General features: G+C 47.2%; 1 protein-coding gene across 1 annotated transcript; it reads right to left on the minus strand.

Moving 5' to 3' along the window:
• Positions 1-10,083: 10,083 nt before the first annotated feature.
• On the minus strand, positions 10,084-58,718 carry LHFPL1 (LHFPL tetraspan subfamily member 1). The gene is made up of 3 exons (XM_006136200.5): positions 57,832-58,718; positions 41,978-42,076; positions 10,084-11,116 (listed from the first exon to the last, which is right to left on the minus strand). The coding sequence occupies exons 1-3, from the start codon at positions 58,226-58,228 to the stop codon at positions 10,935-10,937; spliced, it is 678 nt and encodes a 225-aa protein (XP_006136262.3). The 5' UTR covers positions 58,229-58,718; the 3' UTR covers positions 10,084-10,934.
• Positions 58,719-72,089: the final 13,371 nt, after the last annotated feature.

The following is a 72,089-nucleotide window of genomic DNA, read 5'->3' on the forward strand; positions in this document are numbered from 1 at the left end:
TCTTTAGTCCAATCAACTTCCTTAACTAATTTCCTTAATTTATTAAAGTTAGCCCTTTTGTAATCAAAAACCCTAGCCTCAGATTTATTTTTGTTTATCCTATGCACTCCTGTTAAACTGGTGCCTCTATACCCAATGGGATGATGATATTTTTAGAGATGTGATTTTATAATCTTCAGCCACACCCTAATGAAATATTTGTAAAACAAATTTTAAACTAAGCTCCTGTTGACTAACACAGTACATTCAGAAATGACAGTCTATATCGGGTTGGCAAATGCCTGTTAAATGGCTTCATTACCACTTGAATGGCTCTTTCACAAGTTGAATGTTCTGCTGCTAGGTCTGTCAGGCTTTTGCACTTTTAAGTTAACTAGATCCTCTCCAAAGGAAGCAGAGCCACAGAACAAAAGGTGGGTGGGTGGACAAGATGACCCAGTAGTGCCCCAAATTTTCTGGTGCCCTGCACAACTGCATATTCAAATCTAGCCTGTAGACTAGTGCCCCGGCCTTCGGAGATGGAGGACAACTTTTAACCTCTGGGCAAAGCCCACACTCTCTCATCAGCAGCTCCAGTTACACCACAGATCGTTCTCAGAGCCAGGGCCTCTTGGGAGGAGGGGAGCAAGGGGACAGCTACAGTACCAACAATTACAGAAAAACAAAACTGGGTATTTGTTGCTTCATGTCTCTTTATCCAGTACAAAATTTCTCAACATGGAACCCACATACCCTTGGGCTATGTCTACATTGCAGGCTTTTTGCACATTCTTGTGCAAAAACTTGCGGAGTGTCTACACTGCACATGCATTCTTGCGCGAGTAAATTTACAGTAAAGCATCAGAAGAGAGGGCTTCTTGTGCAAGAGTTATTCCTCTTCCCACGAGGAATAAGCCTTTTTGCACAAGAGCTCTTGCGCAAGAAGGCAGTGTGGACGGGCAACAGCGGTTTTTTGGTCAAGTCTGGCTAAAATGGCCATCAGAGCTTTCTTGCGCAAGAGAGTGTCCACACTGCCATGGCCGCTCTTGCGCAAAAGCACATCTCTTGTGCAAAAGCACATGGCAGTGTAGACTTGTTCTTGCACAAAACCTTTTGTGCAAGAAATCTTGCGCAAAAGTTCTTGAGCAAAAAGCCTGCAGTGTAGACGTAGCCTTGGGGTATGCAGTGGTCTTCAAGGTGTATGCCAACTCATCTAGATTGGGGTGGCCAACCCGCAGCTTGTGAGCCACATGTGGCTCTTAAAGTGGCAGCCTTTTTTCTTTGTTCAATAACTTTCCAGAACAGTGGAAATAACTTTCCAACAGAAGCCTGCTTGGGCCACACGCCGCTGTTAAAGGGGCAGCGTGTGGGGTTTTGGGGGTTTTTTTGCTCAACAACTTTTTTCCCTCGGTTCTTTGCCCTGTAACCACCACTATTTTGGCTTTTTCTGTAACAGGTTGGCCACCCCTGATCTAGATATTTGCCTAGTTTTCCAGTAGGCTACATGAAAAGCACTAGAGAACAACACGTGTTGTCCTATTAGTTTTATGAAGTTGAAACACTAATCACTTTGATCAGTATTAGTGCACAAGTCAATTGACTTGAGTACACACTAGCATGGACCTGGTCTGCCAGTGTCACGCCTGTAATTGAACTTCTTACCCCAACTCTTGAGTTCTGACTTCGCTCCCAGAGGCAGTACCTGGACTCCTGCAAAACATGACACGTTCCAATGTCTGTAGTGTAAACAAAGCTGGGGGGATCCTCAGGTTACCCAGAACAGGTTTGTGTCTGCTCTAATAATACTTACAGGCCTCATGATCTCGCCTGATTCTCAGGATAAGGTCATATACATCCAGGGCCGCCCCAAGGAATGCAGGGTCCAGGACAAATCAGCCCTCACCTGTTTGCATTCTGCCACTCTCACTCTGCATTGGTGGTTAGGCTGACAGGACTGATCCAGCCTGGTGCAGACCCGTCTGCTGCTGCTGGCATTTGCTGGCATCTACTGGGGGCTCTTGTTGGCCATAGAACCATGGCGACTCAGGGCTCCAGCTGAGGCAGGGAACTCGCTGCACCAAAATGCGTGCAGTCCCATGGGGAGCTACCTCTGTTAACTGCCAACAAGATGGCAGGCCCTGTAGAAGTAATAAGTTTGTCTTCCAGGACCAACCATGCTGGCCAATCGCACCAGATCACAGGGCCCTGCAATACATGGGACCCAGAGCAGTTGCCCTGATTGGCCCAAACCACAGGACAGCTCTGTATAAGACAGGACATTTTGCAATCAGTATTTCCAGAGCTGTAAAACATTTCAGGCAGTAATGTAATTCAGAGACAAAATTCCCATGAACAGTATTACAAACACAGTGCCCTGAGATTATGGTTAGCTGACAATATGGATACAAATCTACCCATTGATCAAAGTACCTCCCATGTTTAGACGTTCCCAATAGTCATTTAAAGAGGGATTTCATTCATCTTTGCTTTCAGGTGCTATTATACGCGTAGGGCACGACAACAACAGGAATACCCAAAAGGTTAGTGCAGGTGGGTACAACACACATTCAAGGGCCTACTTGAGAAATGCTGAGTGTACATGCATCCAGCTCTTAGTGCTTTCAATGGAGCTTCTATCTGCTGAAAAGCAAGGCAGAGTTTGACCTCAAATGTACAATGATCACTACACTAAGTTTAAAAAAAAATACCATGATACTTGGGCAATATTATCATACTAAGGATAAATGTGTTGTGTAAGATCCATAAGCAGAAAAGATAGCCATATTTCAGGAAGCAATAGAGATGTTGAGTGGCCTTGTTAATGCATAAGCTATAGACTAACTGAACTGATGAGAGCAAACGTTCTTCTCATGCTTGCAGAAGGGATAGGCATTATGTCACACTTCTTTCTACACTGGGCTCGCATAACATGTCTGATCACGCAGCAGGTTAGGAACTCAGCTGCAGATGCTTTTCATGGTGATTATTACCAACCAGCATTTCTCTTAAGATTGGCGTCTTTCACTTGTCTGGATTGCTAAGCCATCAGATTTTTCTCAGTGTGACTGGAATTAGACTTTATGGTGAGATTTTCAAAAACACCTAGCACTGGCCATGCTCTGCAGCCATTGGGCCAGTTTTTCTTTTACTCCAGGGCCCCTCTTGGTATGTTCCCACTGCTGCTGGGAGTGAGCCTTGCAGCCCAGGTAGACAGACTAGTGCTAGTGGGGCTTAAACTAGCATGTTAAAAATAACAGCATGGATGTTATGTTTTGGGCTGCATCTCGGGTTTCAAGCCCACCTGGCCCCTAGGATCAAGGGCCTTTGTGTTCTGGCTCAAGACCTGCTCTTGTGAATCTGTCTACTCACGCTAGGAGTCTTGCTCCCAGCTGCAATGTAGATATACGTCTATGCACCTTTCCACTGAGAGGTCTGTCTAAGAGCACGTCTACACCACAAGAAAGGTGTGTTCCTAACTCAGGTTATCTTACCCACATTAACTGATCAAAGTAGCAGTGAAGATGCAGTAATGCAGCTTTTAACTCAGGTTAGTAGCTCAAGTTTGAACCTATCTGGCAGCCTGGGTTTGAAATCGAGCTGTCTTCGGAGTGAGATTCAAGTTAGAGGTAGTTACCTCATTTTCATTGCTAATGTGGGTTAGCTAAAAAACCCACGTGTTTTTTCAGGTATAGACATACCTTAAATGGACCTCAGTGTAAAACTCCTGTTGCTTTCAGTGGGAGCAGATTTAAGTCAATGCTGAGCAATTTTCAAAATACCACCCTATACTCCGGTCTTATTGTGAGCCAATTTTGTGACTGCTTCTCATCACATATCAGGACTTGCCACTGCAAACCTAGTAGTGTCAAGGTTCACAAAGGGTTAACTTAAATATTGAAAATCATCAGGAAGTACTAAAGGAGAACTTGGCAAACACCTCAAATATCCTAGTTCAAAGTAGCATGGAATAGTTTCACTTCTGCTCACGTAGCAGCCTGCCTGCATCAACAATCTTCTTTATGACCTTATGTCTGTAGAGAAAACACACTACATCACAATGCTCATTGTTCTACTAATTCACTTATGTAAGTCTCAAGATGACATCCCTTTGTTGCCGTTGTTCTTTGGGTTTTGGTTGTTTTTCCCTTTTTCTGATTCGTGAGTTGGCTTTAAAACTGGGGGGGTTGTGATTAAAAATAGTGCTTCCTAATGCAACACGCAGACAAAGCCGATTTGAGGTTTTGGGGGGTTTTTTTGGTCTTTTCTCCCTCCGTGATTCTTTAAAGGGAGTGAGGTGAGGCAGCTTATCCCTAATGGAAACACTGAAGTGGAGATAAATCTGGTGTTATAGCATCATCAGACCACAGCAAGAGAGCCTATGTTCTTCTGACGAAGCAGCACAGAGGGGTATTCATTCCAATAATGAGTGGTGTATTCTCCACAGGACACAAGAGGACAAGGGTCATATGCTGGGGTGGGAAATTGGCAAGAGTATTTACACATTTCAGGAAGGTCAGGGAGAAGGAAATGTCTGAGTGGAAAACTAGACATTTCCTTGGCCATCCATGTAGCCCAGCCAGAGTGGGACAAATTCCACTGCTGCCACTGTCACTAAAGTTATAGCCCCTGTCATGAGTCAAGCAGGCGAAGCCAGGTACGGAGATTAAAAACGAGCCAGAGTGTGAATAGTGAATTCTCAGAGAAAGTACCCTGTAAATTTCTCCTGTCACGTCGCTTCAGCCTCATGATGCAGACTTATAGGAAATGAAAGTAGGAAAAATATCATGGCAATGTTCAAACTGCAGATCCACTGCCCTTCTCACCACCAGTGCTTACATTCAATGCTATGGAGACTGACCTTAGACATGCCTAAGATGGACGGACACAGAAGCACCTGAGGCAGAAGAATCTAGATAGCACAACAGCAAAAACTCCAGGTTGTTGGTTTTTTAAACCACTATTGCTATCTATAACTCCTCGAGAACCCTCAGCATATTTTTGTTAGTCTAAGGTATGTCTACATTACGGGACAAAGTCGAATTAAGATACGCAACTTCAGCTACACAATTAACGTCGTTGAAGTAGCTTAACTCGGCTTTTGGCACTGTCTACACAGCAGGAAGAACATGCTTCCTTGACTTCCCTTGCTCCTTGTGAAAGCAGGGTTACTGGCATTGGCCAGAGTGCCCTCTCACTTCGAATTTGCTACTTTAGCTAGACCACTAATTCGAACCCTGGAAGATTGACAGCAGCAGCTTTGATCTTCCTCTGTAATGTAAACATACCCTAAGGCAGCGGCGGATATAGGGCAGGGTGAGCGGGGAGGCTGCCCCGGGCCCCGCACTGCAATAGGCCCCGCGCAAGCTGCTGCGCGGGGCCCAAACGGCCGCTTCAGCCACTTGCTTCTGCATGGTGGCCTGGCTGGGGGGCGGGGCAGTGATGGACATGGCCAACGGGCAGGAGGCCAAGGGCATGACAGAGGCTCCAGGTCCTGCCCCCTGGCCATGTACATCACTGCCCCTCTCCCCTTTGCCTCCCGCTGTGGTGCTCGGTTGAATTCTGTGTCGCTCAGCAGGGACACCGTGTGGGGCCCAAACAGCTGTTTGGGCTGCACAAGTGAGAGGCAGGAGGGGGAGGACTAAGGAGAAGAGAGAGAGAGAGAGCAGGAGGAGGAGGAGGAGAGAAAGAGAGAGTGAGGCAGGAGGGGGAGGAGACTTAAATACAAATGAAAATTTTTAATTATTAATGCAGAATTTTGTTTAAGAATGACTTACAATATCATTAAAATAAAAATTATCCAACTAAATTAAGTTTCTATCAAATTTACCCAATTCACATTTAATATGAAAATAGCCTTCAATTTGCGCATTTGACACTTTTTTTCTATTTTTTCTCCAAAGGGGGGCCCCGCGAAATTGTGCTGCCCTGGGCCCCGCAAAACTCTCATCCGCTCCTTCCCTAAGGTGCCACTGGACTACTCAGTGTCCTGTAAGCAGATTCTCTGCTGTGCCTCGTTTCTGCTTGGTACAGCAGAGCTGCAGGGAGTGGGGGGCGGAGGTGGCAACCTGATTCTCAAAGCAGAGCTGCACTGTTCTGGGCCTGAGCATACGAGCCTCGAGGCTGCTCTAAATGATGCCAGCTATCAGTGTGGTTCCTCATGTACTGTCTGTTACCTGACATAGCCAAAGCACGGCACTCTCTAATCAAACACCTGTCCCAATGTGTCCCCAGGCCTGAGAGTGGGATGCAGATCTGGCATAGGAAGCCCCTGAGAGTTCTTTCATGCTTCGGAAAGACTTTAGCTTGTGCTGGCCAGCTCTTTCCAGCACTAAGGGGCCAGAACACAGCTGAGAATCTGGCCCAATGAGTTTAATTAATAACATCCCTGTGCTGTTAAACTAATCGGCTCACTGTGAGCAGTAACAACTCTGAGACAAGTACAGATTTAAACCCCTAGGCACAAGAAACTAAGCATAGGAACAAACCATTTGCAGCTATATCTAAAATGAATCCATTTGTTGTAATGCTCAAGAGCATCTTTTACATCTCATGTCTTAGCCTGATGATCTGCAGTGCAAGAATGGAAAGAGATCTCTGCATCTCAAGACAGCGTGCTTACCGGGGAAAGGGAGTGTGTGGGGAGAAGGAAGGGGGGGAAAATCACAGAAGCCCTCAGTTCAGTGTACAGCAAGAGTAAAAGAAATAATGAGAGGCAAGAGGAAAGAACACAAACCAAGAGGTAATGCTCATTTTATAGGACTATCTGGCAGTGCTCAGATTCCCATCTGAAACTGTGTACAGCAGAGCTTACTAATGCTAGGGAAGGTGAGGCAGGGGCCAAGGATCAAAATCAATGAAGAACTGACTGGGCAATTGGAGCTCACTCTCCTGGCGAAACAGATGCCTCTGGATGACTATGAACAGTAGTGATGGTAAAGCCACTCCTGAGATACTAAAATACACTTTGCCCTGCTTCTACAGAACCTATACCTGCCAGGCATGGGGCAAAGGACCTTCAGCTGAGACTCACCATAGGCAGCTACCAGAGGCCATGTTCTTTGTAACAGTCTCTTTTAAAACTTACAGCAGGAAGGGGGGGGGGAAGATTTTGCCACAAACAAATCTATACAGAAAAAACAAACAATCAAATATCCACCTCTGAATGACATACCTGGTCTGTTTAAGGGGCGAGTCCACTCTCCCAATATTCAAGGGTTGCCCAGGTCTGTGAGGAGGACAGAGTGCAAAGTGTGGATTTCAAAGTCCAGCCTCCTCTAAAATACACGTCTGAAAAATAAAGCAGGGTGTTCGAAAGAATGACAGTCTCTTCAAAGTAATGATAGGAAAGGTTTGTCACGGGTAGTCCACGTTAGCACCTATGCAGAGTTATTCCATACATGACATTATATATATCTGCTGTGTAGATGTACCCTTAGGTGCTACAAGATTACTCATTGCTTTTTTAAAGTTACAGACTAACGTGGCTACCCCTCTGGGACTTCTAATTTGATCCTGTTACTCCTAGTTCTAAACTACTGATTACCACCTTATATACTTTGTCTTCTTTACAGGCATTCATATCCTTCAAAAATGTGCAGATGGCTATTGTACTCCCCAATGTCTGCACCCACACAGAGAGGTCAGCTAATGTTTAGCCAAGCAATATATATTCCTTATAGCGACTTTAATTATTCCTTGGGCCTTATACATCAGGAGTAGGAAATCTTTTTTGGGTCAAGGGCAGAGCCAGCCCAAGCTACGGGCTGACCGGGCTACTGCCCAGGGTGCCCCATTGTAGGGGGCGCCCCGCGGGTCTGCCGGACCAGACGGGGGCGGGGCCGCACATGCGCCGGGTGCCCAGGGGCAGGGCCGCGCATGTGCCACACTCCCAGGGGCACTCCCGGCGCCCCGGGCGCACAAATGGCTCGGGCCGGCCCTGGTCAAGGGCCAGTGACCTACAGAAAAATCAATCAGGGGCCACACAGAAGAGAAAGCAAAAACAAACAAACAAACAAACCTTCACTGACTTGGCCCCTGACTGAGAAGGGAAAGACACCACCTGCATTCCGTCCGCATCCAGCCCCCAGGCCTGAGGTTCCCCACTCCTGTTATAAATCGATTGCTGTTGCTCCTCTTTCAGTGCCAACAGGTTTTTGCATGTGTGGCTTTCTAACAATATCAGTGGCCAGCTCTAATAGGTTTATAAAGGTTAGATTTTTTTACTCCATAAGATACTGAAGTTTTTCAATTTCCACTGCAACATATGGATGGTTTTTTTAAAGCTCTATGCAAATGTGTTTTCTTCTGCGCAAAATGAAACTATAAAAGTAGATTGTAGGCTCAGTTAAATGCAAAGGTGCTGCTAAAGCAAATTAGCAAAGAATGTACACGTACTCTCAGGTTTTGCATTAGGGATGTTAGCTATTGGTTATTTTACTAGTCGAGTAGTTGATGGAATTTCCATCGACACTTGACTAGTCAATAGGACTTCCGCATTCCTCCTTTGAAATGTGCCAGAGCCCCCAATGGGGCTCTGGTACATTTCAAAGAAGGAATGCAGAACTCGGGGCTGAATGCTGGTGTGCCAGCTTTGAAATGTACAAGAGTCCCCACCAGGGGCTCTTGTGCATTTCAAAGCGGAAGTGTAGTATGGAACCTGGAGTCAGCAGGGGACTGAGTCCCGCTGACCTGGGCTCCATGCTGCGCTGACGATTTGAAATGCCACACGGAGCCCGAGGTCAGCTGGGGACTCCCCAGCTGATCCTGGGTTTCACAGAAATGCCATGCAGAGCCCAGGATCAGCTGAGGAGTCCCCAGCTGACCCCAGGGTCCATGCAGCACTGCCACCTTGAAGCGCTTCCTCGGCGTTTCAAAGGGGCAGAACCATACAGCTGAGTCCAGGATCAGCTGCGCAGTGCTGTCACTTTGAAGTACCCTCTCTTCCCCTCCCTCTATCTGATAGAGGCAGCAAGGGGGGGGGAAATCAACTAGTCCTTAATGTCGCTATTTTGCATAGCTCATCTCACACTTCTCAGTTGCTTCCATCCCTACACGTTCATGAGTTCTGCATCATTTGTCCTATATTTATTAACAGGACATGGCTGTCTGCAGACTTGCTGTAATCCACCAGAGGGAGAGTCTGCCAAGCAAGGCATGATGAGTTCTTCCTCCTGTTACATGATACTGGCAGAAATTAAAAGAGTATTCATTAGTAATCTCACATTTCTCTCCAAAAGGATACCAATTATGTCATCTCATGTATCGCAAGATTAGATAGCTCTGGAGGAGTCATACTACATCAGAATACTACACGATTAGATGACAATAAACTTCTTTAATGCTGGGTGTAATATACAGCAATCAACATGGGTTTCACACAAATGGGTGATAGTGGTCACAAACCTTTATTTACAAAGACATTACAACAGGAATATATATGCAAACACAGAAGGTTTTTTTTCCAGCCTGTTCTCCTGCCTGGTGTAAGACATACTCACATTTTTAAGCCCAGACCATGCCCTTCATTGACCTCTGCAGTATATGGTGCTGAAGAAGTGCTCAGTGGTCCTAAGATGACCATACTCTGGAGACCATTTTCAAATTTCTGAGGCCTTGCAAGAGCCATGGTGAGGAACTCAGTCAGATCAGAACTCAACATTGCTACAGGACAATCATTCAGTGCCAGCTTTATCTTAACTCCATCTTGGGTGCATTTGTTAGGTTATGTCTACACTACCCCCCTAGTTCGAACTAGAGGGGGTAATGTAGTCATACGGAGTTGCAAATGAAGCCCGGGATTTGAATTTCCCGGGCTTCATTTGCATAAAGCTGGCCAGCACCATTTTTAAATGCCGGCTAGGTTGGACCCCGTGCCGCGCGGCTACATGCGGCACAGACTAGCTAGTTCGGATTAGGCTCGTTCCACGAGGCATACAGTTAGTTCGGATAGGAAGCCTAATCCGAACTAGCTAGTCCGTGCCGCGTGTAGCCGCGCGGCACGGGGTCTGACCTAGCCGGCATTTAAAAATGGCCCGGCCAGCTTTATGCAAATGAAGCCCGGGAAATTCAAATCCCGGGCTTCATTTGCAACTCCGTATGACTACATTACCCCCCCTAGTTCGAACTAGGGGGGTAGTGTACACATACCCTTAGATGGACAAACTCTTCCTCTTCACTAGGTTTGGGAAGGGAGACAGTCCTATATTTAAGGTTGGATGCAACAAATGAGGAAAAAGGCTTCATCAGCTCCTTCTTCATGCTACAGTCCTAGCCTGGGACATTTTGGATAAACCCTACACACAGGACCCGGATTTCACTGTACTGCTCCAGCAATGTAAAGCAGCCATAACTTGGTTTAGCCAGCCAGCAAAGCAGCCTGAAGCACACTACTCAGTATAAGCTATGCTTTAGCAGTGTGATCAAGTCAATAGCGCATTGGCTAGTGACTTAGAATAAATGGGCTCTGACATACTGCATGTCCTTTGGCAAGTTACTTCAACTCTCTGTCCCTCAGTTTTCCCATCTGTAAAATGGGTTATGATATTGCCCTCATTTGTAAAATGCTTTCAGATCTCCTGGGGAAAAGTGCTAGATAAGACTTAGGTGATATCTCTTACATTCAGAAAATGCATGAAATTAATTCTTATTTTCCTTGGATCAAATTCACTCCCCTGATTTCAAGGGAATTGCAGATGAAATTGGCCTCTTGTTCTTTGGACCTGGTCCTCAAGGAGACTGCATTTGTTTCCAAGCTAAACTGTGCTCTTAGCTACACCAGTGTAAATCCTAGAGCAACCCCACCTGAATGTAGTTAACCCAGATATGGAACTGTAGTTGGGAGAAGTCTTTGGCCCCTGCTGTTGACGGAAAAGGAGGGGTCCATATGTATCAGTCAGAGATGTTTGAACAATGTGCTCCATGTTCCTCCTTTGTTTCAGGAGAGTGTCCGGGAAAATTCATTGTTTCAGGCAGCACTCGAGCTCAACGCCATAAGGGTTTGCACTCTGCATGATGCTCCTCACCAGCATTACAGGTTTGGGATCTTTTCCAGCAAAGCATGAGAGCCAGGTACAGATCAGCATGGCTGCAGCTGCCCCACCTCCCATGCAGTAATATGCCCAGCCAAGCCTGCAGGTTCCTGCAGGGAGAGAAAGAAGAGAAATCAGGAACCCAGTACATGCTGTGTCAGTCATACTACAGCCCTGTGTTATCTCGGCACCTCCCCAGCCTAGTGGGAGAAAGACAATGGTTACAGCCTGGTGCACAGGGTATATGCATAAACTTTTACTGAAATCATCTTTACATTCAAGGCCCTTCAATCCTACCCATCATCTCTCAGACACTGTGGTGATGCTCAGGGCCATCCTTACCCATAGGCAAAATAGCAGCTGCATAGGACACCTGAAAATTTGGGGCACCACTGGGTCTTAATGTCCACCCACCCACCTCTTAATATCCCTGTGCCATGGCTCTTTTCCCCCTAAGGGATCTAGTTAACTTAAAAGTGAAAGAGCCTGCCAGAGCTATTAGCATGGGGATCTCATACACCTGGCCATGGACCATCCCCAGCTGAAGTGACTGAACAATGTGAAATGAGTGCATTCGCCCCGGGTGCCCCATTTCCCCTGTGCATCCTGCTCTGTGGGGAGTGTAACCACTGCCACCATGCAGCACCACACCTTCTGGTGATCCCCAAAGCGGTGTCTTCATGGATGGGCTGCTATGGGTGGAGAGGATGGGTCATCGGCAGGAAAAGGCAGGGATTGGGGGCTGGTAATGACAGTCCCCTCCCACCCACTGGGAGTCCCAGACTGGATTGTGCAACTCGCGCAGATTTGAAACCCTGTCTTAGCATAACATTGAACCTGTAAAAGAGTCATTCAAGTGGCAATGAAGCTATTTAACAGGCAGTTGCCAACCCTAGGTATGTACTGTCAATTCCTGAATTTCCCATATTAGTCTAGAAGACATTCATTAAAATTTGCTTTAAAATATTTCACGAGTGTGTGGCTGAAGATTATAAAATCACATCTCAAAAAAATCATCCCTCCCAACTGCCATTGGGCACAGGAACACCAGTTCAATAGTACTGCATCAGGCCCCATAAAGCCTAAAGACATTCCTGGCAATGCTGGTTCCTTCCATCCTTCACTTCCCACTCCTTAAATTTTCGAACAAGTCCCTTTGTGCTTTCTTCCTTGCTGCTTCTCTACACCCTGTAAACCAGCATTTTTGACAGTGTTATGCAGAACCACTCAAACAAAATGAACTGGCCTCCCCGGTTTGTTTACTTACTGGTGCCGTGGCCACGGGGCCTCACAGCTCCCATTGGCTCTGTTTCACTCTTTGCGCCAAGCGGAGCAGCAGGAAGCGGTGGCCCGGCCCACACCGCTTCCCACAGCTCCCCTTGGCTGCAAAGGACAAAACGGAGCCAATAGGCTCCGTGGCCACGGCTCTGGTAAATAAACAAACTGGGGCAGCTGGTTAATTTGTTTCTCAAAGTGATTCCATGGAACACTTTCAGAAACACTGCTGTAAACACCTGCAAATCCACTGCAGTGTACCCCTCCAAATCCATCCTTGAAATCCTCCTCAGAAAAACAAAACAAAACTCAGCAATGGTTTGCTCAGACTGCTACCTACCATGCTGGCCATGCTAGTCCAGTCTTATACTTACTCCTCATATTATTAGTATTATTTATTTTTGTTGCAGAAGCAGCTAGAGCTCGCTAGGCTGGGCTCTGTGTGCATATACAACAACAAAAGAGACACTACTTCCAAAGGCTACGTCTAGACTGGCATGATTTTCTGGAAATGCTTTTAACGGAAAAGTTTTCCGTTAAAAGCATTTTCGGAAAAGAGCATTTAGATTGGCACGGATGCTTTTCTGCAAAAGCACATTTTGTGGAAAAGCATCCGTGCCCAATCTAGACATGCTTTTCCGTAAAAAAGCCCGGATCGCCATTTTCGCAATCGGGGCTTTTTTGCGGAAAACAAATCTCAGCTGTCTACACTGGCCCTTTTGCGCAAAAATTTTGCGTAAAAGGGACTTTTGCCTGAACGGGAGCAGCATAGTATTTCCGCAAAAAGCACTGATTTCTTACAGTAGGAAGCCAGTGCTTTTGCGGAAACTCAAGCGGCCAGTGTAGACAGCTGGCAAGTTTTTCCAGAAAAGCGGCTGATTTTCCGTAAAAACTGGCCAGTCTAGACACAGCCAAAGAGTTTACAATCTAAGGTGAGACCAGTAGACTTACAAGAGAGTAAAGCTGGGGTCATACAGTGTTTAATCTTGTCCCTTTTTTTTATGCAACTTTTTGTTTTGTTAAAACTTTACTATTCTATACTTATCAAATCATTGACAGAGCCAGCACTACTTCTCCAATGGAAACCATGGCATCTGGTTGCCTTTCAGCTGGTGATACACTGAGGGCAAAAATCACACCATGGCATCTGGTCACTTTGAGCGGGTGAGACATGCTTCAGGCTAAAGTTACACAGCAGCCCGGAAGAAAATCCAGGTCATTAACATAGGCAGTGGAGGTCTAAGGGGAAGCTTCTCTTTGCAAATGCTGATGGCAGATTCCTATATCCTGCTTTGGTTTCTGCATGAGTGGATAGAGAGGAGTAGCCAAGTCAAGATCTGCTACGTAGGTCTGAGTTGAAAATTTTGCCCTGAAAGCAGAACAAATTCTAAGAGGAGAAAATAAATCATCCAGCAGCGATGCTCTACTTTGAAGTAGGAATAAGAGATCCTCCGGAAAAGGGCTTTATTCCGGAGGATCGCGCCAGTCTAGATGGTTTTTTCCGGCTTTTCCCCATGCCGGAAAAAAAGCTACGGCCATGTTTATTTAAATCCCGCGGGGGATATTTAAATCCCCCGCGGATTTCCCTATTCTGAAGTTGGAAATTAACATGCCTCTTCCGGAGAAGGGGCCAATGTAGACGTAGCCATTTTGAAATAATAACTCCTAAAATAACTATTTCAAAATAGCCCTGTCCACCCTACAGGAAGCCTCGAAATTAGTTCAAGGCAGGCTCCCTTAATGTGGATGTGCTGTCTTGACTTAGAGCCCCAGGAAGCACTGGGGAGTAATTACTTTAAATGACTCTGCGGAGAAGTTATTTTGCAATAGCAGCAGTGGAGCGTCCACACTGCTGCTCTTTCAAAATAACTATTTTGAAATAAGTGTTATTCCTCATGGAAAGCATAATAACCAGCCTGTTATCATATATAGTAGCCCATTGTCTGTGCGTGGTAACGCTGACGCACACGGCCATGCCCCTGACTGTGTACGTCAGCGCCCCCCCCCCTTCCCCTCCCTCCGTGGCGGTTCGGCGCAGCGCTGTGCTGGGCCCTGGCGGGGGAGCAAGCGGTGGCAAGTGGCCCTTTGGGGTCCATGCTCCCAATGCATGGGAAGCGTGGACCCCAAACGGCCGCTTGCCGCCCTGGGCCCAGCTGAGTGGCAAAGGGCCGCTTGCCTCCACTTGCTCCCCCGCCGGGGCCAGGTGGGAGCTCCGCTCAGCTGAGCAGTGCAGCACGCCATGGGGGGAGGGGAAGAGGGGTGAAGCGCCACTCAGGGAGGGGAAGGGGGCAGGGCTGGCCAGAAGGGGGGTGGGAAGCAGAGCTGGCAGGGGATCAGGAGCTGTGGGGATTGAGGGGAGGATGGGGGGGCCCAGAGGAAGGGGGGAGGGAAGCAGCGCTGGCGGGGGGTGTCCGGGGGGCCATGGGGCTGGCCGGTAGGAAGAGGGACTGGGAAGCAGCGCTGGCGGAGGGGAGGAGAGGGATGTCCGAGGGGCCATGGGGCTGGCTGGCAGGAAGAGGGGACGGGAAGCAGAGCTGGCGGGGATCGGGGGCTGTGGGGCTGGATGGGAGGAGGGGGGCAGGAAGCAGACCTGGCGAGGATGGGGGGTGCAGCCACTGGCGCAGCCGGACAGCAAACGGCCACTTGCCGCTGCTTGCTCCCTGGCCGCAGCCTAGCTGAGTGACGCTGGCGCTGCGCCGCTCAGCTGAGCCCCGGTGGGACAGGAAGGGGGGCGGAGCAGTGATGTACACGGCCAGGGGGTGGGGCCATATATGTCACCACCTCCCCTTCCTCCTCCTGCCATGGTGCTGAGTGGTGCACCCCTCAGCCAGGCCAGCACGGGAGGGGGATGGGGTGGAGCGGTGATGTAGAAAGCCCCACCCCCTGGCTGTGTACGTCACCGCCCCGCCCCTCCTCCCCCACGGCGGCCCAGCTGAGCGCGCAACACTCAGCCGAGCCGCCATGGAGGGCGGGGAAGGGGGCAGGGCAGTGACGTACATGGCCAGGGGGCGGGGCCGTGTACGTCACCGCCCCCTTCCCCTCCTGCTTTGGCACTCAGCTGAGTGCTGCGTCCCTCAGCTGGGCCTCCAGGGGAGCCAGCAGCGCAAGGGGCTGTTTGGGCTCCCCTGGGGTGGGAGAGGAAGGGAGGGTGGTGACATACACATCCCTGCCCCCTGGCCGTGTACGTCACCGCCCCGCCCCGCCCCGCCCCCCTCCCTTGCGGCAGCCCAGCTGAGCAGGCAGCACTCAGCCAAGCGCCATGGCGGGAGAGACGGAGGGGAGAGAGAGGCAGGAGGAGAAGAGAAAGGGATAGTGAGAGGCAGGAGGGGGAGAAGAGAAAGAAAGAGACAGAGAGAGAGGCAGGAGGCGGAGGAGAGCTGAGAGAGAGACAGGGGGAGGCAGTAGGAGGAGAGAGAGGCAGAGCGAGAGAGCTCAGGAGAGAAGACCTGAAAATCCCGTCTTATGACGGGCTAATTGGCTAGTTTAAAAATAATGGGCTTGGTAGTGTGGACATTCCACTTGTTATTATAAAATAAGGGGAGTTATTTCAAAAAGAACTCCCCAGTGTAGACCAGGGCCTAGGGTCAGTGCTTTTGTACAACATGAGAGCTGCCCTGACTGCAAACTGCCAGCTGAAATTTCATGTCAGAAAATTAGAGCACCAGCAACTGTGAGCCAAAGCTAAGTTGCATGAAACGTTGGCCAGGGGAATAATTTTCCTATTGAGGGAGTTATGGCCTAGCCATTAAAAAGTCTTCACCATGCGCATGTATGTGGCCAGATTAGCCTTGATGCAGAGGGATGGGGTATAGGTGAGCCCTGGCAGCTTTTTCCCTTTTGATAGCTCCCTGTATACCAATTCACGCTACTGCAAAGGGACCTAGTTGTGGTGAAGATAATTTTTTTCATTCAGCCATCTCCAAAATTTAGCTTATTAAGAAATATGGTCAGACACATTCACTTATAACGTGCACCAAATTATTGCCATGGCCTGTAATACTATAAATGTCCAGGTTCATGCCTTAATTTCATATTAGGTAGTAATAGTCATCTGGCCCTTCACTGACCAATCAATATCCATGAGTGCTGAGGTTAGACTGACAATCAGAAAGCTGGGAGCAAAGGAATGTTCTTTGGAACTGCTCCAAGAATGGAGAGAACAGATATCAGGATGGCATAGATCATTTTGTGCTTAACCCAGCAACACCTTCTTGTAATTTCAATAACTACTGGGGCAGTCCACTGAAAGCAATAGCAACTAACACCCAGCCCTGTTAACTCTCAGTAGCATTCCACTAGGTCTTTTTAATGCTGAGAGGAACTCATGTCTATACTGCAGGCTGCAGCGCTGGCTCCAATGATCATATAAGTGTGTGGGACTGTAGTTCACGCTGAGGGAACATTTAGAGCAGGTGACAATTGTACTTTAGGAAAAAAGATTTTGCACATTGTAGAGTCAAAGCATTGCACAAATAGGCCTTGGTTGGACACGCCAGCTGAAGCTAAATCCCATGAAATTATACAATGTTGTCCAATGGCAACCCTCACTTCAAAGGACCCCTTTTTCAGTCCTGTGCACTGCAAGTACACTAGAGTTTTCCTGTGTCATGAGGTCTTGTAGTCCTGAGGCCCAGTCACATGGAGGACTTGGGCGAGCCAAGGAGAAAGGAGGCTCAGTAGTCACACACACAATGCCCTCATTTAAAACACAGATCTGATCTGGATTATTCCTGCCTGTCCAAAAGGCTGTTGCATTGCTTTGGGGGGGATTATTTTTCCCATCAGGCAGTGAGAAAGCTTTGAAGCAAGTAAAGTAGACTCTGCAGAGACCCCGGAATAGGGAGGAGTGAGCATTGGACAGATGAGCTGAAAATGAGATCCTCCACTGCACAATTTGCGTCCTGCACCACTTTTCAAATCCTTCAAAGTGCGGGGAAGTTCAGAGCTGAAGTTTGTGCCATTTTCTCATTTAAGGTCATCTGCCAGCTGTCCTTCTGCTCAGCAGGCATCCAGTCAGTAAAGATGGCAAATATAAGAGTAACATCTCTCCTAAACTGTTACCCTCTGCTTGTAAGCTTCTTGTTATTATTTGACTAATTCAGGCCCTCTGCCTTTAGATATCCTAGTCAAAAAAAAATCTACTGCAAAATATTATAATGAAAACAAAGTGATAAAAAAAGAGGTCTTCAAACACAGCCCTCGCAAATGTACATCCCTATGTTTCAAGGGACAGATGTGCAGATCTTTGTGGGATTCTATGGATAATTTGCATAGACAAAGGAAAGTGCTGGCTTCTCTGCTGGAAAACAGCAAGCATTCAATAGATGTCATCCTTTTAAGTTGGATTGTATTATTGGCAAAAGCAGATCTATAAATATCTCCTTACACATATTTTAATGTCCTTGGAGCTGGCCTCTGAACAAGGCAAGTAATGTGCCATTTGATGTTCTCTGAACTCTTGTACCAACAGTCAGCTTTGTTGATTTGATCGTTTAGCATAGGCAAACTGTGCTGCCATTTGACTATTCTTTGTTTAACTCAGGACTACATAAGGTTTGTTCAAAGCCTACAGGAAGGACTGCTACCCAGAATGATTGAAGCATCTGTGCTTGTATAAATGCACTACAGCAAGCACAAGATTAGTTGTTACAGTTTCCCTTTCTCTCTTTTAGCATAAAGAAATGAACGGGGGGGGGGGGGAAGAGAGGAGGAGGTGCACCAAAACAATGAGAATCCAGCCTAAGTTAAACTAAGCTTAGTTGTGGGAGTGGTCTGGGCTTATAAAAGGATGAGCGAAAGTCTACTTCTTGGCTGTGTCTAGACTGGCCAGTTTTTCCAGAAAATCAGCCGCTTTTCCGGAAAAACTAGCCAACTGTCTACACTGGCCGCTTGAATTTCTGCAAAAGCACTGATTTTCCACAGTAAGAAATCAGTGCTTCTTGTGGAAATACTATTCTGCTCCCGTTCAGGCAAAAGTCCCTTTTGCGCAAAACTTTTGCACAAGGGCCAGTGTAGACAGCTCAGATTTGTTTTCCGCAAAAAAGCCCCAATCGTGAAAATGGTGATCGGGGCTTTTTTGTGGAAAAGCGCGTCTAGATTGGCACAGACGCTTTTCCGCAAAAAGTGCTTTTGCGGAAAAGCGTCCATGCCAATCTAAACGCTCTGTTCCGAAAATGCTTTTAACGGAAAACTTTTCCGTTAAAAGCATTTCCGGAAAATTATGCCAATCTAGACGCAGCCCTTTTGTTCTAACTGCTGTCAGATGATGCAGACACGCTGAGCCAAGCAAGCACAGCCAGGGTGTGCAGCACAGATGAGAGATGCTGATGTAACTAGCCATGCAGGTTTCCCAGGCGGGCGTACACAACAGGTGGTAAAATAAAGCACAGTGACACTCCCTTGATTAGCTCTGGACAAACGTGACAATGTCTGCAAATTTTGTTTTGCATTTTGAAATGAATTCCCCTTTGGCTGTGTCCTGGCTTGCCAGGAATATTCCAGGGTTAGGGAGTGGGAGCTGTTGGGGGGGGGGATTTTGGAGTGATCTTTATGGAGATGGTGAAATTTAAACGTTTCAAATTCATAATCACAAGTATTCACACTGGCAACCTGTTTCAAAAAAGTTACATTCCTCCATTATGGATCAAAATCACACCATGGGGCCTACTAGAGATGTACAATCAGAACAGCTTGCATGTGCCCTTGAGCACAGGGGAAAAACACAACTCATATGTGTGAGGAAGTGGGGAGTTTTGGGGAGGAGGGGGTCAAAGGGGCATTGCCCCAGGATGTTACTGGTTAAATGTGACAAGGGAGTTTGTTGTTTCAGAGAACAGCACAGAACTGGAGCCCCAGCAACTGATGCCTGGTACCCGGGAGACCCCACTCAGAGGACACAACTGGTTCCAGTCAGACAAAAGACAATGGGCTGCAGAGGGGAGACCTCGGTGACAGACCCAGCTGGTTCCAGCAAGGAGAGAACATTGGACAGAGGAGAGGCAGAGAAGAGTGGGATCCAGGTGACCCTGAGTACCTGGAGAGAAGACCATGGACAGGGCTGGGGCTGTTGCTGGGAGATGTTGGAGGCTCTGCTGGAAGACCTTCTTCTGCTCTGGACAGAGAGCAGAGCAGGCGGGGCTCACCCAGCTGCAGGGAAGTCTGACATGCTGGGCGGGCGGGGGAGGCCTATAGGCCTGAGAGATACTTTGCTGCGTTCAAAGCTCAATACACCTTCCTGTTTTGTACTGGCTGAGAGTCTCTCTGGTCTGGAGAACAGGGTTGCACTGTTCCCTCTGGGAGTGGAGGCCCCAGGAGTCCAGAGGGAGTGGACCACCCCAGGTGCTCACAGCAGAGGCAGGCATGCTGAAGGGCTGAGAGGCACCGTTCCAGAGGGGTGGACCCCCAGGTGAGAGAGGGCGCCCCAAGAGATGGTTGCTGCACTGGAGTGGACTCCGTGAGAAAGGGCTGTCTCGCTGCCACTCTACTGGAGTGGGCTCCCCAAGAAAGGGCTGCCGCCCTGGAGAGGGGGATCCCACCCGGGGACAGAGGGGCCAAGTGACCTAGGAGCCATGACAATATCCCGTAATTTATGTGACAGGAGTTATTTGTCCACCTCCAGTCAAGCTCCTATCACTAGCAGAGGCAACAAAAACCGCATGTCCCAATCTCAGACAGTCCTGATGTCACATGGACATTGACATGGAGGTGGCATTCACAGTTGTAGATCCTTTCCCCTCCCCCACCCAAAGAAGATACACTTTAAGGAGCTACAGAGCATGCATAGACTGCCCAAGTCTTTACCTCACGGATGTGTGCCTGTTCCACCGATGTGTGTCAGTATGTGCCTGGTGATAGAACGACTTACTAACCTCGCTCACAGCTACACCGTCCTGTGCTGTCACTCAAGACAGACAAGCACAACCTTCATCAACCCAGAGATTAGCCCCAGTGTTGTGAATAGTGTGGGATGTGACTGTATAAAACCTACAGGAAGTAGCTTTAAACTGGGCACCTGTGTTTACCTCCTGAGATGACAGGAGGGATAAAAGATTTTCCCCCTCTTTCTAACAGACCACCACTGTGTGTGACTCCCCCCATATAAACTGTTCTCAGACTGTACACCCACTCACAGCTCATGCCAGGAACACAGGGATCCATGTACCCAGTTGTAATGGGGTTCACTCACCAGTAGGGTTGCCAGATGGTTGAAACAAAAATGCCAAACCCCCTCCCCCACCCCCCAAAAAAACCAGGAAAAAATTCTGTTGAAGGAGGAAAAAAAAGGACTCCAAGGACTTAAGCCAAAAACAAATTAAAATAAAACAGCATTAAAACAGCATGTCCCCTTTAAGTGCAGGGATAGGAACAGGGGAGCAGTTGAACACTAAGACTTATGCTTACCTGGGTCCCGTAGGTCTTTTGGCCAGCAGCCATTTTGTGCCAGCAGCCTTGGGGAACCAGGTAAGCATGGGGACTGGAGTTGTTAGGGGCCAGAGGAGGCTTCGGGGAGGGGGGAGAGAGGAGGCCAGGCACTGAGTGTTTGTAGGGTTGCCAGGTGCCAGGCATTTTCGCCTCCTGGCTGGGGAAAAAATCAGAAAATACCAGACATTGTAGGTGTCCGGTATTCTCTGAATTTTTTACCGGACAGGAGCTGAAAATACTGGACTGTCTGGGTGAATACCGGACACCTGGCAACCCTATTCACCAGCACAGCACCTTCTGCTGGTCTCTCCAGGAATTAGCTCTTCTTCAGCTCTGGAGCGCCCCCTGTTGACCAGTATCTCACTCTGTTACCTGTTGTCTACACTACTTCAGGCCCCGTGTCTCTTCCAGCCCATAGTGCCCTTTCATTACAGTACTGCCCTGTGGCAGTGTCCCCATACTCTGGTGTCCTTCACTCCCTGGGAACCCCAATTCTCTATCTTCACCTTGCCTTGGTGACCCACTGCCAGTCCTCATCTAGTCACTGCCTCAGGAGCAAACTCTGAAATGGCTACTCATCATGGGCAAGGGGGTGTGGCCCTGCTGCCTTCTCCTGCCCTGGCTGCCTCCCTGAAGCCCCAGTATCCCTCAGGCCCCTGTATCAAGCCTGCAGCCTGAGAGTTGGGTCAGGCTAGAGCTCCCCAGCACTGCTCTGTCTCAGGTAACCTCTGCAGCTTCCCAGACAGCCAGGTCCTTCTTGTTCTACAGCTGCAGCAAGAGGGTGAGTACCTCTAAGCCCTTACAGCCTTTTATAGGCCCATTCTGGCCCTGGTTGGCTGACTGCTTCACGCTCTAATTGGCCACGATTGCACAAGCCTTCTCTATCTTGTCTGTAACCCTTTCTCTGCTGGAGTGGGCTATAGCACGCACCACTACACCAGCATACTTCACCTTCTGTTTACTCTAGGCCCTGTTTCCCTGATGCACATTGCAATGATCAATTAGTCCCTGAAATATTTTAAGCTACAGGAGAGGAGGAGAGGAGTTGTAAGAGGAAAGGTTCCCACAATAAGTAAGCTTTTAAGCTAAGTGAGGAAGGGGTAAAAAGCTCACCTTGTTCCTCTTTGGTATGTATCATTGCTAATAGGCTCTCCCTGAGTCACGCCATTCGAGTGTTGAGATTTGCTGTGACAGGTTCACTCATAAAAGTTATTAAATCATCACTCAGAGATGGACCTGACATTTCAACCAGAGTCTTTGCTTTTATTCCAAGTTGCAAATCTCATTGGTTTGGAACGCAGCTAGACTTCCTTAGCTTCAGAAGTTCATTAGATTACATTGTTAACATTAAGCGAACCAAGCCACTTACTGGCATTTTAATCTCTCTCTCGTCTCTGGTTTTTATAAAAGCCCTATCAGCCTGGTATCTAAGCACCATTCAGAATCAAGGAGTGAAAGCGCAAATCACAGAAGTGTTTTCTTCTATCCTTTCCACTCTGAACTGTCCAGTGCTTAATATATTGCTGTTCCCAACAGGATTTAAATGGGATTAAAAGAAAGCCATGATCACCATCAAACTTAGCCTTTAGACCAGGGCTACTCAACTTTGGAAGGCTCAGGGGCCACAATGATACTCACAGCCAGGGGCGGCCTGTGGATGTAGACAACCTCAGCAGTTGCCTAGGGCACCACGTTTAACGAGGCACCCAATGATGACGTCACGGCATTGAGGGCTACAGAGGCGGGGGCGCCGATAGCGCATTCCACCTAGGGCGCCAGTTGCCGGCAGCTCTCCTCGAGCCGCTCCTGCTCACAGCAGATGCCAAGGGCCACAACTTAAGTGTGGTTGCATATACATGCAAATATATATTCAAATAGCTTCTTTCACACTGATGGCATGAATACAAAGATTAAGGCAAGACTACACAGCACACAGGCCCCCATCTACGGAAATGCATATCACCAGAAGATCATTATATTTACTACTTTTTTTATTTGACTCCCACCCAGGGGCCACATGTTGAGTCTCATGTAAATCCAAACCGCACCGGGGGCCACAAACAAACGTGTGTTGAGTAGCCCTGCTTTAGACCAAGCCTCAACCACCTCACACGTTCAAATGAGATGCCACTTCCAGTAGGTTGCGCAGATCTTTATAATATGACCCCATCCTTCCTCTTTCTTGCATGCTTGTTCAGCAGAAATAATTAACAATGTCAATTTAAATCATTGTCATTTGGCATTGTTGCCAACCCTCCATTGAGATGGGCTGGGGCAAAGCTGTTGGTTCAGAGTGTCTCCAGATCCAGACACTTTTCACAGCTTTGCAGTCAGACCCCACTGCAAATTTTCTTTGTAGCCATAAGGGCTAGAAAGAATTATTTTTAATTAATTATTAGAGTCTGGAGAGCAAGGCAGGAGGCGTCAAAGCATCAGTTCACAGAGCCATGACAAATCAGCCCTGTTCGTGGCCTACATAGTCTATGTGTGGTTTTTCTGATAGCGGTAGTTGTTAAATATCACTCTCACGAACAGCTTTACTAATAAGGCCTGTGTTTAAGCAGAGGCGATGCATGGAGGGGACACAATGGGTCAAGGGGGGCAAGAAGCGAGCCAGCCGTTGGGAGAGGGACTAGTGGGGGGTTGGCACGCACACAGGGTCCATACCCACTCTGCACTCACCAGCAGGAAGCAGAGCAATGCAGTCGGGAGAGCAGAGCAAGCTGGGGCCACATTGCTCTGCTTCCCTTGCCACTGCCAGTGAGTGCAGGGGAGTAGACCCTTACTGCCAGAACTGCCCCCACAGACCCACTATTCCCCCCAGACTGCCTCAGTTAGGGGAAGAGGTGGGGCAGGGTTGGAGCAAGGGTGGGGAAGAGGCAGGGAGAGGGTAGCGCAGGGGTGGGGAGGAGCAGAGTAAGGAAAGGGAAAGGCATGGCCTGGGGCAGGGGGGAGTGGTCCTGGCCCTCCCCTGGGCAAGGGAGTTCACATTGCCAGTGTCCCCTCCCCCCTCCCGAGGTCTCCCGTCACCAGTCACCCCTCTCTTTAACTTGGATCTGCTCAACCCTAAGGTGACAGCATTGTGCCACGGGTTGAATGGGAGGAGTCTTAGGACCACATGGGAATAGTGGGTAGGAAACTGCAGTGCCACATGGGTATAGGAGATGGGGGAGCAGGGACATACAGGAACAGGAGCAAATGTGCCCGAATGAATGGGAGATGCTAGGGGGTCGGTCAGGGTAGCATGGGGGAGGCTCCCCAACTCCTTAACAATCCCTCCCTCACCCCAAAAAACTGCTTCCTACTCCTCCCACCCACATCAAACAAGCCTCCAGGTTTACTCCCAGAGCCCTTTCCTCTCCTTCAGCACCTCCAGCACCCCTGACTCCCCCGAGCCTTTGCCCTGAGGGATACAGGAAATCAGGGTTATCCCAAGGCAGGCTGCCGGCAGCTGGTGCCCCAGGCGGAATGCGCGATCGGCGCCCCAGGCGAAATGCGTAATCAGTGCTCCCTCCTCCACAGCCCTCAATGGCGTGACACCATCATTGGGTGCCCCGTTTAACGCGGTGCCCTAGGCGACGGCCGGGTCGGCCTATACGCACAGGCCACCCCTGCAGGAAATACATTTCTGTATTGTAGTGTAAATGAATTTCTCAAAGTTCTGTATTAATTTGCCTAATCAGGCATTTATTTTTCAAAAACATTTCCTGTATCTTTTTTTTTTTTTGTCTGTATTATTAGGGCAGGGGCCGGAAGGGCCAGGAGGGCTGGGGCAGGGGCTGGGGGGCCGGAGCTCTGGGCTCACGCATCTAGACCCGGCCGGCGGCAGAGACGCGCTGAGCCCGCCCGCGAGCAGGAGGCTGACTCGAGTATAAGCCGAGGGGGGCATTTTTCAGCACAAAAACTGTGCTGAAAAACTCGGCTTATACTCGAGTATATACAGTACTCACTGACAGACATTTTGAAATAAATTACCAAAAGAAATGAAATTGGTGTACTTACATTGTGTTATGCTGACAAATAAAGAATGCAGAATTTTAAAATATTTTTTGCAGAATTTTTAAGTTTTTGGTGCAGAATTTCCCCAAAGTAATTGGGCAGATTCACCCACTATAGCGCACATCAATTTGGTAGTTTCAGGGGGTAGCCAAGTTAGTCTGTACAGAATAAACTTAAAAAATAACAAATAGTCTGGTAGCACTTTAAAGACTAACAAAACATGTAGATGGCATCACCAGCTTTCGTGGGCACAGACCACTTCTTCAGATGACCAGATGATCAATTTGGTAGTATCCCTTCAAGTTTAAATAGTTTGGGTGCCATCTAGTGGGCCTCCCTGTTTTCTATAGCAGAAGCCACCAGAGCCAAATGGAGCAATGATTTACTGGTGACGCAAGGCAATTTCTGAGTGCTATGTTGGGCCAAATTAAGCTATGTCCTTTGATGATGTTATACCCGAAGAGAAGCCCTGTTTGTTAGAACTGCACATTCTCTCCCTCTGCTGAGAAAAGCTTCCTTCCTACCAGACCTACGTCAGTGTGAGCCTGTTCCCAAGCCAGACCTGATTCTAAAGCATTTCCATCATACTGTGCAGCTGCGGTCTGGCATGCAGGTGATTCAGCTTGTCTCAAGGCAGCTCCCTTCGGCGCTGGGAGTTCTGATTTCATGACACGACACACAAATGCATTTTGCATTAGCAGTAGCAGCGGGGCTCAAAGGAGGCTGAAGGTCCCATCTGTTCAGAAAAGTGACTGCTGAATAAGTGCCTCAGCATGTGCTACAGTTAAAACATATTTTTCTACGCAGCCGAGTTCAATGATGGTAGGGCTAAGGAAGCTCTCTCCCGACACCACTCAAGAACTAGCAATTCTAAAATGAAAAGCCTATGGCCTTGGGAGGAGCGACTGCCAGAAAACACAGCAGACTGGCAATCAATGGATGAGGGCAAGGGAACAGGCGTATTTTGCTGGGAGCCTGGATAATACAGTGATCGGCACATTCCAAGCACTTGGCCAAACAGCAAAGCTTCCTTCCCTCCTCTCCCCAGAGACTAGAGGGCACTTCAGAGGGAGAGTGGGTTAAAAAGACAAAAGAAGAATTTGTAGAGAGGTTTGAAGTTTTCAAAGGGAACCAACTTGTTGGGAGCTTAGTTCAAGGTTCACCTCCCCCTCCCCTTTTATTTTTTTCATTTTCATTTTGCTGCTGGAAAAAAAGGAGAGAGTCAGAGAACGGATTTTTAAAACAAACATTGTTGGTTTTGAACAAAAGGCCATTTTTTCAAGTAAAATAGGGTTTTTTTCTTCTTTGAAAAAATGGTGAGCAGCTCCCTTCAGGAGCATTTATAGGAGTTTGAACTCACTGAGGAGAGTCTAAAAGCTCTCAAAGGGACTTTGCATTTGATGCCGGTCTTTGGTGCATGCAGATTGAAATCCTGTCTTCAGCAATCGTAATATATAATGCTTCAGTGAAAGATACACCCAACCAATGGCTTATGAGCGTATAGGGAAGATGGGCAGATGGTATGTCTTTGGGATTCAATCTACACTCAGTCATCTGACAGGCTAACGCATGAAACGTGATCCCTTTATTATCATCATATCTTGTAATTCTACAAATGCTATTAAAGGATATTAATTCTCCATCTCATTACTGAAATCTACAGCATTCCCTTAATAGAAATTATCCTACCTGTCTCACTTTCACTCCAGTGGGGATTGTTTTGTTGAATGGGCAAAATCATTCCACTAATTAAATGCTCTGTAATTATATAATGTGCTTTGAGGCTCATGGAAAGTGCAATATAACCAGTAAGAACAACACGCTGCTATAAAACACAGGCAGAACAGCGAGAATTACATTAGCCTAACCAGGAAGACTGCTTGAAAAATGCCCGTGTCTTTGACAGAAAATGGGTGGTACTTTTAATGTGAAGTGTTGGCTTTCCATAGAAAATTTCAACTTGTCATTGAAAAAATGAATATCCAAAATCTGAAAATGTTGATTGGAAATGTTGCTGCCTTATGGGTTACCCATCTGGACTTCACCACCCGGGATACACCAGGATGGCTCAGAAAGAGCATGGTACACGAAGCATTGTGTTGGATATAGCCTGGCCGAGGAGGACAGCCTATAGCAGAGGTGGGCAAAGGGCCTGCCAAACCAGTGGATCTGGCCCACAGTAACCCTGCCACTCCCCCACCCTCAGGCAGCAGCTAGAGAGACACGCTGGCAGTTTTAAAACAGCCATGTTTATCTCTAGCTGCCACACACCTTTGCTGGTGGGGGGGGGGGGGACTTTGCGCACTCCCTGACCCTGGGCCAATTGAGGCCTGGGGGCAGAGAACATGCAGTCTCTCATGTCCTGTCCCCTCCCTGCCAGGGGCATGCAGCGGCTAGAGAGACATGCCAGCTGTTTTAAAACTGTCTCTCTGGCTGCCGCGTGTTCCTCCACCCCCAGGCCTTCATTGGCTTGGGGGTGGGGGAATGGCAGGGCAGCCATGGGCCGGATCCACCGGCTTGGCAGCTGGATCCAGCCCACAGAGGGCCCTTTGCCCAACCTGGGCTAGAGAGACACGCCGACTGTTTTAAAAGCGCCGGCCAGTCTCTCTAGCCGCCGCATGCTCTTGCAGGGGCAAGGAGACTTCATGTGCTCCCTCACTCCCAGGATTGGCCTGGGAGCAGGGAAAGCGCACAAGGTCTCCTTCTGTTAGGCGCCTAGAGGGAACCACCAACTGTTTTAAAACAGCGGGGTTTCTCACTAGGATGTGGGGCCGGGAGGAGGGGAGACTTCTCATACTCCCCCACTCCAGGCCAATCAGGGTGGGGGGAAGCAAAGAAGTCTCCTGGCCCCATCCCTTCCCCCCGAGGTCCTGCCCCGCCACACCCATGTTCCACCCTGAGGCCTCTCCTGCGTGCCGCTACTTGGCCCCAACCCGGGCAGGCTGCTTCTCTTCTGGTAAGCTGGCTGGGGCTGGGATGAGGGCAACTAGGACTTGGCGTGGCTACAGTCCTCTAGCATTGGGGGAGCACCCACTGCTCGTCTGTGCCACTCAGTGCTCGAGGGTTCTTGGGAGGGGCACTTACCACCCATACAGTGCTCCAGGACTGGGGGCAGGACTGCATGCTGCCCAGTGCTCTGGAGTAGGGGACATGCACCACTTCCCCACCCAGTACTCCGGGGCTGGGAGAGCACTTTGGGACTGGAGGTGTTTAGGCAGCCTGGAGCTGGGGATGGGGGAAAGGACTGGCAGCCATGGAGGGGAGTGTCTCTGGATTTCTATATAGAAGGTTGTGGGAGGGATAGGGCCTCAGGCAGAAGGGGTGGGCCAGAGGCTAGCTTCCCTGAGCCTGTGGTTCACCCACTGCCCACACTGTCTTCACCCAATGACAGTTAGGAGCCAAAGAGGCTGAGATTTGCAGGCAGGAGCAGCACTGGAGTCTGCATGGCTTTCCTGTTAAGCCAGGGGTGCTGTTTTCATCCCCCCCTCCTCTGTCCAGGGTGTGTGTATGTGCTGTTTTCATCACCACCGCCACCATCCTCCACAGGGAGAGGGACTCACTATTTTCACCCCCATCCTGCTAGCCAGGACAGGGACTAGCTGGCTCTGCCTGAGAAGAAGCTGCCTGCAAGGAAGCCACTCAGCTGCCTCTGGAACCTGGCTCGGAATTCGAACTGCTGGAGTTGGAGCTGGAGCTGGAGCTAGAGCTGTGCTTTATTCAGAGTTATGAACATTTCAGAGTTTTGGACAACCACCATTCCCAAGGTGTCCGTAACTCTGCAGCGCTACTGTAGGTGTCTGTACTCAGCAAGGCCCATGGGTGGAAGAATTGATCCAACAAGCAGAAGAAAAGCCTGATGGTTCTGGCTTCCCCTAAACTCCATTTCTTAGAGACAGCAAAATAAGTGTCTCAAGTCTTTGCTCCTATGGAAAAGGCTTTAGAGAGCCCTTTGGATAGCCACAGCCTTGTTGGATAGATAAGAACTGAAGAGCAGTAACACTCAGAACCAGATTAGGTCCAGGTGGAACCCAGAATTCCCCTGGAAAAACATGGATACCTTCTGACTAGCTCACCATTCAAAATATGACACTGATCAAGACAGCTCCTTTCCCATCCCCCACTGCTTGCAGAGTAAAGTAAGGTCTCGCTAGTGCTTTCCTAGTCGGGCAGGCCAAGTTGTCAAGTTGTCCAGTTCCTTACACAAGCAAAGTGATTCATGCTCACTACACTGGGACTGATGGCAGCTCAAGTCACAGTGGAAGGTCTCATACAGCCAGATGGTGGATCATTGGAGCCCAGTGCCTCATGCTGCCAAATCTAAAGGCCACGGACCCTGTTTCTCCAAGGATCTGCCGCCGGAGTCAGATGAAAGGAACTGACTTTTAGGAGTAAGTCCTCTAGCTGTTTTCAACGCATCTTTGTTTGAAATTACACATGCTGCACTCAGAAGGGTAGCTGTGTTAGTCAGAATTTACAAAAACGAAGAGGAGTCCTGTGACACCTTAGGGTATGTCTACACTACCCCGCTAGTTCGAACTAGCGGGGGTAATGTAGTCATCCGCAATTGCAAATGAAGCCCGGGATTTGAATTTCCCGGGCTTCATTTGCATGAAGCCAGCCGGCGCCATTTTTAAATGCTGGCTAGTTCGAACCCCGTGCCGCGCGGATACACGCAGCATGGGGTTCAAACTAGCCGGCATTTAAAAATGGCGCCGGCCGGCTTCATGCAAATGAAGCCCGGGAAATTCAAATCCCGGGCTTCATTTGCAATTGCGGATGACTACATTACCCCCGCTAGTTCGAACTAGCGGGGTAGTGTAGACATACCCTTAGAGTAATTTTTACCCTAATAAATCTGCTAGTCTCTAAGGTGCCACAGAACTCCACGTTGTACATGCTGCACTGTACCACACTTCAGTTTTACTTACCCTTCTAGCCAGTGCTTTTTTGTGACGGTACTGCCTGGTACGCAATACCGGCACCTCCAGACGCAGTACCGGCACCTCCAGTCAGAGCTCAACAACTTTTCCCCTGGAGTACCAGCACCTTTTTTTTTTTTTTAACAGAAAAGCACTACGTCTAGCCAAGCAAACAGCTCTCAAAGTTCTAATAAAATACACATGAACCACCCCTAGATCAATGGGGAAACAGCTTGTGTGCACATGGGACATTCAATATTCCATCGGGGAACAACTGATCTCAACCAAGAGGCAAACACACCTGTTCCCTTTGAAAGAACTCTGAAGATACCAAGAGAAACCCGTCTCCCTCCCCAATCTATTTAGTCTCCTCATGCGCTAATGCCAGCAGAAGGTAGATGGTGTAAATTGTAAAATGGCAGCCACTGGACCTACCAAACTACAACCACAGTGAAACAGACCCAAGATCTAGGAGCACATGCATGAAGAAAGCATTTTTTTCAGGATTTTACTAAGTTTTCAAGCTTGATATTGGCTGAGAAAAGCAGCCTGATAGCCCTTTAAAGAGCAAGGGTGCTAGAGAAAAGCAATGGGAACCTGGAACTCTGATCAGAAATGTGTCTGCACCAAGAAAATTCATACTTACTTTTCTCTCTGGGTGGCAGCAATGGCAGACAGTAGTAGAATAGAATATGTAGTTTTACCACCCTTCCTCTAACCATTAGCAGAGCTGGTTTTCACACAGCTATCTTCTTTCATCTATATTCCCTCCAGAGCCTTTTGGCCTTCCTTTAACAATAAAAATCCAAAGTAGAACACAGCAAGGAAAGAGTGAAAAAAGCAGGAGTATAAGAACGTTGGAAGATTAAGAGAAAGGAAGGTTTGGAGGAGCTGATTAAATTATCTGGCTTTACTGACATCTAGAGTTTCTTTAGGGTACAGTCAGTAGGGGTACGTCTACACTAGCCCCCTAGATCGATCTAAGGAGGCTAATGAGGGTGACTGGAATTGCAAATCAAGCCCGGGATTTAAATATCCCGCGCTTGATTTGCATGTTCCCGGCCGGTCGCCATTTTTAGAAATTGACTAGCCCAAAGTAACTGCCCGTGTCTACACGCAGCAATGAAACGGGATTCCGAAATAAAGCCCCAAAATCAAATTAGGTGGTAAACCTCATTCCACAAGGAATACCACCTATTTCGATTTAGGGCTTTATTCCGGAATCCCATTTCACTGCCATGTGTAGACGCGGGCAGTTGCTTCGGGCTAGTCAATTTCTAAAAATGGCGACCGGCCGGGAACATGCAAATCAAGCGTGGGATATTTAAATCCCGGGCTTGATTTGCAATTCCAGTTGCCCTCGTTAGCCTCCCTAGATCGATATAGGGCGCTAGTGTAGACGTACCCTAGTAGAGTAACATGCTTCCTGGTCCTTCGGAGGTGTAGGAAGTGTTAGTAAAGCACTGAGAAGCCACAGATCATCAGGGATGATCTAGATGGTGCTTGGTCCTGCCATGAGGGAAGGGGACTGGACTTGACCTCTCGAGGTCCCTTCTAGTTCTAGTGTTCTGTGTCCCATACACCACAGTCATTCCAATGTGAAGTGTACAGCTTGGCCCTCACCTGGGGCTACAGCACTAGCCAGGATTTCTTTATGAATGTACTTTTTGTTAACTTTTGTAAAGGAGCCTGGAGACATACTTGAATATTGGCCTGCTCCAAGAGGCACAGCAAACATATGAGCAATGCAAGCTTTCCACATTGCCTACGTGGATAGGAGGCCAATGGATTTAGATACGTTAGGGCCAGATTTTTCAGTGAAATGTCACAACAGGGGTTATGGGTGTTAGGCTTTTGAAAATTTGTTCTTTATTTAGGTACCTAATGGAAGTGGAATACTCTTGAAAATCTGACCCAGTTGTAGGTCCCAAGCCCTTGGAAATCTGGCCCGGATCTCTTGCAAAACTGTGGTTCTCAGAGTGCTTTGCATTTTGCAGACAGGTGTGAAGAGCTAATCCTTTAATGACCCGATCCTGCAAACACTGACGTGCCAGGGTAACTTTATGCTGTGAGTAGCGCTGTGTGGAAAACTACTCACATGTGTAAGTGTTTGCAGGGTGAGGATGGAAAGATGGAAAAGTGGGTCTTTTTTAAAGCTTTTCCATGTTGGAGGATTGTTTTTCTAGTCTATCTTTATTCACCCGTGGTGGTGGTTAGTTTTCAGCTTGCACCTATTCGTTGTTGGTTTTTCACCTTTATTTTTTCAGATTTCAGGTTGGGTTTTCAAGCATATTCAGGCCACAGTCTCATTATTCAGAGATGCAATGAGGGTGACACATGGTGGTGATTCGCAGAAGCCTGACCAGCCCCCTAATAATGCATCGAGACTACAGTTGCTTTTGATGACTGAACCCTACCTCTGTACCCCCAAAAAATCATTCTCGGTCAAACAATCAAAAAACATTTGACTTTTTCTGCAACATGATAATGTTTTTAAAAGTCATTTTGGACCAAACAAAATGTTTCATTTGAAACAAACCCTTTTGGTGTTCCCTCTAAGCTGGGGGGCAGCACCGCTTGACAGGTAATTAATCAGCCCCACCCAGGCAGAGGCTCAGGGCTCTTTGCAGGGAGCTGACTGGCTGGTCAGGGCTGATTAATCACCTGTGAAGCTGTGCCACCCCCACCCCACCCTAGCTCAGAGGGAACACTGAGCCCTTTCTTTCTGTTTCAGGAATTTTGCCCAACACTAATTGTAACCCACCAAATTCCTTTCACTTGAGGCACAGTTCGGGTATGTCTACACTATCACCCTAGTTCGAACTAGGGTGGTTCATGTAGTCATACGAACTTGCAAATGAAGCCCGGGATTTGAATTTCCCGGGCTTCATTTGCATGTTGCCGGGCACCGCCATTTTTAAATGTCCTCTAGTTCAGACTCCATGCCCGTGGCTACACGTGGCACAAACTAGGTAGTTCGGACCAGGCTTCCTATTCCGAACTATCTGTACACCTCGTTCCACGAGACATACAGGTAGTTCGGAATAGGAAGCCTAGTCCGAACTACCTAGTTCATGCCGCGTGTAGCCGCTGGCACGGAGTACATTTAAAAATGGCGGCGCCCGGCAACATGCAAATGAAGCCCAGGAAATTCAAATCCCGGGCTTCATTTGCAAGTTCGTATGACTACATGAACCACCCTAGTTTGAACTAGGGTGGTAGTGTAGACATACCCTTACTGATTAGTGCTGATCTCAGTTTGAATCAGTGGTCTAGCAATAAAAGACACTTTATCCCATTAACAAACCCCCTGAAAATTGGAATCACCAACAAATAGAATTAGGCCCATAAGAATGATCATTCTGGTCCGCTAGCCCAGTATCCTGCCTTCTGACAGTGGCCAGTGCCAGATGCTTCTGAAAGAACAAGGCAAAACAGAGGAATTATTATGTGATCCATCCCCGGTTGTTAGGGAGGGCCCAACAGACTTGCCAGTCCCCTGGGCAAGGTGCAGGGAGACAGCTCCGTGCTTTCAGAAGGGGCGGGGCTTTGGGCGGAAGAGGCGGGTCTCAGTACTGCTGCCCCACCCTCTCCCAGCCAGCCCTCAGAGCCTCCCAGAGCACACAGTTTGGTGATCTAGTGGCAATTGAAAGGGCTCAAGGCTCTGGTGCCACAGCTTCTGCAGTAGCATCTGGGATCTCCAGGCCCTTTTGAATCACTGGGCCCCAGGACAACTGCCCTCTTTACATTCCCCTTTCAGGAGGTCTGCCTGTTGTGCAATCTCAGTTCCTGGCAGTCAGAGGTAATGGGGCATCCAGACTATGGAGCTACATCCCTGACCATCTTGCCTAATAGTCATTGATGTACCTTTCCTCCATGAACTAATCTAACACAACAACAGTACAAAGAGTCTCAGGAGCATCATTTAATGCTTGATCAGGCAGAGACTTGGCTTGATATGCTGCAGCTGTAGCATAATCAAGATACAGTTAGTTAGCCAAGACACCTGCGCTATTACAGGCTCAAGTGGAGCAAAGTTATGTGTCTGCTACATGAACAGCTCCAGTGGTTTTCAAGATCCCATTCCATCGTAAGAGAATAAACGTGTTCTAGAGCAGTGTTTCTGAAAGTGTTCCATGGACTCGCTCTCAGAAACAAATTAACTGGCTGCCCCGGTTTGTTTAGTTACCGGCGCCGCGGCCATGGGGCCTCGTGGCTCCCATTGGCTCCGTTTCATCCTTTGTAGCCAAGGGGAGCTGTGGGAAGCGGCATAGGCTGGGCTACCACTTCCCACAGCTCCTCTTGACTGCAAAGGACGAAACAGAGCCAATGGGAGCCACGAGGCTCCGTGGCCGTGGCGCCGGTAAATAAACAAACCGGGGTGGCCAGTTGATGTGTTTCTGGGTATGTCTACACTACCCACCTAGTTCGAACTAGGGGGGTAGTGTAGACATACCCTCTGAGAGTGATTCTGCAGAACACTTTCAGAAACACTGTTCTAGTGAATGTTTCTTTGGCTTATCTAGCACTTCCTCCTGCAGTAGTGCAAGACCCTCCTTGGTTCTAAACTTCTGTGCCTCATGTGGAGTTCCCCTTGACACAGTTTGTTGCTAAGATCTGTTCACTCCTTTTATTTTGAAATAATACAAAGCCTCTGAAAGGAGATTCTGAATGAATATCACTGGTGTGTCTGAGGTTACAGACAAGGAAACAATTCCTGGGGCTACCTTACTCCCATGGCTAGAGCTAGCAGTTTCATCCCAACTCTGATGCAGGCACAGAGTGGAAGCTGATGGCACCTTCACTACTCAGGTGCTGTAGGGACCAGGGTAGCCCAGTGCAGACCAGGGTAGCCCTCCAGCCTGCCAGAACCTGTAACCCTCACACTGACCAGCATGGACCATTGCAGGGGTACAGAATCAACAATGTGCAGCTCTACCCAGGTCACAATTCTCACTTCTATTTGCATTTGTCCCATAGTCCTTCTCTACTCCATCCCCTCCCCTCTGTCACCCCAGCATAGAATGTCCCTGAGTGATTCTGCATGATTGAATATGAACATTTATATCATTGGGATTACCACAGTTATACAATTGCAAGAAATGTTGTACAAAGTATATCATATATGGTGTCAATGGAAAATGATGATTTGCTAAGTATCATAATCCTGTTTATATGCCTGTATCATCTCTTCTTGCAATTATGAATACCGGCTCTGTATTTTTTTCACAAATGTTTTTATGCCTGAGTGACATCTTGCAGAGAAATTTGCATCAGGCTAGACATCTCTGTGTTGATGGCCCCATTAAAGTCACCGAGCTCTAACAATTGGCCTTTGAAGAACCCTGCTGTCCAGACAACTTTTCCTGAAGCTGTCTTAGACAGCCAGGGGTCAATGGCCACCCCGTAAGTCAGCAAAGCATGTAAGGACCTGTGATAAGGCCATGTGGTGTGAGATTCTCTCAGTAACTTTCCATGCTCATGTAGACTACACCTTAGGACAGTACCTATCCATGTACATGGCCAGTGGGCTTTGTTTGGGACAGTAAATTTTCATGAACACAACAGAATATAAAAAGGCACCTGAGACATCTCCATTGTGCCTTCATTTCTCTGGCTTGGATTTCTAACCAGAAAGCTTTGAACAAGGACCGATGAATCCTCAATAAGTTTGGGTGATTCCAGAGAGCCTTTTGCAAACAAGCAGTTTATTCCATCATTACTACAAACCTGATATAAGGACTTTGTAATCACTGGTGTACATATGATCTATTAGCCATTTATAATTCCCTTTGTTTCTTAATATACTAAGGATTAGTGGGCAGTGTGATACTTGGGTAAGACTGAAGATTCAAACTGACATGCAGCTAGATGCCAGATCCCTTTAGGGGTTAGAAAGAACTTCACATATGATGAAATGGGTTTTCAATATCCCTTCAATATGTTAGACTTGGTTGTCTGCATAGGAGCCAAGGGGTGGGTTGCCTAAAGGGGTCTGTGTTTGGCTTCTGGTTAACCAATGTAGTACTGCAGAAGCTCTTTTGTTACTGGTCTGGCTTTTAAGGGTTGCCTTCCCTATTCCTGGCAGTTTGCCTTGAGTGTGAACAACGAGAAGTCCTGTGGCAGGACTTACAGACTATCAGATTTATTGGAGCACAAGCTTTCACAGGCAAAGACCCATTTCGTCAGATGCATTTAAAACCAGCATTAGAAATAAATACACTCCTATGACCAGCTGCACAGTCTGGATAACTGCCTGAACACAAGACAGGATGTAACTGGGTTACCATTTGCAGACTTGAAAAGCCTTGTAACAGTCTGCATGAGATGGGAAGAGAGGTAGATTGTGAAAAGTCAAGGAAGGCACAGAGTGTGCCAGACCCCAGATGCAATTCAGAGTACAACAGCTACATGAATCTATGGTCAGAAGCCCAACAAGAGGAGGAATGGTTTGACAAATTCAGCATGTTTGGGCCTCTGAGAATTCTCTTGCCCTGGATATATGTGTCCAACTAGGCAGAGATTTAAAAGGAAAAACAATCAACCAAATCCCTCCTTTTCCTGCTTGCCATGGGTCTACTTGTGCAACGCCACAAGAGAACAGTGCGCAGACAACCTTCATTTTACAAATTTCCTGAGTTAATGGGAGTTGGATGCCTTTCCATTGGAATCAGGTGCTTACCTCCCTGTTTGAAAGTCCCAGAGTTCAATCATTTAAACAACTTTCTACTGCAGTGAGCAACTGGGAAAAATCCTTGGTTTTTATTTTCACACTGAGCAGATTTCCCCTGGAACTGTGAATCAGTTTGAAACCACAAAATCCATATTTTTTTTCTTTTGTACAATCACTTTTCCTGGTGTCACTTCACTTCAAGGTGAGCATTTCTCCAGGGAGGAGCTCAGATAGACACCAAGGTGAGGTACAAGGGCCTAACCAGAACAGAGCATGTATCTGACATTAACGAGAAACCAGCAGCACCTTTGCAAGCAGCAGACAGCATGTTAAATGCTGTTTTATGGCTTAATTTGATTAAGAAAAAATAAAGCTGTGGGCTAGAATATAGAGGAGAGATGCTTTGATCGTCTTTAATTGGACTCAGCCCATTCATCATAAGCCTCATGCCCCCATGATCCAAGTATGCTGCAGCCCTGATCGGTTGCTGACTTAGAGGAGTCAGGAGTAAAGAGAGCTCTGCTATGAAGAAACTCTCCTCCTCCTTCCCCAATCCTCCCCATGTTTGATGTAGACAGCGCATTGTACTCAAGGGAGCCGAGACAGTTTACAGAATCACCCCGCTGTCAGGAACAGTTTTCCTTCATGCTGTTCCTCCTGAGAGGGGGTTTTGCATGTTATCCCTTCAGGCTGCAGTTTCTGTCCCCTTCAAAGCCACAGCAGGGCATGATAAAAAGGCTTTTGTATAGCACAGCGAGATCAAATCACTCCACAAGGCCAAGTACCAAATTATTTACGCATGTGCATAAGTCCCATTAAAATCAATGGTATTTAATGTGCTTAAACTTAAATGTGTCAGATACGTGGTATAATCACAGGTAGAAACAATGCTCTTCTGCATTAGAAAGATATAAGATGTCTCTAGGGTACTGGATGACTCAGAAGGATAACAATGCAGTATAGTCTTTCATCCCAGGGCTGCCAACTCAAATCAATAATTGTTAGAGTTGAGCCAACACCAAAACCATAAATCCAAGCCCATCAAACTTTTGGGGAGGATGGGTTGAGTTTTGAGTCCTTAGATCTAAAGCACCTCTCTATGATTTTGACTCCTGATCAGATGCCAAAGCTGGGACCCTTTTTGGAGTCTAGTTTCAGTTGCAGTTCAGAAGTGAGGAAGCATCTCAAGATCAGCAACCCAAAAACCTCATGAGATCAGCAGGTCTCACAAAATTCTACTGCTGGGGAGATGAAAACTCATGAGAACTATTCAAAAGGCTTAAACACCTTATACCCAAACCCAGTTCAGCACCAAACCCAAACATCAGTCCTAACCCCAAACCTAAAACAGATTCAAATACAGACACTTCTAAAAATGAGCAAATGCTAATACCATTGGGGAGCTGCTTATTGCTTGTGGTTTGAGTCCAGTATCTAGTAAACAAATGTCCATATTACAGAAAGGGCCTCCTTTGCGGTTTATGCACACCCCATCACTTAGTACCCAGGTACCCATGAGTGTGGACGGCACCTAGTGGAAGGGTCGTCGGCAAGCACTGTTAGGCTATGTCTAGAGTGCAAAGTTTTCCTGGGATACTGGAATGGTTTCCAAAAAGCAGGAGCATTCTTTCGGCATCCCTGTATTCCTCTCAGTGAGAGGAATAAGGGATGTTCCAAAAGAGGAGGTTTTTCCAAACTTTGGCCCCGTGTAGGGAAATTTTGTTTTCCTGGCTTGGTGTCCGACATACACCTGACGGAGGTGGGGGGAGTGGACAGGCACTTTTTTTTTTTTTTGCTCAACAAAAATTTCCCCGGCTTTGGGAGTCATGACTGAGAAAAGATTGAGCACCACTGGTCTAGACATAGCCTTAGTCTGTGAAAAACAAAACCTTGGTCTAGGGCAGTACAGTCTAATGGCTACAGTTAATAGGGTAGCCCTTAGGTCAGGATGACACAGTCCAATGGGCAGAGTCAGTAAGGTAACCCTTATCTCAGGGCAGTATAGCCTAAAGGCCAGAGTCGATAGGATTAGCCCAGTGGTCTCCAACCTTTTTACACTCAAAATCTCTTTTTAAATCTCAGAACAAGCGAAGATCTACTGCCCCACCCCTCCTCCTAAGATCCCACCCCTTCCTTGAAGCCCCGCCCTCTCTGTTCTCCTCCTCTCCATCACTTGTTATCCCCAGCCCTTAATCACTTTACACTGCCACTTTTTTTTCTGATTCTTCTGTGGGAAGAGATTTTTCCAACATTTGGCCTGTCTAGACTGGACCAAATGTCAGGAAAAACCCCTTCTTTTGGTAGCCCCTTTATTCCTCGTGGAATGAGGAATATAAGAGTTACCGAAAGAGCATGTTTGCTCTTCCACTAAAAAAAAAACAAAGGAAGAACAAACACATCCCTGGATGCAGAAGAGTTTTTCCAGGATCTCTCTGGAATCCTGGAAAAACTCCTGCAGTCTAGCCGTACCCTCACTGGGTTGAGACAGGATGTGTGGGCTCTATGGTGGGAATGAGGGATTTGGGTGTGGGAAGGGGTAAGAGGCGCAAACTCTGGGAGGAAATTTGGATGCAGGAGGAGGTAGACAAGGGGACGCTGGCTTGGGGAGGGGGCTCCAGGCTGGGGAGTGTTGAGGTCAGATTGAGGGTTGGGCTTCTGCTGAACACCACGGCCAGCTGACCAGGCAGCTTCCCCTCTGCTCCAGCCCACGTGGAACGTGGTGCCCCTGGGCTGGACACCATGGCCAGCTGACCGGGCAGCCACTCCTCTTTGCTCCAGCCCAGCTATCCTGTGCTCAGTCCGGGGAGGCTGCGCCACTCTCCTGCTGGCTGGAAAGCCTTTCGTCTTTGCTCCAGCCCAGCTGGAGGGAGGCGCAGACTCTCCAGGCTGAGCACGGTGCAGCTGGGCTGGAGCAAAGAGGAGCGGCTGCCCGGTCAGCTGGCCATGGTGTCTAGCCCAGGGGCACCACGTTCCACGTGGGCTGGAGCAGAGGGAAAGTGGTCTGATCAGCTGGAGCACAGCGCAGCCAGCTGGTCAGGTATTTCAGCCCTCCCGACCCAACAGATCCCACCACAGCTATTCACTTGTGTTGCTGCTCCATGAGTAGCTGCTCTGCAAACAGTGCCAATTCAAAATTAGTTGTGTGCAGGCGCACAGTCCAGTAGGAGCTAACGATCAACTTATAGAGCCCCTGTGATCAACCGGTAGATTGCGATCTACCGGTTGGTGACCGTGGGATTAGCCCTTATCTCAGGGCAGCAGGAGCGGCCCTAGCCGAGCTGCCAGCAACTGGTGCCCTTGGCGAAACACGCAATCGATGCCCCCGCCTCCAAAGCCCTGAATGGCCGTTTATCTTGGTGCCCTAGGCAACCACCTAGGTCACCTGTATTGACGGGCCACCACTGCAGGGCAGTATAGCCTAAAGACCAGAGTTGATCGGGTTAGCCCTTATCTCAGGGAAGTACAGCCTAATGACCAGAGTCAATCAAGGTGTAGCCCTTATTTCACGGTAGTACAGCTTAATGGCCAGAATCAATAGGTTTGGGGCAACAGCACCAGTAGGGGGACCTAGGCCCACACTACTCCACCAGGTCCCAATCCAAGGCTCTGTGGGTATGTCTACACTACCACCCTAGTTCGAACTAGGGTGGTAATGTAGTCAACCAGAGTTGCAAATGAAGCCCGGGATTTGAATTTCCTGGGCTTCATTTGCATGTTGCCGGGCGCCGCCATTTTAAAATGTCCGCTAGTTCGGATTACGTGCCCGCAGCTACACGCGGCACGAACTAGGTAGTTCGGATTAGGAATGAGGCGTACAGATAGTTCGGAATAGGAAACCTATTCCGAACTACCTAGTTCGTGCCGCGTGTAGCCGCGGGCACGGAGTCCGAACTAGCGGACATTTAAAAATGGCGGCGCCCAGCAACATGCAAATGAAGCCCGGGAAATTCAAATCCCGGGCTTCATTTGCAACTTCGATTGACTACATTACCACCCTAGTTCGAACTAGGGTGGTAGTGTAGACATACCCTGTGAGTGGCAGAGCATTCTACAACTCGCTCAGTGGGGATGCTGAGCAAAACACGCTGAGCTCACCCGGGTGGGAGAGACCACTCCGACACCCTCCCTGGGTCACTTCCTACCAGCATTGGTGGGGCAACACTCCATGTGATCTGGGTCCTCTGGTCCCCCTGCAGCTGCCTCTCCCTGGGTCTCCTCCAGGCCAGGTAGCTCACAGCAGTCTCCTGGATCTCTGGCTCCTGCAGTCTGGGTCTGTGGCTGGCACGGCTCAGGAGCTCCTGCTGGAGGTCCTTCTTCTCTGATGGCCAGCCTAGAATGAGCTGAGCTACTCCCTTTTATACTGCCCCATCATTTGGCACATGCTCTGTCTGGATGAGGGGCAGGACAGGTTTTAACCCCACTTGGTTCAATGTGGGCTATGCACACCCCATTACAGCCTCCACAGTTGATGCTAATTGCTCTCCTTGTCAACAATCCCCATGAACAGGCTCCATAGCGAATGGCCCATGGAAACTGACCTCTGTCCCCAGGAGAGGTGTCCCTCCAGGGCAGTCTAAGCTTCTCTGCTCTAGGAACAATGGCAAAGAAATTTGCATAATTGCTGCCTATGCTGTACCTGTCCTGCAGATAAACAGAGGGCTTCATTCACTGCCAGATCACAAGCAAGTTACTATAAAAATACTAAAAGAAGAAATAAGGGCAGAATAAGTATTATGGGGCTCACTACTTAATGTTTGTATATTGTGCACTTTGAAGATACAGAGATACATATCTACCGGTACGTCACAGAAGTACCTGTTACACTGTGGCCGGGGGGGGGGAGAGAGGAGGTGCAGAGGTGGCAGGAATCACGTCTGATTATCTGTCTATACAGCACGTAGGCCAGTGGTGGGCCACCTGCAGCCCGTAGGTCACATGTATCCTATAAGAGTTCTATGTGTGGCCCACGAGACATTTTGTTTATTGTTGCCCAAGCTCAGGGTTGCCAGATCTTGCTGCTTTCCATTTGTGTATTTTTTGTCCTACTGCTATTACTAAAGTGACACACATATAATGCGAGTGCACGAGACGTGAGGTGCATGCCGATTCCACACAACATTGACTGTGAGCGCCATGTGCTCCCTCTGCATCCAGTCAAAGAACTGCTGTTGTCCAGTCAGCGCACTGTAGTACAGATACACAATGAGCAAAACTACCCAATTCTGGGAGACTGTCTTGGTTACGACAATCTTGTGGCCCACTGGGATGAAGGAGGGCCACTCATGCGGCCCATTCACAGTCTAGGCTGCCCATCGCTGACTTAGCCCAATAGGACACCAGCCCTGATAACAAGTGCCCCAGATAAACTTTTCGTCCACATTTTACTTGACAGTCACAATCAGATACACCAGTCATCAAAAAAGCTCATTAGCGATAGAGCCAGGTGGCAGCTCTCAAATCAACTTTTAAGCAAAAGAATATGTAAATCTCACAAACTGCAGAATGCAGAAGTATGACATGACCCATGATGCTGACAGTAGTCACAATAGCTGACCCTACCAAGCCAGCATAGGTGCTGAGGTGAGCAACACTGGTATCATTGATTCAGGACTCACGTAAGGTGCTTAACTAGAGAGAATGTGTGTAAAAACCACTAGGTGTTCTCCTTTCCAGGCCTGCCTTACCTAGCTGAAATTGATTGGAGGCATTCCCACATGTCTGCTGTATTTCTGGACTGTTCCATCCTAAGGGATACAAAGCACAGCCTGAGCTTATCAACAGCCCTGTAAAGAGAGAGAGAGAGAGAGAGAGAGAGAGAGAGAGAGAGAAATGTAATGACACATCCCACAGAAGTTTTGAAAAACCAAACAAACCTCCACCGCTCAAAGGTCATTGCACCAGGATCCCTAGAAACACAGACTCTTAGGCTGCACATTTTGTTTCATTCATCATAAAATAGATATTTCTGAAAACCTCACAGAAGATTAACAAGGGAGCGGGAATTGACACAATTTAATAAAAAGCCTCAGTAGAAACAAACGCGGTTTGACCGCAAAACTCGTGTACTGAGATAGCAAGATCTTGACTAAACGAGAGGACCCTAAGCCTGTGTCTACACTGCAATTAAAGATTGTTAACTGGCCCCTGCTGGCTGACTCAGACTTGCAGGGCTTGGCCTGCAGGCTGTAAAATTGTGGTATAGACATTTGGGCTCCGACTGGAGCCTGGCAGAGTCCGAGAGCTCAGACTCCGATCAGAGCCCAAACATCTCCACTGCAATTTACAGCCTCGAGCCTCATCAGTTGGCGCAAGCTGGATGTGGAGATCTAATTGCAGTGTGGCCATACCCATAGAACTCAGCCAAACTGGCCCACATTGCAATGTGATTGAAAGGCAATGCAGCTAGTCTGTCTTCTCTGCACTGCACTGTTGAGCGTTGAAGGGTCTATCATGCTGGATGGGGCAGCCTCTATATATTGTCTCATTTCACACATGCAGTGTTAAAGAGGGAACCACTGAGTTCTCGCTCTGCTGATCACTTTGGGCCACTCAGTTATTCCAGGTTTGCTTGAAAGCAGAATGTGTCTCGGGACCATTCTTTGTTTTCTGCTTTCAAGTTCTGTCATCTAACCCAAAAGTCACATCATGTGCTATAACAGGCATGACAGGCCCTAAAGGAATGTGCACAGAGTTGAAATGAACTCAGTTAAAAACTCAACCAAATATGCACCAAAATGTGTTAGCAGTATGTGCTCAGCATTGGCCAAGGGCCAGAAGACAGGGAGTACATGTGTGTAGGGTTTACAGCGGTCTGAAGAACGTGGGGATGGGAAGCGTCTTTCATAATGTGGGAGCGGCAACTTTGGTAAAAGGGTGTTTAAACTGCATCCCTCAGTAAGACAAGAATGTATGTGTGATGTGTAATGAGTCATCAGGAGCATGGCAGAAAATTGTGCCTGCACTCAAAAAAGCTTGCAGCTATTCACTCTGTGATGCCACAGATGTGTTTGAACAGAAAACCTGTCCAGCTGAGCACTTCTCCGATTTGGAGTTCCAATTCCTGGGCTTTAGGTTATGGTGTTTGTGTTTGGTGATGTAGCAATGCAGAAAAGTTCAGTTCTGGTACAGCAATTGGCCCCGCCTTGTGTAATCTGTGCTCTGTCTTCCCTTGTCCAACTCGGCAGTCAATGGCTTGCCCAAGGTATGTGTTTCCAGCAGATAATGCTAGAATGTAAAATCAAGTGGAGAATGATAAATACACTGTGCTCCAAACGTTTCTGAGACTTCAAGTGGGTGTTGGATCTCATGCTGGGTCCATCATCAGTCTCAGAAGTTTAATGATGCAAAGTTGCTTTGAATTCTCTCTCTCTTCTGGGACAAATGCTTTGAAGAGCTGCCTACCGCCTGTTAGTAAAGGATGCTATGAGTAACACATGCAAACACACACATTCCCACCCCCATCCATCTTAGACTCACAGCTACAGTTTTCCAACGGAGTTTACAAACACTGAACTCCATCCAGTCAAGGTGCTGAACTCCCTCAACTCCCTTCAATCAATGGGGGTTAAGAGGCCCAGTACAAGGGAGGTGAATAATTTGGATGTACGTAGTTTATGCAATAAATGTCTCTTTGTTCAGATTATCCAAAAAAGGAATCTGAATTTCAAAACATTTCATGATCATTCAACCAATGGTTTTTGAATTTTTGAAGCAAACAGCTTCTGAGAGCACTTAGTAATTGACTTTTGAAATACACACAGTTTTGATTGGACACATAGGTCATCTGATAGGCTTCTGGATCCTGATTGAATGAATGATATTCTTAGGACCGGTTCCTCAGTTGGCTTAACTCAATGTAACTCTACAACACCAGTTGTGTTCTGCCGATGTCACCAGTGTAAAGTTAATGTTAAAGTTAAATTCACTTCCTGTCTTCCAATAATTGCTTTAAAAATATCACTGATGACATTCATGCCAGGAAACTCATTCACCAGAATAGTCACAGATCCCAAATGCAAAAGGGGCAGCTGCCCAGTTGAATCATATTTATTTAAAATTTAAATTAGTGCAACATTTTTTTCTTATCTGATACTATCAAAGCATAAAAAGTTGAACCTTAAAATACTCACCCCAGGTGAAGTGTGTCTGGATATCAGTCATACCGGCAGACTAACGGTGTGAACACAGCTTGGCAATAATGTTGTCTGGGCTGAGAAGCTAATGCATACTATAGTGGCAGTCAGCCATATCCCCCGAGAGCTTCTCCAAACAATATAATGTTATGTGCAGCCACACCCCTATGCACAATCCTGTTAGAGAAGTAAAAGGCACCAGGCCAAAAATGCATTTTGTGAACTGGTAACTGACAGCTAATTCCATTATATTTGATCAAAGGGCTAATGAAAGCCCTTAAGGGCATATTCTTAAAAATGAAGTTATAAGTAAATGATCCTGCAGTACATTTGCACTTTTTAGCATTTCCTCTATTACGTTTTATTAGAAGGAGGGATTGATGTGGTTTCCCTGGTAATGTTGCTTTCTGATATTACTGTTTGAGAACTTGAGAGTGATACTTGATAGACAAAACACAGGGCAGGGATGATGTCAAATCCATGTGGTGAGCGCTGGCTGCATGTGCAGTAATTAGCCACGCGATCTGCCCAATGCTGACTGTGAATCGGAATAGTAAGGCAAACATTATTGCCTTTCCTGTAAACGCTTCTGTGAAATAGTGGATCAGCCTTTCGGTGCTGACTACAAAACCCTCGGAAGGGGAATTTGAGTTAGCCCAAGGGGTGCTGGAACCAAAGCTTAGGTGTCAAGAGGTGGCAGGCCAACAGGCTTCTCTTGCACTGGGAATGGAAGGAAGGCTGGGCCTCCAAGTGGAGTGGAGATGGGGCCTTACATTAGCAAAAGTGACAGGCTTGTATGAGCATGATGCTAAGATTATGCATGCAATATGCATGTTCAACCTAAGCTAGTTCTGATATTTGTATTAACTGACCCATGCCATGCCTTGCACCATCCAGGTATGATGTTTGCACTGTTGACGGGGTGGGAGGAGTGAAGGCCATGGGATGGATCCCCAGAACCCTGCTGAACCTGCACCCTGGGCATGCTTCAGAACACAGCACTGAGCACTTAACTTTGAGATCACTGGCATTGTCCAGCGCCTCACCATAGAAATGCTTTGGGGGGGGGGGGGGGGGCACAAGAGTTATAGTTCCTGCTACTGTACAAATATTACACATATAAATTGCCAGCATTAATGTGGGAAACAAATGCAAATGGGAAATGTTATCACACTTCTGACCTATTTTATGTGGTCACATTTATAACGCTGGAAGCCTAAAAAATACCAGCGTGCAAAGGGTTAAACGGCAATGCTCACTCTGTGCCCTTTTCAGAATGTTACAGGTTAGTGCAGGGCTGGCCAACCCGCGGCTCGTGAGTCACATGCAGCTCTTCCCCCCTTAAATTGCAGTTCGTAAAGCCTCCCCTGTGGCTCACGAAGCCGCCCCTGCACCCATAAAAATGGCCCCCTGGTCTCCGGTTTCCTGTGCTCACCGTCCGGTGTGGCGAAGTAAAATGAGGGGAGTGGGAAAGTCGGATACCGGGAAGAAATGCAGAGAGGAACGAGCAAGAAAGGAGGACCCCTGATTTGAATGGAGAAGATAGGGCGATCAACTGGTTACCTGAGGTATTTATATGCTAATGCGAGAAGCCTGGGCAACAAACAGGAAGAATTGGAGGCCCTGGCCCAGTCCAAGAACTATGATTTAATTGGGATAACAGAGACTTGGTGGGATGGCTCGCATGACTGGAGCGCTGTCATGGAAGGGTATAGACTGTTCAGGAAGAACAGGCAGGGGAGAAAAGGAGGAAGAGTTGCACTATATGTAAGAGAGCACTATGATTGCTCTGAACTCCAGTATAAAGAGGGAGAAAAACCTGTTGAGAGTCTATGGGTTAAGTTTAAAGGAGCAAACAACAGCAGTGATGTTGTGGTTGGTGTCTGCTACAGGCCACCGAATCAGGTAGATGAGGCTTTCTTCGGACAACTGAGAGAAGTTTCCAGATCGCAGGCCCTGGTTCTCATGGGGGACTTTAATCACCCTGGGTATGTCTACACTACCCCGCTAGTTCGAACTAGCTGGGTAATGTATGCATACCGCACTTGCTAATGAAGCCCGGGATTTGAATTTCCCGGGCTTCATTAGCATAAGCGGGGCGCCGCCATTTTTAAATCCCCGCTGCTTCGAACCCCATGCAGCAAGGCTACACGGGGCTCGAACTAGGTAGTTCGGACTAGGGTGCCTATTCCGAACTACCAGTACACCTCGTTTTAAAAATGGCGGCTCCCCGCTTATGCTAATGAAGCCCGGGAAATTCAAATCCCGGCTTCATTAGCAAGTGCGGTATGCATACATTACCCCGCTAGAACTAGCGGGGTAGTGTAGACATACCCCCTGATATCTGTTGGGAAACCAATACGGCAGTAAACAGGCAATCCAGGAAGTTTTTGGAGAATGTTGGGGATAACTTCTTGACACAAGTGCTGAAGGATCCGACCAGGGGCCGTGCACAGTTTGACCTGCTCACAAACAAGGAGGAACTAATAGGGGAAGTAGAGGTGGGTGACAACCTGGGAAGCAGTGATCATGAGATGGTAGATTTCAGGATCCTGACCAAAGGAAGAAAAGAGAGTAGCAAAATACACACCTTGGACTTCAAAAAAGCAGATTTTGACTCCCTCAGAGACGTGATGGGCAGAATCCCCTGGGATGCTAACATGAAGGGGAAAGGAGTCCAGGACAGCTGGCAGTATTTTAAAGAAGCCTTATTGAAGGCACAGAAATAAACCATCCCGACACATAGCAAGAGAGGCAAACATGGTAGGAGACCGGATTGCCTTACAGGGGAAATCCTAAGCACAAAAAGGAAGCTTACAAAAAGTGGAAACTTGGACAAATGACCAGGGAGGGGTTTAAATTTATAGCTAGAGAATGCCGGGGGGTTATCAGGAAGGCGAAAGCGCAAATGGAATTGCGACTGGCTAAAGATGTGAAGGATAACAAGAAAGGTTTCTATAGGCATGTTAACAAGAAGAAGGTGATCAGCGAGGGCGTGCGGCCCCTACTGGATGAAGGAGGTAACCTAGTGCCAGATGATGTGGGGAAAGCTGAAGTACTCATTGCTTTCTTTGCCTCTGTATTCACGGACAAGGTCGGTTCCCGGACTAATGCGCTAAGTGACGCAAGATGGGATGAAGATAGACAGCCCTTGCTGGGTAAAGAACAGGTTAGGAACTATTTAGAAAAGCTAAACGTACACAAATCCATGGATCCAGACTTAATGTATCCGAGGGTACTGAGGGAGTTGGTAAATGTCATTGAGGAGCCTTTGGCCATTATCTTTGAAAAGTCGTGGAGATCGGGAGAAATCCCGGATGATTGGAAAAAGGCAAATGTAGTGCCGATCTTCAAAAAAGGGAAAAAGGATGATCCAGGGAACTATAGGCTGGTCAGTCTGACTTTGGTTCCTGGAAAAATCATGGAAGGGATCCTTAAGGAATCTATTTTGAGGCACTTGGAAGAGAGGAAAGTGATTAGGAATAGTCAGCATGGATTCACAAAGGGAAAGTCGTGCCTGACCAATCTGATTAGCTTCTATGATGAGGTAACTGGCTTTGTGGACATGGGAAAGTCAGTGGATGTGATATACCTTGACTTTAGCGAGGCTTTTGATACGGTCTCCCACAATATTCTTGCCAGCAAGTTAAGGAAATAGTGATTGAATAAATGGTCAGTAAGATGGATAGAAAGATGGCTAGAAGGCCGGGCCCAGCGGGTAGTGATCAACAGCTCGATGTCAGGATGGTGGTCGGTTTCTAGCGGAGTGCCCCAAGGTTTGGTTCTAGGACTGGTTTTGTTGAATATATCTTTATTAATGACCGGGATGAGGGGATGGATTGTACCCTTAGCAAGTTTGCGGATGACACTAAGCTAGGGGGAGAGGTAGATATGCTTGAGGGCAGAGATAGGGTCCAGAGTGACTTAGACAAATTGGAGGATTGGGCCACAAGAAATCTGATGAGGTTCAACAAGGACAAGTGCAGAGTCCTGCACTTGGGACGGAAGAATCCCAAGCATAGTTACAAGCTGGGGACCAACCAGTTAAGTAGTAGTTCTGCAGAAAAGGACCTGGGGGTTACAGTGAATGAGAAACTGGATATCAGTCAACAGTGTGCCCTTGTAGCCAAGAAGGCTAATGGCATATTAGGTTGCATTAAGAGGAGCATTGCCAGCAGATCCAGAGATGTCATTATTCCCCTTTATTCGGCTTTGGTGAGGCCACATCTGGAGTATTGTGTCCGTTCTGGGCCCTCCACTATAAAAAGGATGTGAACGCACTGGAGAGGGTCCAGCGGAGGGCAATCAAAATGATTAGGGGGCTGGAGCATATGACTTATGAGGAGAGGCTGAAGGAGTTGGGTCTGTTTAGTCTGCAGAAGCGAAGAGTAAGGGGGGATTTGATAGCAGCCTTCAATTTCCTGAAGGGAGGTTCCAAAGAGGATGGAGAGAGGCTGTTCTCAGTAGTGACAGATGGCAGAACAAGGAGCAATGGTCTCAAGTTGGGGTGAGAGAGGTCCAGGTTGGATATTAGGAAAAACTATTTCACTAGGAGGATGGTGAAGCACTGGAATGGGTTACCTAGGAAAGTAGTGGAGTCTCCATCCCTAGAGGTGTTTAAGTCTCGGCTTGACAAAGCCCTGGCTGGGTTGATTTAGTTGGGATTAACCCTGCCTAGAGCAGGGGGCTGGACTTGATGACCTTCTGAGGTCTCTTCCAGCTCTATGATTTTATGATTCTATGAATGGTGCTGACAAGATGGCACCAGCCGATGGGAGCCTGATGTGGCCAAAAAGCCACCCTGAGTTTTGTTTAAAGGGGCAGTGTCCTAATTTTTTTTCTTGACAACTTTTTTTCTCTTGGCCCTTTGCGCTATATCCCCAACTATTGTGGCTCTTTGCCTTTAACAGGTTGGCCACCCCTGGGTTAATGAATAGAGGGAAGAAGAGAGAGAAGGGTGTTTTGATCAGCAGCAGAAGGGGCAGCGAACTAAAGTTACAGCCGGACCTCATGGCAGCAGATTAACCTCAGCAAACAGCTGTTTACTCTGCTAGTACATATGTGCAGGGACCTGGCTCTCTGCGTCTGAGGTCAGTAAATAAAGTGGTGAGTGAAGCTGGGCTGGAAGCACATGGAAAATGGATCTGAGGTGTGGGTCTTAATGGACGCATTTTCTCTGTGCTTTTTACCATGGTGAAATTGCTCTGACCGGAAACTAATTGCACTTCTCCCTGAGCCATACTTCAGTTAATGCACCTACGGCTGAGAACTGCCTGTGCCTGTCATAAAATCCATCCAGTTCTGCAGGAACTTGTGAATCAACACTGTGAGAAGTAGAGAAAATCAGTGCACATCAGGCAGCACCTGGGAGCACGTTACTGGTTTTTATGCTGTGTTTGTGCAATTCCCAGCACAATGGGGCTCAGTCCCTAAGTGGGGCCATTAAGGGTGTGTCTAGACTACAGGGTTTTTTTAAAAAAAAAGTGGCCTTTTTTTAAAAAAACTTCGTCTGTATCTAGACTGCCGCGTTCTTTCAAAAGTAAATCAAAAAAACTAGGCAGTTTTTTCGATCGCGGAAACCTCATTTTACGAGGAATAACGCCTTTTTTTGAAAGAGCTCTTTCGAAAAATGCACTATGTAATGCAAACTGTACTTTTTCAAAAGAGAGCAACCAGACTGCCTGGGTGCTCTCTTTCAAAATAGTGGCTTACTTTTTCAAAAGTAGTCTAGACACTCTTTTTAGAAAGAGGCTTGTAGTCTAGACGTGCCCTAAGTGCTGTCATAATTTAAATAATATCATTTAAATTACAAATCTTATCTCTCCTCCAGCCTTCTGAGAGAACCTGGAAAAACTACTAGGTGGAAAAATGTGTTCTTTTAAAACAACCTTACTCGCTGCTTTATCTGCAATGTGCATTAGCACTGTAATGCTGCTGGAACGGGCAGTACATAGAGCGGCCCTATTGGTTTATCTGTACTGCTGCACGGAATTATTTAAACCTGAGCCTACACTTGTGTATTGCCCCTGCTCTGTGACACGGATCTAAGCTGGGCAGTCACTGGCCTTGATGGATAGCTAAGCAATACTAATTCTTCCCAAGGAAGGAACGGGACAAGCTGATTCATTCAATTGCAGTGTCCCATAACTTGCTACCTGCACAGCAGGATTGCCAGGAGACAAAGTCATGTGGGTTCACCATTGTTCAGAAACATGACTGCTCTTGGGTTTGTTTTTATTTACTTTTGATTGATTTTTAATTATTTATTATTAAAAGAATTCACTCATCCTTTTATCTAGTTGGTGCTTAATAGTCCAAGACTGGTACTCAGTAAGGATCTACTACATAGCATTTGACTGAAGGAAAAATATATATTCAAGCAATAACCATATGAAAGATGACATACAGGGCTTAAATTCAGCTGGAGCTCTCCGGAGAAGAGCTCTGGTAAATATTTTCAAACCTTGACTCCAGCCTGATACTTGTTATGGTTCTCAGTTGGGGGTCTACAGCTCTCTGAGTTGGAGTATAAGCCAGTTTCAGGGGGTCCATAAGCCACGCAGCCAAAGTTAGAGCCCCAAGTCCTGTGCACCCAAGGAAAATATGAGGTGGGGGATGGAAGGGAATCCAGGAAATACTCTGAGAATTTGAGCCATGATCACACATGATGAAAACATTGTGAGGTGGTGACCTTTCAAAATAAACTTTGACCTGAAGTTTTCATATAGTTGTCCAATTTGAAACTGAAGATTGACACCTAAAATACTGAGCATCAAATATTTCTTGAGGATTACTTCTGTGGGATAAGTAGAAATGGAAATTCAGGTAAACAACTGTTCAGCATTCTTAATAAGACAAGATCCAAACAAGATCACCACCTACAAAATTATTCTGAAGACGTTCTTATCCAGACTTGAACTTCTGGTTCTGGCCAATCTTAGATCTAAATGTGAAACAGTCTTCAAGCTCTCACAGGGCTGGGTAGTAATGTGAACTACCTTGAGAGCTAGCTAGATGGCTGTAGAACATACTAAAATGTTGCTAGATTGATTAGTATGAATGCAATAAATCCTTGTTGTGGTTAGAAGTTTCTGTTGCTTTTCCTGAAGACAACACATAACAAGCTTGCCAGCAAAAATTAAGTAGAACCATGCAAAATAATCTGAGAATTAGTTCTTCAGCGGGAATATTCACTCAGGGAGTGATTTCTGCAACATAAAGAAAGCTGCAAGCACATATAATACCTTACATCATGCTTGTTTCTGTGTTGTATGGAACATGAGACCATATGGAATCAACATCAACACAGGTGAGAATCCTTTTAATTGCTCTGACTGGGAAAATGGGCTTAAATTGCAGCAAGAGAGGTTTAGGTTGGACATTAGGAAAAACTTCCTAATTGTCAGGGATGTTAAACACTGGAATAAATTTCCCCAGGGGTTATGGAAGCTTCATCATTGGCGATTTTTAAGAGCAGATTAGACAAAAATCTGTCAGGGATGATCTAGATGGTGCTTGGTCCTGCTGTGAGGGCAGGGGACTGGACTTGATAACCTCTCGAAATCTCTTCCAGTTCTAGTGTTCTATGGTGGAAAGTAGTGCATTTAAATTGAATAAGTAGGCAAACATAACTGTGGTGGGGAATTGCAGCAAAGTCCCCCATTCTATCCATGGAGGTCATTCTCCAGGAGTGGATCTACCCTGGTCTGCATGGAAGGTGGAACCGTTCAGCCACAGTATGGAAGGGGCCAGGGTTTGGGGTGCGGGGAAGTGCTGTGGAGGTGGTTGAACTACTCCATAGGGGTTCGGGCTCTGAGATTTAACTGAGGAGTGGTTTGGTGTGGAGCAGATCAAGCAGCTGGTCAAGAGATGCACATGATCCCCAATCAGTCAAACAGGGGATCCATGGAAAGGTCAAAGCTGAGTCAGACCTGCTGGGATTCCTAGCCCTGATTGCAGGGAGTCTTGGTATTTCAAACCCAGTTCTTAGCCCTCTTTGCCACCTGCTTCCACTGTTCTGCTACACCTGTGAAGCCTGCAGCTCTCCCGTCATCAAAGAAGAACGTGCCTGATTTGCTGGTCTGGCCATAGTATACTTGATGCAGGATCTGAGAGGGGCTCTCCTGATCCTGGGGCCATGACAACCCTCCAAAACAAAAGACTTACACTCCCCAGAGCCAGTCTAGCAGCCAGGAACCACCAGAGTACATGCTCTGTACCACCTGTAAATTCGCCTTTTATGGAGATAAATCTTCTGAGTTCAAAGCAACCCCAGCAAAGCCAAGAATCGGGACTATTTATTTTACTTCAGTGAAAATTATCACATCCATCCCAAGAGGAGGTAGCATCCATTTTTTTCAGGACTTTGTGGTGCTTCTTAATGAATCTACCTGCTTATCTGGCCTCCTTTGCTGTAGCATTCAAGCACTTCACTAACATTAGTGTGTTTTCCCCCACAATACCTTAAGGAATTATTATTGTCCCTGTTTTATAGAGGGGGAACCAAAGTGCAGGGAGATTAATCGTCTTCCCCAATGCCACACAAAGACTCTGTAGCAGTCAAGAACTGAATCAACACCCTTCTGTTACAGTCTGATACCTGAGGACAAGTTGCCTAATTCCGCAAAGATCTGTTGGAAGCAATTTGTAGCCTGTGGCTGAGGATGACTTGCCTGGATGGGAGAAGATCCTAGAGAGAAATGCATCTATTACAGAACTCTGAAGGGTGGAGGGACTTGCACAGCAGTCAATTAAAATGTTTGGATTCTGGCCTCATCCTTGTAATATCTCCCTTCCACTTCTTGCCAATAAGGCCGGATGTGCTTCCTTAAACAATGCCTCTTTGTTGTGTTCAGTTGGAAGCGCTCTCAAACAAACAAAACCAGCTGCCTAGACAAGCCCATTGCATGCCAAGCTAAAGCATAAACGGAGGAAATTACAAACGTTCCGATATTTATCACGTTTTTAAAAACAACCCACAGTGAACACTGCTTCCCAGAAATCATTTTTCATCCTTCGCAGTGCTAATTTCAGGGGCTTGTGCTGCTGAAAACTCATGGCAGTAAGTTATTTACATTGGGCACAGCACGCCCATATGACAAGACCTTAATACAAAGGGATGGCAGTGAACTGATTTTGAGAGGGGCTGAGCAGCTATAGACCCCACTGACTTCAGCTAAAGTTGTAGGTCCTCAGCATTTTTTAAAACCAGTCTCCAGTTCCCTACAATCTGACAACCAGATTCTGCTATCAGTGGTGTTCTTTGGAATTGATAGTGACATAACGAAGATCAGAATCTGGGGGGATGGATGATAGCCTAGTGTAATCCTAGATTTCATATTGCAAGATCGCACCCAAAAAATTGGATTTATTTTCATCTCCTCAAGTGCTCCTTTTTTAAATTTCTCCCTAATCCCAGCTGAGCTGTGTGGTTGGGACTCCTGTTTGCATTGCTTAGATGGCTGCTTCCAATCCATCACACCAGGGTTTTATACGTATAACTCTCTGTGCTCACAGCTCTCCTTTGTGAGCCGGAAGCAGTGGCAGGCAGGTTTGCTGTGTGCTCTGTGGTTTTTCAGGCTCGTGTGTAAACAGACTAGTAGCATCACAAGGGGGAGGAAAAATAAAGATGTTCCAGTTTATTACGGAAGTACAAACAACACACTAAGGCTTTGGCTACAGTGGAGATTTTGAGCCCTGGCACAGTGGTACGACCCCCTAGTGTAGACATGCAAAGCCATGTTTTGTGCCAATAAAGCTCAGAATGCTAGAAACTGAATTCCCCTGGTGCAAAGCTACATTTCAGGGTGGATTAGCTGCACATGGGCAAATCACAGCAGGTAATGTGTACACTAAGGGACCTCCTGCCTGGAGCAAGGCTACTGATTCTGGTGGAAGCTTTGCCTTTTATTTTCCATCATTCATCTCGTGTAATTTACAACCACGTCTCCACAGGCACGCCGAGGGCATGGAACGCTCCCAAAGAGGAAGAAAAGAGAAGGCATGACAGGCAGCCTTAGAGAGGGAATTAAGGCAGAGGTGAGCAGAAGGCCTAGATCTGAGAATGGAAAGCTGACAGGAAGGGAGCAAATAGCTGTTCAACTTGGACTGAACATAGGATGGGGAAGACAGGGCAGACATAGAGGCAGGATTCATTTGGTAGTAGGGAAGTGGATGGTTAACTGGTTAATGCCTACGGGTTATGGTTAACCAGCAGCCTGGCCAGGTCTGTTGCACTGCGCTACAGGCGGGGCTGCTCCAGCTCAGCCGGGCCCAATGTGCCATGGGTGGAGAGCACTCCAGCCCAGCCAGAGCAGGCCCTACCCTCAGCAGAGGGCCGCTGCAGCCTAGCCAGCCTGCTGTGCCACACCATAGGTGGGGAGCCGGCTGGAGCAGCCCCCTGGCTACCCCCATGTAAGCAGTTAACTATTTAAACAAAACATTTCACTGGTTAACTGATTAAATGGGAGTTTACATCCCTATTTGGTAGCACACAGTTATGGAGACAATGTGCCTGATTCACTAAGGTGACCTGAGTTCTGTTGCCAGCTGCGACACTGGCTGATTGCCTGCCGCTGGGCAAGTCCCTTCCCCTCTCTGTGCCTCAGTTTCCCTTTTCTTGTCTTCTCTCTTTGGATTAGAAGCACTGCAGGGCAGGTTTGTCTCTGGGGTATGTCTAGACTACATGGCTCCGTCAACAGAGCCATGTAAACTAGTTTACCCGACATAGTCAATGAAGCAGGGATTTAAAAATCTTGCTTCATTAAACTAAAAATGGCCGCCACGCTGTGCCAACAATCAGCTGATCCAACACAGCGTGGCAGTCTAGACACGGATCGGTCAACAAGGGAAGCCTTTGTCGACCACTCCTGTAAACCTCGTTTCACGAGGCATAAGGGAGCGGTCGACAAAGGCTTCCCTTGTCGACCGATCCGCGACTAGACTACCGCGCTGTGCCGAATCAGCTGATTGTCGGCACAGCGTGGCAGCCATTTTTAGTTTAATGAACCAGGGATTATTTAAATCCCCTCTTCATTGACTATGTCGGGTAAACTAGCTTACATGGCTCCGTCGACGGAGCCATGTAATCTAGACATACCCTAGCTGTGTGTGCATGGTGCCCAGGTTGACAGGGCCCCAGTCTTGACACATTCCAGATTACAGCAATACTGATGATAACGGAACTGTGGAGGCAGATGTGGGCAGGACTGATAAAATGCAATGGGGGTTATGCTGGGCTGAAAGCCACATTAGGGGAACTTCTCTACAGTTACACTATAACTGCAAAAAGGGGTACATTTATTCACAGAGATAGCTAGCCTCAGAGAACTGTCACAATATAATACCCTTATGGAGTCAAATCACAGGTCACTCTCACTTTGGTGTAGCTCGTCAAAGTCAACACTAGCCAGTTAGCTACACTGAGGGGAAAACTCCAGCATCCCACATCCGCCTGCTTTCACAGGCCACTAGCATCCCAAAGGTAAAATTATCCTTTCTTTCAAAAAACACTCCTGCAAATATTATGCTTTCCGTATTGCAAATTGCTGGGATCCCTTCCAACCTCCCTCCCTCACCCAACAAGACAGCCCCTCTTGTTTGCAGTGAAGACATAGCCATGGGATTGTCACAAAGCAAGTCTCTTCTACAGTGAGAGGGAGCCGGCCTTTCTGAACTCTGAGCCTTATCTATATTACTGCAGCCGTCGAACTAAGTTATGCAATTTCAACTACGTGAATAATGTAGCTGAAGTCAACGTCCTGAGGTCTTCACAGCGGTAAATCGACAGCTGACACTCTCCTGTCAATGCTACTTACTCTCCTCATTTTGGTGGAGAACCAGAAATGATGGGAGAGTGTTTGGCGGTTGATTGATCGCATCTAGTACAGACATGATAACTTGACCCCCGCTGGATCGATCACTGCCTTTCGAGCCAGCCCATAGCGAAGACATTCCCCTAGGGCTAGTCAACACAGCAAGTTGCCTGATATGCATCCACAATTCCTGAGCCTGCACAGTAATGTCCCTTGCAGACACTAGCAGAAGAGCCAACATATGGCTTGGTGCACTTCCGCTGAAAGCCGTACTCCAAGCTGCACTCCCTGACTTTCACTGCTCAGTAGCAGAGTCCAGACTAGGGATGCAAAAGTTTATAGGTTAATGCTATAGACTGCACACATTTCCCTCCTGCCCCTTGCCAATGAATTTTTTTAGCAGTCTGGTCAGCAGCCCGGCTCAGTCCCGGCTTGCACTGGGTCTGGGAACTACCCCGCTGCAGCTCTGCATTTAAAGCATATTAGGAGCCAGGCAGACATGCAGCCCAGCTCAGTTCCGGCTCATGCCAGGTTGGGGAGCTCAGACCCCCCTACCCTGGACAGAGGCTGCTACCACCCCACACTGCTGCCTCTGTATCAGAGGCAGCAGCGCAGGGTGGCAGGCAGCCAGTCCGCAAGGGGAGCCAATTTTTAAACAGGGGGATCCCCGGGATCATGGCTGGAATGCACTAGCTGCCAGCCTCACCGCCAGGGACTATAGAATAGTCAACTAACCAATAAGAATTCGTGAGGTTAATCGACTATTCAATTAACCGGTATTTAACCTCTCTAGTCCAGACAGGATGCTGCTGTGCTGGTGTGGGATCACATCCTGGCTTGCCATGCTGCAACTTGCCATTCAGAAAGCCCACATGCCCCTCATTCTGGAAGAGACAGCAGGGTTGAAAGCCTCACAGGCCCCTGGGCAAGAGGAGGGGGCCCTGCTCCACACCCCCAGAAGGAGCAGAGCCTCTGGCAGAAGGGGAGGCTGGGACTAGGCACCCAGAGAATGCCGTGCCTCCCCCTGGCAGCCCTCAGTGCTGCCTGGAGCAAGAGACACAGTGCTCAGGCAGAAATTTTGAATCACGAGGCCCCAGGGCAGTTGCCTCCTTTAACATCCCCGATTACGCCCATCGTGTCTCCTCCCTGGCTTGCTAACAGGGGAGGTAAAGACAATCGTGGAAGGAAGTGCTGCAGTGACTGTCATCAGGGGGCATGTATGAAGCATAAAGAACAAGCAGCTGAAGCAGACAAAGTTTTCCCACAGACATTTCTGGCTTTGGGAGAATGTTACAGCTCTGGGCCTAGTGACACTGCAGAACATTTAATGTACAGAGAATGTCTCAGACTTGACATTTATGAAGCGCCTATGGGAAATTAAAGACTATACATTACACAGAATCAAGTATTAGAATAAATATTGTATTCATGCTACCGAGATTTGCTTCTCATCTTTACCACAGATGTTTCCAGATCAATGGAGCTTTGCTTTCCTGAGCAGTGCTCTGAAGATCACCGTACGGTTTTAGCATCTGCTAATCAGCAACCTGAAGCCACTCTGGTATACAGCATAATGCATACAATTCCCATTACCTCCTACAAACTGGGCTGTCCCCATGAAGCGTCCCATCATCCGAGAGATGAGCTCTTCCACACAGCAACCCAGGACAGCTGCTAGCGCCACCAGGAGCAGCAAGGCACAGCCAATGCCCATCACTACCGTGCAGATTTGCCAGGATAAGCTGGGGATGGCCCCGAAACTGGCATACCTCCCACACTCTTCAACCATCACCAGGTGCCTCTCCTCTGTCCGAGCTGGGTATGTGCACCGGCGGAAAGTGCCGAATGAAACCGGCTTCCCCAGCTGAGAACCAAGGAGCCAATAGGGCATAAAGTAGCTGGCTGAGCTAGCAACCGCTGTGAGAAAGGATAGGAAAGCCCAAAGGGCCCCAGCCAGTGTTAAACTGCCGCTCATCCTTTTAGACCTCATGTGAGGGCAGCTGTCCTAGGATATGCGAAGCGCTTCGTGGCCAGTGGTCTTCACAACCCTCAGAGAGGGACAAAAGAGGAGGCAACAGAAGAGTCTCAGCCCAGAGAGAAAACTGGAACAGTGTGTCGGGGTTTGCCTCCCCCTGCTTCCACAGGCCACCAGCTTCCTCCAAATATTCTTATCCTCTCTATATTGCAAACAACGATGGGTCGCTGCCAACTTCCTCCCTCCCCCAGCAACTCAGCAGCATCCCTCTTTTTTCACTGCTCTGTGTTCTTAGTCCTTATCCTGAGTGCTGGGCCAGATCAGACCTGCTGTCTGATCCATCTGAGCCCAGAGACAGTCTCATGTTGTTGGCAACATTTGTTTGGTATCTGCTTTGGCTGCTGAATGTTCAGATTCTGCTGCGCTGTTGTCAGACGATCTCACCACTGGCTCTGACCGTGCTAGCAGGTTGCTCTCGTGCGGTTGCTGTGTTCAGCTGCAAGCTCTAAAATAGAAAAGCCACTCAGTAAGATTACTGCCTGAAAGATTTCATACTTTTCATTGCAGGGTTCAAATATTCTTCAGGCCAGAAAAGTGATTAGGAATAAATGTTACTTAGGCTTGTACTTCCATACTTGTATTTCCACTCAGTCTTGTACTACCATAGTTAAAGGTTAAACGCATGACAAATTCAATTAAATAATTTTAAAATGATGAACAAATTGCAAGTTATTACAAAGGAAAAAAATTAGCAACCAATAATCATTTGCTTTTTATTTCAGTTTGTTCCCTCACTTGGCTTCTCTCAGACACAAGAATATTCCACATATGAGTCAGTTTCACAATATTGACCCTGTTTGTTTGACTACACTAAGGCTTTATATAGCAACGTGTATTCCTCCACTGAGCACTCCTAGGTGAATGGAGGCACCGAGCACTCCCAACACACAGATGGGATTGCCCTGGATCTATATAGACACTTGAGTGCCTTCTCGGCGATAACTGCTTTCTCTACTTGATGGCCTCAAAGCAATCTCAAGAAGAATTATACTTAGCTGTTTTAGGTGGTGGCCATTACCATAGTATCTGAGCACTGCACAAACTTAATAGATGAATCATCACAGCATGCCTGAAAGCTAGGGCAGTGCTATTATCCCCATTTTAAACATAGGAAACTAATCAGACCTGGTCGAGCAGCTTGGGCTTGCGGGATTGCGCTAGCACTCTAAAAATAGCTCCAAAAACACTCTTTGAAAATACCCAGCTTATTCTGGAGCTCAGGCTCTGAAGCCTAAGGACACAATCGAGATCTCTTGGGCCCGGCTGGGAGGCTCGCTGCCGTGGGCCGTATAAACATTCCCTAAATGACTTGCCCAAGATCATCCAGGAAATCTGTGAGAGAGCAGACAATCGCAGCTGAGTCTCTCAAGTCCCCACCTAGCCTGGGATCTATTCTTCCCGTCTCACCAATGGATAACAATCCTAGTTCCACACCAGCACCGACACACCTCACTCCCTCTCAAACTCCTTTCCCCTGAACTTTCTTACTGGCATGGGTGTGGATATTTCTTTAATTAAGGAGAAAGAGAGCCCGTTGAGGACATTCCTGAAATGACAGCCACGTGGGAACTCTGTGCTTTAATAAAAGTATTTCAAAACATTTCAAACAGATGTTAAAGGCATTTGATTTATGAAACTTTTAGAGTTTTTTAATTAAAATACAATATAACAAGAACAGCAGGAGCTGTCATTTCCACTCCTGCCCTCCCCTGCCAATACACGCTGGGTGTAAATGTTTCATCAGTTACATCTGGGGCAGGAAGGGAGACAGTCAATGTTCCGGTCTTGTCTATTGTGCTTTTTTATTATTATTTTTATTTTACTAAAAAGCTTCAAATTGAGACCTAAAATAAATGAATTTTTAAAAAGCAAACCAGGAGCCATGTCCTTTCTCCTGCTACGACAGGTCATTAAAATCCATCTTTTGTCCTTGCATATTATAATACACCCAATATAACGCTGGAATGGTCTCTCTCTTGCTTCTTCAGTGACATACAATTAAAAAACAGAGAAAGCAAAACAGCTGAGGCAGCTGCAGTAATAAGTCTGGTGAAAACATTTTAACAACTGAGTGGGATTGTCTGTCTCTTTTGGGCTCTGGCTGATACATCTGTTGGCACTTTTCCCTTCCCCCTCCCCCCTGTAATAGAGAATTTCCTCTTCCCCAGTGAAAAGAAAACTAAATTTGTAATATATGTGCATGAGCCCTTAGCAACTTCACACTAAAATCTGTTGGTCTGTGCTCCATTTTGGAACCAAGTTTACCTCCCTACTGCACACTCTTGGTGCTATTACCAATCTTATGGCAGTGGAGCGTGAAGAGCTCAGGCCGGCTATGCAGTCTGTGGATGAATTACTGGCCCTACTAAAGTCAATAGCAAAACTTCAGTAGAAAGTGTGGACTGGAACTTGTCACCAGCTAATGGCTGTTCCATCTCCATTAGTTCCTGGTGTGCAGATGTCTACATCACAGGACAGCCATCACGATTACCCTAGCTGGCCATCTGAGTAAGGAGGCCAAGGAGTGAAAGGGCCTTTAGAGGTGGCCTTTGCAGTTCAGGGTAAAACACTGAGGGACAGGCTTGCTGTGCTGCTTCTACTCAAGCTATGTCTAGCCTGCTGACAGAGGCCTTCGGGCTCTATGGCACTAAATTCACACAAAACCATTTTTTAAAAGGAAATTAAATGGCCTCATAGTGATTTTTGCTGTAAAACCTGTTCGATATGCTAGCAATGGACCTGAACTGGTACCTCAGATGCAAATGCCAGCAGAGGTGGGAGACACTGAGATTCAAATCAGACCCTGACTGGTCAAACCAGTATGGCCCAAACCCCCACTTCAGTTTGGGACATAGTTGGACACTGGAAAAATTCCACTTTGGATGCAAACTCTGTGATTTAGATCCATCGCAACATACATTGTTCTCTTCCTGTGCTCAAAGTTTGTGAGCTATAATGTTGTATGCTGGCAAACAGCTGCTGGGCTCCAATCCAGAGATAACTGCATTTCTGGGTGAGATATGGTGGATGAAGAGCTTTTTGTGTTTATACAGAGTCTGGACAGCACTTTGGAAGGACACATCCTCCATTGCAGGGAAATCACTATTGTTGCTCGCCAGCTCTGTTTGCACAACAGTTACTGAGGTCTGAAACCAAAGCAATGGGAAATTTGCTAGATATAAAAATGATGAATCCCACTCACCCCTTCAAGCTGCTTTCTTTGCTCATGTGATGATTGTTTTGCATTAGATGGGGGGGTTATCTCCCATTGTGTCTCTCATTGCCACACAGAGATTTAAGAGCCTCTGGAACTTCACATGTACTCATACACACGCCCTGTGTCGCCCATGCAATGTTCAGTTCCATCCCCTGCTTTCAGAAACTGTACTGCAGCATCCCATTTTCCCGCCTCATTCTCACCACTGCACTCTGACTTGCTGCCTGTGCAACTGACTTCAGGCATGCCCCCTGGTGACAAGAGCAAGGAACAGCAAAATTGCTCATCTAGCTTCAGCCATGAACATAAAAAACAGCCTGACTCAGCAGCAATAGATTTTGTGTCTGTTTTCTCCTCTGACTTTTCTGCTATGCATTTGAAAATAGGGAGATTTTGAAAAAGGACTATACAATCAATCCATTGCCCTTGAGACACCACTACCACTTTCGCACTATTCCCTTCCAACTCTGACTTCAGGCACCATACCATACCCAGACTCTACATTCTCAAATGCACACGAACAAAAAGCAGCAAGAGAAGAAAAACTCCCAACAGACCACTGATTCCAAGTCATGGTGCCTTTTAAAGTAGACTTTAATGCTGATTCATTCCACACATCCTTCGTCAGTTTCAGCTAATCTTCTGCTGTGCCCTGTGCTTAGCAAGTCATACTGACTCCAAAACCCAACTGGACTTTGGGGGAAGGGAGGTTCTTCAGGACACAGCTGGGAGCCTAGTGAGCTCCATCTCTCTGAGGTGGCATAAAACCAGGACTTATCAATATTACATCTGCAAATGAATCCCTATGTCCCTTGTACAGAAGTGATCTCATTGCTACCTTGTTAAGTGACTCTGAAGAATGTGTTGTCCTCATTGGTTTGGCACCAGGATTTGAATTACCTTTTTTGCTAGTTCAAGTTGAACTTGTTTGTTTGCTCCTGCTACCTAATTTCAAAAGTACTTTATCGTTCCATAATAAGTTCTGCACAGCAGGCACCAAAATGGTCCTATTTTTGAGCACCAAAGAGCTAACGTTTTACAAGCAACATTTTTCATTAAATTGGAGCATCTTCACGACACTCAAAGAAAATGCAAACAAATGCAACCTTTCCTGTGTGGTCTCACCCAGCCGACTGTCAGGCACATGTATGTTTTTCACATACTGACATGTACACAGTGTAGCTGTAGCCCTAGTTCCAGGATATTAACGAGATAAGATGGGTGAGGGACTAGCTTTTATTGGACCAACTTCTGTTGATGAGCGAGGCAAGCTTTCAAGCTACACAGAGCTCTTCTTCACATCTGGGAAAGGTACTTTTAGAGTCACAGCAAAATACAAGATGGAATAGGTTGTTTGTCATAAGAAGTTAGACCATATTCTAAGAGATCATTCAAAGCAGAGTGGCCCAGAAATAATTCTGCTGCCATAGGACAAAAAGGATGGTTCGGTGGGTAACAGATTATGTATAAGCCATCCACTGTCCCTGTTCAGTCCATATTTTTTAGTATCTAGCAGAGTTATGAATTTAAGATCCCAGGCTTGACTGTTGAAAGCGTTGGGCAGGTTTCCTTTGAGGATGAGGACAGAAGAGGTCAGATGTAGAGGAATCACTTTAAGAAAAGTGTTCACCCACAGGTGATACAGTGTTTTTGTCTTCTGTTGTTTTCCTATGTGAGTTCATGTGAGAGTGTAGGGATTGTGCGGTTTCAGCTGGTTTTTTTTTTCATATTTGAAAGGAAAACGAGGGGAAGAATGAAACAACTAGAAGGTGGTGTTAGATAGCTCTGGGTTGAATTAAACTGGGAGGGTCAGGAAAAAAAGAAAGTCTATTGGTTACTGAACATAGGGATATTATGAGCTAGATCCCAAACAGTTCTGGGTGGAGGTAGACGTGGAGCTTCCTGGGGAGTTTACATAATGCTAAATCCTTTCTTTGTTTCCCAGTAGTCAACTGCAGTAGAAGAAGGCACAAAAATATTCAGTCTTATCCTACTGTCCCTGTATCGTGTCAATATTGCATGCTTGCTTAACCCCAGTTTTGAGGATGAAAGGGTCCATCTCCAGGCCATTACTGAGAATGTTGGCAGTCATCTGATCATGGAGAAGCCTTAAGACCTTAATAAATTTTGTAGGGCAACCAAATCTGGTCAGCACCTTTCACAGGGCTTTGTGATTGACAGAGTCAAAGGCTGGTGGGAAGAGAAAGGTCACAATCCTGTCACGGGAGAGAGCTGCACAATGCTCATGGTGACAGAAGTGTGGACGTTTCCTGTTGTATCCCAAATCTGGGTTAGCAATGGGAGGATGGATGAGAATGATCCTCCATGAGACATGTCCCTTTGAACATACCTGCCCAAAAGTTAGGGCCAGATTTTTCAAAGTGCCTAAAGGAATTGACGGGATTTTCTGAAGCCCTCAGCATTCCCCAAGATGCTGAAAATCTGCCCCCTTCTTCTTGGTGCCTAAATGGGAGCTGAGCACTTTCAAAAATCTGGTCCATCCAGTGCAAAATAAGGCCCAGAATAATATTGTTCTGCCATCACCTTCCCTCAGATATACAGAGCTGTCCGGCAGTCTGCCAAGAGAACCTCGTACAGGAACATGAATAAAGAAAATACAAATGACTAATCTAAAACCCACATCTCTTCCCTTCATGCTTTATGCTGCTGCTGCCTCCAAGCAGGACTGAGCAGAACTCTAGAGCAAAAGAGCCCCAAAGTGGAGTACAGGTCTTTGGGATGTAAAAGTTTCTGCCATCAATAACCACTCCATGTTCTGCTGTGTGGATGGCAAGGCCAGAATTCAAGGCCTTCTATTCTAATAAAGAAAATCACAAACTCCTCCCATGAGATCTAAGAGAGACTCTTGAACAGCTGTTCTGTCATTAAACCTTTCATTCTCTGAAAGCATTCACTCTGGTCAGAGCAGAAACATGGATGAGAGTGGCAGGCAGAAATTTACCTACCCTGGCCATTATATCACAACTGCCCCATAACTGTGATGTAACGTGACACATAAATCATCGAATTACAGAGCCAGGGTGCCTCTTGTTATTGTTCTCTTTTGAAATAAAGGGGCTGGAAAGCCACAGCCTCCTCCCAGCTGTTGATTCCCACTGCATGGGGGAGTTCTCAGCAGGTACAAAGCCTGTGTATCTGTGCTACTTGTCCTATCCTCACCAATGAAGAGGGCATGTCAAGGGCAGGAAAGCATGGACAGAACCATGGACAGAGTACTACTACCCACCAGCAGTCCACAGGGGGTCCTTATTAGTTTGTCTGCTGTAGAGCAGCTCCTACAGTATGCTACAGTCTGGATCAGTGTAGGACAGGATAATACCACCTAGCTCATAGATAACGTATTTCATCTGTACATCTCACAGTGCTTTTACAGAAGAGTAATCCGAGGCACCAGCAGGGAAGTGACTTGCTCAAGGTCATTCATCAGTAAAGCTGAGACTAGACTGCTTATTCCCAAACTAGTGCTCTACCATACTACCTCTCTGGTTAGCTCCCCCACTTCTATTTCAACCAAGCAGTGTTTTAAGCCCTAGTCAAGGAAAACTGCAGAGAGACACCCTTAAGTCCAATAGGGACATCACTATTGATTTTACATGAAAGATGCTCAGGTACTAAGGTGATTGGCAGCCATCTAAAACCAGACAGACCAACCAGTCAATCTGTGGATTCAACTCTCCCTGTCTCGACGTCTATCAAATACAGCATAGAGTCTAGCCCATGATCTAGAGATGAAAAATTATTAGATTATATAGTGCTACTACCGGGCTTCTCCACTCTGAACATTTCATGGTGTTTTGTCCAACCTTGGAGTCATTTTAAATGCAGAAAGAAAAGTTGCAAGTAAACCATGCTTTAGAGACATCCCTCTGCAAACTTCTAGAATCCAGAGCAAGGAAAACTATTGGAAGACATTTAAAATGTAATTATTTTATAACTGTTAACTTAGTATTTTTAATCTCTGCTCTTTGATTTGACATATTATGTTGCCATCATCTGTCATTTCCTTTACACACAATAAGAAAAGAAAAGAAATCACACAAACCAATAAAGAACTTCTGGTTTTCAAGCAAAACCAGGCAATTTTAAAGCAATAAATGTGAAATCTGTGTAACCTTCATTTCACGGAAATGAAACTTCAAATTTTCAATAAACATTATACATGATTAAGCTGATTATCTGACCTAACCTCCAGTGGATACGTTTGTTTCAATACTGTAGTGTTATTGCATTTGAAAGTTCTCTGATATTCAATCTGCTGACATTTAGGTCTTTGATGTGTGTTAATGGGAAAGTGAAATCGTGTCTAATCCCAGGAAACTATTCTACAAACAATAGCAAAACAGATGAAAATAGGGGGAGAAACGAACATCCTATGACATTGATCTTGTTAATAAAATTAAATTAAATTAAAAAAAGAAAATGTAACAACATGGAACAAATGAACAGATTGGGTTTAAGATGCTGCAAAATCCCTGAGCTTGTAAGAAACTTCCTTAAAGGCAATTTTAAATGCATTTAGCTCAGCCTGCAAATTAATCTCCTTACCACAAAGTCAGTCTCTCTCCTGTCAGGTTGTGAGCTGAGAAACTTCTCTTGGTCTCCAATATTCTGCCAGCCACAGTGGCATTGTAATGAAAAGATACCTTTTGGAAGGAGGGGAGGAGTTCTCAAGCCTGGCCACGGAGTAGGAATTAACTCTAAGCCTGCTGAATGCTTCCAACCAGGGCTGCTTGATGACGTGGGTAAAACAGGATACAGTTCTCCAGAAAGCAATATCAGGTGCTATCTGAGATCACCATGAGCAGTCACTCAGTAAAAGAGTAATGCCGGACATAATAGGACACAGGGAGGGATCACGAGGGGAAAAATTGGAGTCCATAATAAAAATAGTGACTCCATTTGTTTACATCCAGCATAGGTTTTGATTGTATGTAGCACCTTCCGTACTCAAGGTGCTTTACACTGATGAGTTAGAGAACCACTGTCCAGAGATTATAAACCAACACAGCAGCCATAGTTGATCTTATAAATTAAGGTACAGATTCAACCCCGGCATAACACAGCCACATTGTTTTCACCAGGGCTTGATTTTACAGCAGAAATTTGTCTTCCTTTCTAGCCACATCCTGGGTTTCTTCCCTTTTGGTCTCTCTCTCACACACACCCACACACAGAGTGGCTGTGTCTACATTGGGCCACTTATTCTGGAAAATCAGCCACTTTTCCGGAATAAACTGCGAGCTGTCTACACTGGCCCTTGAATTTCCGGAAAAGCAATGATGCTCTACTGTACAAAATCAGCTGCTATTCCAGAAAAACTATTCTGCTCCCGCTCGGGCATAAGTCCTTATTCCGGAACACTGTTCCGGAAAAGGGCCAGTGTAGACAGCCCAGTAGTCTTTTCCTGAAAAAAGCCCCAATCGCAAAAATGGCGATCGGGACTCTTTTCCGGAAAAGCGCGTCTACATTGGCCACAGACACTTTTCCGGAAAAAGGGCTTTTCCGGAAAAGCAGCCTGCCAATGTAGACGCTCCTTTTCTGGAAAAACTGAAAACAGAATAGTATTCCGTTTTAAGCATTTCCGGAAATTCATGCCAGTGTAGACACAGCCAGGGTGTGTCTAGACTACAGGGTTTTGTCGACAAAAGTGGACTTTTGGCCACAAAACTATACCTGCGTTTACACTGCCGCTGAGTTCCGTCGACATAACGTCGACAGAACTCAGCAGTTTTGTTGACGGCTGTAAACCTCATTCTACAAGGAATAATGCCTTTTGTTGACAGAGTTCTGTTGACAGAAGGTGTTATTGCATCTACACTGTCCTTTGCGTCTGCACTGTCATGTCGACAAAGCGGCTTGCTTTGTCAACAGAACTGGATGTAGTCTAGACGCTCTTTGTCGACAGTAGCTTTGTCAACAGTATCTGTCGACAAAACTTCTGTCGACAGAAGCCTGTAGTCTAGATGTACCCACACTCTTTTTTCTTTAAAGGAAAGTCAGGAGGAAATGACAGTTTAACTGCTCTGGAGAGTGCAAGCTTCTTTCTATCCCCAACACTGGCCCAGCCCAGGCAGCTGCAAGATGAACTTCCTCCACACTGCCCTGCCACTGGGCCTCAGGCCTAACCTTGGAGGGTCACTTTCAGGGTGGCTTTCTTTTTTTCCTCCCCTCTTTGCTGAGATTGCCAGTGAAGGTGCCTGCTATGGAAGGAAGCCGGCAGTGTGGGAGCTTAGAGATAAACTCACAGGGTATGTCTACACTAGCTCATTAATTCGAGTTAGGTAGGCAAATGAGGCGACCGGAGTTGCAAATGAAGCCCGGGATTTAACTATCCCGGGCTTTATTTGCATGTTCCCGTCCAGTCGCCATTTTGAAATTTCACTAGCCCGAACTCACTGCCACGCGGCTACATGCGGCAGTGAAACGTTAATTTGAACTAAGTCCTTAGTTCGAATTAACTGTTACTCCTCACTCCACGATATTTAAATCCCGGGCTTCATTTGCAACTCCGGTCGCCTCATTTGCCTACCTAGCTCAAATTAACGAGCTAGTGTAGACATACCCACAGCGTGGAGAGTACCTGAGGAGTCTAAGGCAAAATGTGGCCCTTGCCCTCTACCAAGTGATCTGATATCAGCACTTAGCTCAAACAGGCCTCTAAACACTGTCATTGACCTCATTCAGATTTGAACTGATGGCCTAAAGGTGACAAGACTCTGTGCTACCCTTATTAATCAGGGCTCTTAATTTCTTCCGGGACAGTCCCTACAACTGTGCAGAAAGCCTCTCAGATCTAGGACACTCGCACTAATGCTACAGCATGTTCTCTCCAACTTCTCCTCACAGCACTGCAGGGTTTGATACGCACTGGGTAAAGTGGGGAGCGAAGACGTCCATTCTGCAAATCAGACTGCAACCAACTAAACCGCAGCAATGTTCATTTTAAACACAGCTTTGCAAACCTCACAGCAACTCCGCCAGGGTTTTCTGGCCTGAAGAATTGCAAGGGTGATTCTAAGATGATGTGAGAAAACAGCCTCATTCCCTCCTTGCCATGAATCTTGGCTGCTGCATTTTCCATTATTACCTGTCTTGAAGCACAGATGTATTAAATTAGCTAGAAATTTTGTCTGATGCCTAATATAACAGTAAAAATCCCCTTCCCTCCCATTGGCTGTAATTTATACCACATAATTCATGTGTGTGTTGGAGAGCTGCATCTGGAGCATTTTACAATGGTAGAACACTGTCCAAAGGATCATTGCATGTGGCTGTGACCTTTGTCTTCTGACTTTCCCTGCATTCCATTTTCCATTCCTTTATTTGCAGTGCCACATTAGGCACGCCGGCCACAAAAATCATGCTTTGCTGATTAGTACTTAGCTAAGCTATGGTGATATAAAAGCTCGGTTAAAAACAGAGAGGAGGGAAAACTCAGTTTGTGAGAGCCTAGAAATGTTAACATAGAGCAGTTTTCACCAGAATGGTTGCTGTTTGCTGGACAAGGACTCCTCTGCCTTGTAAAGCATAATAGGTCGGATTTCCATTTGACCTATTGCAAACCCCATCTCTTCTTCTCATCCTCTACCCATCCAATGAGTCATAAAACAAAAAGACTCACATTCATGCTCTCCTCTCACCACTAGACCTGCCTGCATTGAACTTCTAACAGCTATCAGGGCCTGGTCTGTAAAAGTGGTCATGGACATACTTCAGCAGGCTAGAGCTACTTAAGAGATCACAGCATTTAAATGGCCATGACAACAGGCCCCGTTGCTGAGGGTTTTACCAACAAAGCCAAGGACTGAAAAGACCAAAGAAGGCCGTAGACTCTGTGAGATCCTGGGAGAGCTGGACTCTTGCATCATGCTGGAAGAGGTTTCAAGGAAAACTCACTGAATGGCATTTTTGTTGAACTACGAAGAACTCTTCACAGAGCCCCGTGTAACCTTCCCAGACACCACTGCCACCACCAGAATCCAAACAGCAGCTGGCTTACTCATGAGGGTGAGGAAGAGCAATTTCTGCAGAGGGTTTCTTCCTCTTGATGCCTGTACAGTCACACCAGCAAAGGAAGAAGGGCTCGTTACAAGAGCTTAGATTGCATTTCAGAGCATCCTGAGACCCCTACATCAGTGGGAGCCAGCAAGAGTTCTGCAATGAGGGAAAAATCAGCCCCTACTTGCTTTTAACATCATGCACAGTCTTACACAGTGCTACAGACTGATTGGAAGCAGCAGCATTGGTGGTTTCTGGAGAGAGAGTGCAGACAATGTAGGGCCAGTCAGTCTGCCTGTTAAGGCAATGGGTAGGGATTTAACATAGAGAAGAAAATCAGAAGAAGGTGATCAGCCTCCTTCCCAGCATGGCATCCAGCTGTTCAAAGTAGCAGCAGGTGTGCGGTGCCACCCCGGAGCATCTGCTCTGCTCCCTGGTCTTGTGGTAGGCCTGCCGGAGCTCCTTGACCTTCACCTGGACCTGGTCCAGGGTCTGGTTGTAGCCTTTGTCAACCAGGCTGTCAGCAATCTGGCTGCAGACATCCACATTTCACTTTCTGGTGCAGAGATGCTGGAGGTTGGTCTCCTCCTAGACCTTGATGAGGTCCAGGATCTCTGCAAAGGTCCAGGCCAGAATTCTCCTGCATCCCTGGCCAGAGGCAACCAAGGGAGCAGCAGGAATGCTGGCAGCCATGGGAGCCTCAGAGGGAGCGTTGGGGTCAGTCATGGCTCTCTCGGATCCTGCTGTGTGGCATAGGGCTGGCAAAGCTTGCAGTGCAGTGCAAGCCCTTCTCCTGCTGCCTGGAGTTTAAAGCCCCGCAGGAGAAGGGGAGCAGTGGAGATACCAGGGGTGGCCAGAGCAGTCAGAACCGCAGCTGTGAGAGGTCTCTGGAGGCCAATTATTTCAAATTAGCAGCAGTGGAGCATCCAAACTAACGCTATTTTGAATAAACAATTTTGAAATATGTGCTTGTTATTTCCCGAGGAAAACAGGAGTACAGCTTTTGAAATAAGCAGCCCATTATTTCGAAATAACAGGCTAGGTAGTGTGGACGTTCCACTTATTAATTCGAAATAAGGAGGGTTATTTCGAAATAACTCCCTAGCGTAGACCAGGGCTGAGACTGAACATCCCACTGCTCCAGTAACCAACACCTTATAGCTCACTAAGGGTATGTCTACACAGCAAAGTTATTTTGAAATAACAGCCCTTATTTTGAAATAACTTTACAAGCGTCTACACAGCCAAACCGCTATTTTGAAAATAAATCGAAATAGCGGAGCGCTTATTTCGAAATTGGTAAACCTCATTCCACGAGGAATAGCGCCAGTTTCAAAATTGCTATTTCAAAATAAGTGCTGTGTAGATGCTTATTTTGAAATAGGGGTCCTCCAGCCCTTCCCAGGGTTCCCTGAAGGCCACTCTGGGCACAAGAAAGAAAACTCCTCTCCCTCCTCCCCGCCCCGGAGCCCTTAAAGGGATAGACTCTGGCCACAGTGCCTGTGCCAGCTCCAAGCCTGCCAGCCCAGAGCCAGCAGTCGCTGCACCTGACCCAGTAGCCCCAGCATGAGCCAGGCAGCCAGTGCCAGCCAGCCCTCCACCGCTCCCCAGGACCAGTCTGCCAGCTCCCAGGAGCCTGCCAGGGGCTGGAAAAGGCAGGCACCTTCCTGGTCCAGTGTGGAGATCAGGGACCTAATTCAGGTTTGGGGGGATGCCTCCAACGTCCATGCTCTCCACACTAAATAGAGGAATGCAACTGCCTACAGGTGGATGGCTGCCAACCTGACCACCAAGGGCCACATGCGAACCCAGGAGCAGGTTCGCATGAAAATAAAGGAGCTGGGGCAGGCATATGCCAGGGCCATAGGGGGTAACTCCCAACCAGGGGCAGACCCAGAACTTTGCCCCTATTTTGATGCCGTGGACCACATCCTGGGGGGTAGGACGGTCCATGCCCCCCAGGTGGTCATCGACCCTGGGGCAGAGCGTGCTGCCTCCTGCTGCTCCAGCCCCTGCTGCCTCTCCAGCTACCGCTCCTCCTTCTACTCCTTCCCCCACTCCTCCTCCCCACACCTCCAGGGACACTGAGGCCCCAGCACTCGGCTGGGAGACAGTTGGGCCAGCGAAACCCCCAACCCTAAGCCCTGACCTTCTCCTCCCCCTTCCTCCCCTTGCCTCCCCCTGCCAGCTCCCTCCTCCCAGGTTTCCCCTTCCCTCTCCCACCCTCCCTCCTCCCCTCTCCCACCTTCTTTCCCCAGTTTCATTCCCTCCTCCCCAGTTTTGTTCAATAAAGAGGCTTTGTTGTAATGAACACATGTCTTTTATTGTACAGCAGGAAGGGGGGTTAGGGAGGGATAAGTGGAAGGGCGTGAGGGAGGAATGAGGCACAAGCCCCCAGTGGGGCAGACCAGGGAAACTGTTAGTGCCCGCAGAACGTGCTGCCAAGCTCGCAGCAACACGTCCAGAAGAAGCACCAGAGTGCCCAGGGGAGGCTCTGGCTCCATGCTGCAGAGTGCTGTGGTGTCCTGAGTGAGGGCAACCAGAGCACATAGAGAAAAAAATGCTTTTCTGTCCCTCAGC

This window comes from Pelodiscus sinensis, chromosome 13 (genome assembly GCF_052426305.1).
Source record: "Pelodiscus sinensis isolate ZL-2025 chromosome 13, ASM5242630v1, whole genome shotgun sequence".
In the NCBI taxonomy this organism is placed as follows: Eukaryota; Metazoa; Chordata; order Testudines; family Trionychidae; genus Pelodiscus; species Pelodiscus sinensis.

Coding starts and splice junctions, on each gene's coding strand:
- LHFPL1 (XM_006136200.5), bottom strand. CDS start 58,228: ATGAGGTCTAAAAGGATGAGCGGCAGTTTAACACTGGCTGGGGCCCTT. Junction 42,077..57,831: donor GACAGCCCAGTTTGTAGGAG/GTAATGGGAATT, acceptor CTCTCTTTACAG/GGCTGTTGATAAGCTCAGGC. Junction 11,117..41,977: donor CTCCAATCAATTTCAGCTAG/GTAAGGCAGGCC, acceptor CTCTCCCTGCAG/GAACCTGCAGGCTTGGCTGG.